The sequence below is a fragment of the Juglans regia genome, chromosome 14, assembly GCF_001411555.2.
Source record: "Juglans regia cultivar Chandler chromosome 14, Walnut 2.0, whole genome shotgun sequence".
NCBI lineage: Eukaryota > Viridiplantae > Streptophyta > Magnoliopsida > Fagales > Juglandaceae > Juglans > Juglans regia.
Genome location: NC_049914.1, coordinates 27,959,473 through 28,029,597, shown reverse-complemented (window position 1 = coordinate 28,029,597; position 70,125 = coordinate 27,959,473). Strand labels below are relative to the sequence as shown.

The following is a 70,125-nucleotide window of genomic DNA, read 5'->3' as shown; positions in this document are numbered from 1 at the left end:
GCTTGAGCAGTGAAAGAACCAGCCATGGAATCTACAAAAGCTTCTTAATTAGTTCCTTCACTTTAAATTAGAAGTACTGCGGCTAAAGAACTCAATTCAGAGATCCCATGCATGTTTCTTGATATCCCATTTCGATGCAATTATTTGTTCATCTTTCTCATTAGCTGACAAAAGCCAACCAAATATTTCGAGAGTTTTTATGCGTCTACCAAGGTTGGTGTTTTGATGGTTCTGGTGATCATAGCCCTCTGGTAATAACTCTTTTGAGTGTTGGGAACTTGGGATCTACTTTGAGAAAATCTTGCATGCTTTCTGCTTCTTTTGAGTATATTTGTATATGATGCTTTTAACATGGGTGGAAAACTTGTCATGAATTATAGTTTTTTTTTTAATATTAGGCTGTGACAAGAATCCAACTTTGGATACTCTGCGCATGCTTTCTCATGAACTACACAGCACAATCAGCTGCAGTGTAATACAGGTACGCCCATTCAAGAAAGCATGTGCAGTTGGTTATCCAAGTACAGTGCAGAACGACATTGTCTTCTTTTGGCCGAACACCGATCCTCAATACAAGGATATATATTCTTATGGACAGAAAAAACTTCTACCTCTCAGAACTATATCATTTCATATACTAAATTTAAGTGGCGAATTGAGATATTCCTTATGGGTTTGGTCTGCCACTATCTTCTGAGAATCTGAGTTGAACCTTTTTTCTACTATAAAACAGAGGAACCGTAGTTTCTATTTATGTAACTATAAACAATATCTGGCCCATTTTTCGGTTATACTTAGGCACACGAAACGTTGAGATATTCGGTATTAGTACTTTCCTTTATGGCTTTGGCTAATATCGAGAGAAATTATGGCTTCTTGCCTTATCTAGGAAGTCGCTTCTTCCTTCCCATTTGGCATAAATATTGTGGAGAACAAAATATAAAATATACAGCCCATGGCTAAAATCCAGCCCACCATGCCAAGCTAGAAGACAAGGTAGCTAGAAGACAAGGTAGAGGAGACAAGGGAGAGGGTGTAAGGAGTAAGGGAGTGGTGTCGGGAGAATAAGGGAGGGTGTCAAAGAAAAGTGGGAAAAGAATGGATGCTCAGACACGCAAAGGGCAGGCTTCAACTCCGCTAACAGACACATAAAGGGACCGGTCACATCATGGCAGGCAGGCACGCACAATGAGGAGTGAGACAAAAGCAAGGGACCAGACGACAAAATCCCATGGACATAAACCTAGTGTCGAACCACGTAAATCCTATTGTCCATCTCTCTTTACTTCTTGTTTTCCATTCACCGCCATGGACGTACGCATCGCCACCATATAGCCATACCGGAACACTGTCAGGTGCTCCAAACAACACTAATCAAGGTCCAGTCGACTCAATGGGCGGGAAATGACTCTTTCTCTCCCTCCGGCCCGTTGTGCGATTTTTACAGCATCAACAAATATTATCAGGAAATTCTTCAAATGAATCTATATCTAAAATTGGGCATGTCTCATTTGGGTTTTTTTTTTTTATTATTATTCTTTTACCTATTTTATCTTTTGCAGACATTATAGGGTACATTGATTTTGCATTCTCAGTTGAGGTATTGATTGAGAATCTTATGGAGCCTGCTCATGTTCCATATGCACGGTATGGAATAATCTAACTCAACATAACCCAAAAACAGATAAAGTACTTTCGGATAATCCTTATCCCAGTCAATTTGCTCTGTTCTTTTTAATTTATCAAGAGCATTAGCTGCAGATCGGGATGTGAATTTTGTTCCCCCGAGCTAGAACCAAAAGGGTATAAATTAGATTGATCAAATTTTCACCTTATATTGTTGATGAAGGAAAGTTGGCAACCATTTTGGTTAATCCTTGTTCAATATTTTATTTGCCTTGCGTGGTCTTACTCCTTGGTACTTCTTTTTATTATGCAAGTTTTGGTTAATGCAGAAAACGTCAATGCAGCGGTCAGTATTAATTTGTGTTCCAGTTAGTCCAGGTAGTAGCAGAATGATATGGACCTTTTTTCTATGATGGACAAAACCTGAATCTAGATTTAGATTTATCTCTTATTCATGTTGAGATGACTCCCATCTCATATCACAAAGCTTTTTTCTATCTAGATAATGGGTCATCTCGTTATGCATGACTGTTGCTTTTTATGAGTTAACATCGAAGCCACTGGTAAGATCACCAGATCAACCATGTTGTCAAGCTAATAGAAAAGATAACATGTATAATATTACTTTCAATGTTGTATAATTTCATCTTGCATTACATAGATAATTTCAGAGTGAAAATGAAACTGTAGATGGCTGGGAAAAATATTTTTTCTTCTTTTCTATTTTATTGACAAGGTGTGAACATAAGACTTAACCCACCCCTACACCTTTCAACTTGAGCTGAAGCCAACGGGCTGGGTAAAGATAGTCGCCTATATCTCCTACGAAAATAACATCCAGGCCTTTTCCCACAAAAAGTAATCATCTGTATTATGCCTGAGAATGTTCAATTACACCATTGTATTTGTAGAGTTTAGTAGTAAACACTGCTAGAGAAAATTTAATACCTTCTTTTGTATTAAAAGGGCATGGAGCCCACAAAATTGTACAATTATCCTCTTCTATTGTACAAGATGAAAAACAAAAAAATGTATAAGTGGTTTTGAATGAAAAGAATGAGAAAGAATTCCTATGTCATCTTTTCTATTCACATAAAAAGAATACATCAATCAGGAAATCTTTTCTTACTCATTGGGCGTTACCAATTGAAGTTATTGATGTTCCTCTCATCAATGGGGAGGACTGTGTTCTTGAATGGTGATTGATTCTTTGTGAGAAATTTCCTTCCTCAGGTGTAGGTGATGTTATGGTTAGTGCCATTTCCTCACCATAACTTCTTTGTGTCATTAGTCTTGAGCTCAGCCCTCTGACGAGCTGAGGAGAGAAGTATGATCTAGAACGGGCAGCACTTCTTGGAGACAAGTTCACTTGCTCCAAAGCTTGGAACTGGAGCTTTGAGGGATAGTCCCTTACACAACCAATGCGGGGTCCAGCTCCTGTTGTCCATTTGCAAGATAATTGCTTCCCTAATTGATATGACTTCATTTCTTTATGCGAATTAATCCTTTCCAGTATTGATTCTTCGGGAATGATTTCCACTTCAATCTCTTCATGTTGTTCATTAAACCTGTTCTGCTTTGGAACCATGTAATCCTGTTCAGAAGGAAAGGTTTCTTCTGCCGTTTCATATCCATCCACTGGAGATTCTGCTGGCAAACTGTTACAACTTGGTCCCAAATTTTGATTTTCTCTGTCTAACCTCTGAGACAGTTCATTCCTTCTTGGTATTTCAAGGTTAGCCAATTTTCTACCGAGACTATGTAACCGGCTTGTTATGGGCAGTTCCAATGCAGCAGTAGTCTCATCTTCTATAAAATCAATTCTCTCTTGATTCAAGTCTTCAACATTGGTCTCTTCGCTACCCAACTTTTGAGTCAAGTCCTCGTCAGATGAACTTCTAAGATGAATACTGCTTCTTTGCTTGCTAAACAAATCATCCTCCTCATCAACTGAACTCATCTGAATATAACAGAAAAACCATTCTCAGCATATTTGCTAGCTTCTATTGATTCTCTATAAGAGAGAAAAAGACACAATATCATTTCAAAGATTATTAAGCCCCTTTGTTTTTACCTTTACATCTGTGAGATTCACGTTGTTCTCTTTGAGGAAGGAGACGAAGTCCTTAAAATTTTCTTCTGTAGGTCGATAATGACCACTGTGAGGCCAAACAGCCTGATCAAAAGTAGCAGAAATCATTATTAAGAAACTGTGGTGAAAATGGAACTATGGTTAAACAAAATAAAAATCTGTAGGCTTCTTCCATTATTTTTACCATAAGAATTCCATGAGATATGAGCCAACAGGTATACCTTTAGGATGCCATCCTCAATAACCAATCTCCCAGCAGCAGACGTAGCTCCTCCGGCCAAGAAGCTAGAATGCTGGAAAGTACCTTTCTTCTTCTTGCCAACATACAAGGTCATAGATGTGCTTAGGACAAAAATCCACTTGGCATCCTTGGCTTCTTCAGTGGTGTCAAGGAGCTTCCCTGATTGCTTGTAGAAGAACTTTCTATCCTCCACAACAACTTCATAGGCCAACCTTTCCATCTGGTGAAAACAATAAAGAAGCAACTATCAGTAAATAACATTAAAAAAAAAAAAAATTTGGAATATAGGATGATAAAGTAAAGAAATAAAGGCTTACCGGACCCAAATATTTGATACACTGCTGTTGAAGTTTTGATCGAGGGCATCTTTCAACAAGATTTACTTCCTTCCCTTCTCCTATATCCAGCCTGCATTTCCAAAACCAGAATAATTATATTCAAATCCAAATTCTTGACATCTGGAATCAGAATTCTCTGTAGTGAAGCAAAAACATTTTGAGTGAAGAATATTACCAGTAGAAGTAAGGTTCTTTGCTCTGACAATGAAGCCATTTGTCATAGTAATAGTGTAAATTATGTCCATATCGATGCCGTGGGTCAATCTGTTTTAGAAAAATAAAAATAAAAATCAGTAAAGACTGATGAAGAAAAAGGAAAAAAAGTTCTAAAGCTAATTTGTTTCTAGCGCAATTGACTTACAGCCTCAAGCCAGTGTTGTAAAGCAAGTTTCTGAGCTCTATCATTCTTTGATAAACCTTTTCCGACCTGCAATAACAAAGAGATGCTTAAACTCCGAAATAAATCACAAAGCTTAAAAGCAAAGCATATGCCAATGTCTAAAACTTACCTTGGCTGCTCTGGTTCTTGCTCTTGACCATCGCGAAAGGGCAGTTTCATGCTTCTCTATATCAAAGAATGATATAGAACTTCTTTTGAGTTCAGCAAAATCTAAAAGCTTCCACCTATAACCAAGACATATAAACGCATTAGCACACGAGAGAAAGACATCAGAATTTGTATAAAAGGATAGTGTCGGTGCATGTAAATAGGATGCATACCAGCTCTGCTCAACTAGAACTGCACAATCTGCTAGCTTCCTTCTGGTTCGGAAGCTTTTGTACACTTTCTGCAACTTTAGTGCAGCCACATGCTTGGGATTGGTGGGATCCAAAATTGGCAATGATTGGATCATCGCCGCATGACTGTCTGATCTCGGGGATTGATTGCACACCACATTGTTTTCTTGTATTTTTGATTCAGTGTGCATATTATTTTCTAATGGATGAGCCTTGACTGAGAGCATTTTTTCCAATTCTCCAGTCTTAAAGCTAACAGATGCTTCTATTTTCATCTTCCCAAAACTTAAGGATTTGAGTATCTTGGGTTCAGAATCTTCACTGTTGAAACTGACAGATCGCACTGGAGTTTTGACTTCATCCTCCCCAAAACTGATGGACTTGAAGATGATAGATTCTAAGCCATTTTCCACATCACTGTATTTGGCAAATGGGCAGGAAAAAGATATCCCCATTTAACAAGGAAAGGTGTCTTGGCAAAAATAAACCAAATTCCTGTCAAAACAAAACGAATACATAGATGTCAAGGAAGTAACATAATTTATAATGCCTCATAAATAGCAAACATATCGAAGAAAGGACTAGAGCAAGCTGCTGTCAATATGAACTCTAAAATCTTTCAAATTTGACAAAGCAGAGAAAACTTCAAATTTCAAAACAGACAATCAACATATGAGCTTCGATCTACCAAACCTATGGGCTTAAAAGTAATTGACTGAAACGGAAAAAAGTTAAGAAAAATCACTCTCTTAATAGCGTTGTCTTCAAGGTAGAACTATCAATGTTTCATATAACTAGGCAAGACTAAGCATGTCATTCACTCATCAACCCAGCACTAAGTTGCTGGTAAACCCATTAGAAAGAACCACGGATCTGGAAAACCAATGATCCTAAAAATAATTTTCAAACCGAGAGAAAAAAAAAAAAAAAAAAGACGCTTTTCTTTGAAACACAAAACCAACTACAGAAAACACTAACAACCCTTTTTCATTCAAAGAGGAGATTAATCTTCATGAGCGGAAGAATCTTCGCAAACCCATCAGCTGAAAAACCATTTCTCAAGCGAATAATATAAGAAATCAGAAACATATACCATGTTATCACAACCCGATTCAAAGCACCCAGAGCACGCATTTGATATGAATATGATAAAATAAAATAAAGGCTAATGCAGATATATGAATGCATATACCATTCTGTGGCTGCCTCTCTAGCTATGAACTAGAAAACAGATTAGCAACAAGAAAACCAAACAAGACAGAACAATATAAAAGAAAAGAACTTCAAAACCAAAAGATATTGAGTGATGTACCTCAAATTGAGGATTATTGAGAGGGTTGGCTTTCAAATGATATTGCAGAGACAGAGAGAGTAAATGCTTTTCTTTTTCTCTCTTTCTATACAGAGCTTGCACTTTCAAAGCTGAAACTTGAACGTTGATAACCTCGGTCGCTGATTCTATTATATAGTGTAGAGAAGAGAGAGAGAGAGAGAGAGGTTTCCAACCACGTGGGGGAGGACTAGTTGGAAGGAAGTTGTTTGGAAGCCCACGACCATATTTCCCTTTCTCTCCGACATTTTTTTTTTTTTTAATCTCTTTTGCCATCTTTTTTTTGTTATACTACACAATGAAATGTTATTTATCATTCTCTATATTAAACATTAATATGTCATTTGTCATTTTTTTATTTTTTTTTATTTAAATACACATATTAAAAAAAAAAAAAATCTCGAGGGATTGACAATATTTTACCCAAGATCATCGACCCCATTAATATTTAATTTTCCTTTTTCATTATATTATATTGTTATTAATGGTAGAGGGAGGAAAACACTCGGCATGTACACTGATGTGAAATGGACATTAATATTTAATAGAGTGACAAATTTCTTGAGCTTTTAATTAGTCGTGATCTTATGTATAGAGTTTTAGTACGTAAAGTGGAGGAAGATCATACATATATGGATGCATGATTTTCTCGGAAATTGTCATTAATAATTATTTATTAAAGGTCAATTTCACAACAAGACATATATAGTTACCTGAAAAACAAAACTGAGTTAAATAGTAGAGGAAGTTATGTATAACTCATTTAAATTGAGTTTAAAATATGTTTGGATGTTAAGATGAGTTTAATACTTTTTATAAGAAGTTAAAAAGTTGTGAGTCATACATAGAAAAATATTAAGTTGAAAAATACTATAGATCTCACGTGTTAGAAGATTTTGAGTTGAGATGAGTTTAATAATTTAAAAATTGAATACTTAGATATTAGATTCAACTTAAAATTAGACTGATCAACTCAACTGAGTCTTACAATCAAATACAACCTAATTGTCTCATATATAGGACTTTCATAATCGCCACTGCATTCATGCTTACGTCATTGCATTCGATCCAGAACTGATCTAGTGCGTGCGTAGTACTTCAACTTGCATGCATACATCCTAATTTTTAACGAAACTTGGCTTGCAAGCAAGTAGCGTTTTGTTCACAGTATGATATTAATTACTGTACATGACTTGTAATTGGTTGGAAAATGATCAATAGAAACTCTACTACTACTAGTACCATATATGTCTTGTAAATTAAAACTCGTAAGTTCTTTATTAATTCTATTCTATTTTTTTAATTCCTAATTCTATAAATCAAATATATATAATATATATGAGTTATTAAAAGAATTACATATATATATATATATATATATAGATAGAGAGAGAGAGAGAGAGCACTAATACTAATTTGTTATCAAATATTACCTTTCATATAATATATTTGAGTATTTTGGACAGTGAAAGCTCGCTCGCTCGCTCGCGCGATCGAGGTCGAATAATCTTTGAAACTTCGATCAATTAATACATATATTAATCTAATTAATTAATTGATCTGGTATGCCCCACGTACGTACGTACATGCATGTTGACTTGAATATCCCAAAAGAGGGGTTCGATGCTTGGGATAATAACAACAAAAAGTCCATTTTTTAAAAACAACATGAAAAAGTCCTCCATCCTGCATCTAAAGGTCGATCAAAAGCAGCAGCTTCTCTCTTATAATATTTTAATAACACACAGACACACACACACACATATATATATATATATATATATATATTATATACGAAACGTTCAAGCTTAATACAAATATTTTTAAATGATGATGACCTGTCCATGCATGCTAATTAATTTGTATCTGCATATATAATTAATGGTAGCTATATCATGTTTGATACAAGCTAGCTGGAGGATTAATTGTTAATGATGTATTTGGTCATGTACTTGCATGTCATGTAATATTATAATTTGCAGGAGTACTACACTGAATGCCTTAAAATTAATTGGCTAGTACCCCACTGAAATCCCATATATATAATTATATGATCCCATCATGTAGTACCGGTTGGTTTAATTAGATCAGAGGTTTCTAGCATGCATGTATATTGCAGCTATATATATACATATATATATATATGTATATATATAGATAGATAGATAGATGAGGATGATACTTCCTATTTTTATTTTTTTTAGGATAATATTGATAATTGGGAAGAAAACTAAGAATTTGAATAGAAGGAGGTTTAATTTGATTATGATTTGAATAATATAATCTCAATTAATTAATGTAGAGTGCGACAAACGTCATATTTTGGATGCTTTCCAGCTATTTCTTCCAATAATTCTCAAGTAGTACCCCTCAATATGTACATTAATGTACACTATTTTTGGACCCCATCCCCCACAAAAAAAGAGAAAAATTAAACAACCATCTATTCATGTCGTGCATCATGATGCAGTACTTCAGATGTTATATTTCTTTCAATTATATCTATAAATTAACTACTTTTCTGTACATTTTGGTGGATATATACTCGGACATATGATGTGTGCAGTACTATACTACTTTAATCTTATAATTTAATGATGACAACGAGAAAGCAACAAACAAAAAAACATGAAAAATCAAAGCACACTAATTTTAAGTTATATATATATATATATATATATATGTATATTATATATATCAAGCGTAGACGAAAGAAATCTGTATTCTTTTCTTTTAAAAAAAAAAAAAAATTGTATGTGTCGGAAAGTAGTGTAAATACACCAAAAGGGTATATATATATACATGATCATACATGAGTAGTACGTACCGGCATGCATGCATGCATTTCTATAATATTATTAGTCCTATCTGGCTAATGAACTTTTTGACAAAAACCAATTCGATTTCTCTGATCATGATATCGATGATCTCTTTGATCTTTTGGATAAAGATCTGCAATCCCAAGTATGAAAGAAAAAAAAGGATCTTAAATAAATCCATGATCTGTAAAGCAAATTATAAACAACTGATCTATGGAACACACTTTTGCCAACGTGGTTCATAAATGATCACATAAAATATAATTAATCTACTAGTCAACCCGGCCACCAGGCCTTGAGCCACATGATCACAGCCTCTCTCTCTGATCTGATCTGATCTGATCTCTCTCTCACTGTCTCTCTAACTTAATAATTATTTTATTCAAAATCTAATCACTTCAGAGAAATCATATATGTCTAAAAGATTTGAAAAAAGAAAAGGGCAGATTTATACTCGTCACCTCCAACTGTCATTTGGGATCTGATACATGCAATGAGCTGATAGATGGGTACTTTGCACCGTACGAATTGTCAACGTGATAGATAATCCTCAACCGCGTGGTACTGCATGCCTGCCTCGATCGTATATATGAGTGATACAAACATACCTAATAATAGTACAGGCTAACCCTTGGCAGTCGGTGTTCCTGTTTATTTTAAGAACAGAGCTGGCCACTGGAACCCTAATTAATTTAATTTAGCAGATCAAGTGATCAGCGCTTAGCTAGCTAGCTAGCTAGGTCACCAAATTTTCATGGAAATGAAACGATACAGCACCATGCATGTGGCCAGCCCAGGGACTCATGTATACCTAGAATATTTAATATTTACATTTACATATTATAAATTAAGGGTTGACTACATCATGAAGTAATCTCTTTCTTATGATCATGATCATCATGATCAATATTAGTGTTGATTGCATTATATACGATGCATGCAATTAAGAACTGAAGCAAAATGCATGCTGAGTACTATATAATGATCAGTGATAAAACTTCATGGGAATTAATTATAAGGCGCACCCAGCCGGCCACATTCTAATTAATTTTATTATTAATTAGAAAGTTAAAATCAAATTAGAAATTAAGCAGTGCTTGAGGCCAGGAGGGCTTCTAAAGTAGAAGAGTAGATCATCATGTGATCGATCTATTATATATACAGTAAATAAATATACGATATAATTACGTACCATTATCTTACATAATATTATGTATACCACAAGATCAATTAGGATAAAAAGTTATGTAAATTTTGTAATATTGAATTGACTAGAAAAGGCGTTGATCCACTATAGAAACAGTGCTATTGAATTGATCTGCAAAAAGGTCGGTCGAAAATCATAAAGTTTCGGACACAAAGCAATGAATTAATTTCATGGTAGTAATGATTTATATTATTTGTCTTTATGTGTTTTCTAAACAAAGAAAAAGAAAAAGCTGCCAACCCCAATATGATATCTCTGCATATATATATATAAGTGGGAATATTAATGGAATTTAAGACTTTGATTTGAATTAACCGATCATGATCTATCATGTTCGATCGAATTCAAGCTTTAGTACTCATTTTTCGACAGAAGTCTTTGTTTATTAATGTTGTTTTAGTTCCAAGTGGAGGCGGGCCAGCCGGGTACTTTTGTGATCAGGAGTCAGCAAACGGCGTCGGATATATAAGATGCAGATATTGCCAAAAAAAAAAAAAAAAAATCAAAATCAAAAGAAAATTAGGGCAACGTACGGGCACCAAACATGGCTGGATAGCACCCAGCTATATGCAGGTTTGGCTGATCATTAAATAATAAAATGACAGCTAGCTAGCTAGCTAGGTGGTGGTCATGTACGTGTCTGAAACTCTCTGATCATGTACGTGTCATGATGAGAGTACGTACTCATGTGTTGGCTTCCTTCCTTCTTTTACTAAGTATGAAATCGAAAACGCGCTTTTACATATGTTTTATCATTTATGCAGAGGCACCGACGAGATCATCGAAGAGTACTATATTCTTACATCTTCAATGTGTTGTATTAATTAATGTACTTATGTACGTAACAGATGATGATAATAATTATTTATTTATAACTATGGACGACTTCTGTTGTACGTACGTGCTGTACTGTTGTGTTCATGTGTAGCATGGCCCTGATACCATAAAAGTCTACTAGTAGTTCTTCATGCATATATATATATATATATATATATATATAATAATGCTTATATTTATATATTGATGCCTTGCGCCATACTTTTAAATGATCTTGAAAATTAAGGCACAAAGTCTGCAGCCCAGCTAATTGTGTTGACGTTTGCTGGATTCATTGTCTTTTCCATATCTACATGACACACTGCGCGCATGCATTGCTATATATATATATATATATATATATATATATATATATATATAACAATGTTACACTACTTCTTAATCTCTACATATTATATTTTTTAAAATTTTTAAATTTTTTAATATCTTTTTTGAGTTTATTCTTTTTAAAATAATTCAATTCTTCTATTCATATATTAAATATTTGATAAAAAATAATAATAATAATTAAAAAAAGTGTAGTATATGAAAATTGTGTGAATTGTGTAAATTTATATATATATATATATATATATATATATATATCCTAGTACTCTCATACATAGTTGTCAACTCCTCCTTTGAGTATTTTCATGTGTCTGACACGTTTGGCTACGAGTATATATATGGAAAAGACTTATAGCGGTGATTTTAGTCGAGGTTCGATACATTAGACTAAGGCTTTGTTTGGTTCCTTAATTCATCTCAATTCATCATTATAATTTTTTTAAATTTTAACATAAAATATAATAAATAATTTAATTTTTTCAAATCTCAAAATAATAATATTCTAATAATATTTTATCATCTCAACTTAACTCAACTCAACTCACTTCAACATCTAAACACAACTTAAAAGTGAATAAAAAACAATAACAACTCCAACGTCATGCAGCGAAATAAAAATCGACGGAAAACACCAATTACAAATATTTTATCCACTTTTTTACGATGATTTACGGCATTGCAAAAAGTATAGTTAATTGTAGTATATACATGATGATGATATAATTAGTATTAATTTCATGCGATTATTTTATCTAATTTTAAAGTAAATTTTACAATATTAATGTAAATTTAATTTAGTAAATTACATTAGTATTTAATTTGTCAATTGGATATATGATCACTTGTATATATATCTTTGTGATATTAATCGTACTTACGTTCCCTACGTCAAGAAACTCAATTAATTAAAGCAGCAAAAGTAGTACTGGGTCAAAACTAGAAATTAGTCAAACAGACTATACAAATAACATTATTAAACAGTACCCAAAACCGACCACGTACGCTGTGGATAAAGAGATCCAACGTATTTGTGCAGATCAGAACCGGCCTTTGACTCTGTACATGTTATTTTGAGTGGCTAATGGTTTCAATATTGGTGTGGAGCCCACGTATAGTGCCTAGCTATCTACTCCTCCTAATTATACCATGTATGTATGTACGTACGTACGTCTTGTTTTCTGGATATATAGCAGAATGGACGGTGATGGTGATCATAAAGATGTGGGCCATTCTGGGTTGGAAAAGGGAAAAAACATCAGTATTTCATGAGTAGGTAGGCGGGCGAGATAGAAACGAGTGAGATGGTAACTTGGTGTGGTGTGGGTGGCTGATCAACTTGACTAGAATTCATTAGTATACCTCAAGTCCTCTTAGATAATGATGAGGGTTTTCTTTCTTTTTCCCCTAACAAGTTACTTTGGTGGTGCAACCCCGTGACATTGCAGCATTAAACTTGAGATTTTGATTAAAGTCAAAATAATAATATAATATTATATTTTAATAATTTTTTTTTAATTTTTATATTTCGTAAATACACTATATATTCCCAACAAACCATGAAGGATTACGGTGCTTATAGATTTATTGGAAATAATTGTAGAATAAAATAATAGTTTAGAGATAAACAGTAATTAGTCAATTTTGGAAAAAGTTATAGATTTACTGTATCTCAAAAGTGTTGCTTTGGATGTTTGCCTAGTCCAATATAATCTATTTTTGAGCTACTTAGCCAAATTTGAATTAATTATTGATATTTGACTAGACCAATGCCAGTACTATAAAAAGAACTTGGACCCATGCAGCCAGTACTTACCTCTCTCTCTCTCTCTCTCTAATTAGAACTTGTCTGGGAAGTTAATTTACCAAGTATTGCACACCAGTACATGACATGCAGCTTGTCAATTAAGCAAGCAATCTCGACTTGATTCTGAAATCAATAAGACAAAAAGTGTTAAGTATTGGTAAGGAAATATTCCAATATCACACCTCTGAAAATCATACGAAAAGGTCAGCTATAACATATCTTTTTCCCTTGTAAGTTGTAACCTTTTCCAACGCTAAAATGTCGTGTTTCTTTTGACTGGAAAATGCATGGCATCGATGATGATCTTTAACTTGTTTCATACGTGTCCCTCATGATATACATGATCATCTGCATGACGAAATATTGGGGGCAAGGAAAATATCAATGAACCTTTCAATTCTCAAAGTCAATCTTTCTGTTTTTTTTTTTTTTAATAATAATAAGAGTACTGATCTTCATGAGTACTGTCAATATATAATACTTTTGTTTTCAGTCCTAAGTTTAAGCTTGCCTTGTTTAACAAGCCTAACATTTTATCATTATAATTGTGACGATCAGAAGAATATTGCAGATCATGATGATTATATATATATATATATATAATATTAATTATTATTGTTAAAATCCAATGTTGTTGTTATTATAGATTAAGTTAATTAATAAGAAATGGTGAATTTGAACAGCAATATTTAATTAGTTCTTCAACAACTTTCAGTTTCAACGCATTTATCTATGGTATAATTTCATTCAACTTACCATGATACAGTACTACTTGCTAATGATCAACCCTAAATCAGTCTCATTAATGACTAATTTATGATCTATGGTAGTATTTCAGCATTTCTTTTGTAGTATTCTTAATTTTTTTTTTTTTTTGAAAAAAAAAAATTGTTCTTCATCTTAAATTTTTTTCATCCTCAGTTCTTGCACGGACTCATCATTGTTTAAAAAAAAGTCAAAACTTAATATATACTTTTTAGTGCTAGCTAGATGAAGGCTTCCAGTAGTACGTCATTTATATGTAATCATGATCGATCATGTGTTGCATATATGGGGTACATGATCAATAAACGAGTTTGCAAAATGCATTTTTCTTTGAGTATATATATATATATATATAGTAGCTAGATATAATGAATTATCAATAATACATTAAAATGTGACGTATGGGTCGATCGGGATGATCGACAAAATTCAATAATAAATAGTACAAGCTGTCACGTTATCCCGATCGATCGTATTGCTGCATGCATGTTGGATCTGTGGGCCGATTAATACATGAATTTCATTATAATAAGATTAATGTAAGTAAGCGTGCATGCATCCCCTAATGTTCGATCGAGTAAAATAGCATAGCATGAATTTCATGAATTAATGTCTCTCTCTCTCTCTCTCTCTCTCTCTCTCTCTCATTTTGTACCCAAAAGAAAAAAAAATAACATTGCAACAACAAACTTGTGAGTCCATTAATGTTTTGGCGGTAATCATGTCTCGAATCATTGATCATATATTTTACAAAACCCCAAAAACATTAACGAAGAGATCATGGGATCAGATGAACTTGGCATTTAAAGGGTCTAGGATTAGGATGGGATCAACCTAGCTAGCTACACTCATGCATATACCTTACCTAGCTAATTAATTAATGAGCAAGCTGGCATGCATAATCCACCAACCATGATCCCCATCCATATTGTAGATATATAGCATTAATTACACATGATTATTAATTATTATTATTATATGTGCATATATATATATATATATGGACTGTCACGAGCTCAAGGTCTCAATTAATCAATTATATCTAGGCTCAAACGTCCCAGCTTGTCATTATTTTCTATTTTCTAGCATGATTGGATATTACGAAGGAAATTACAAGGTTGAGAACATGGGCAGATGGAGTACTCTATATATAACATATAATTGGGTACGAAATTAAGCAGCATTTGGTACCACGGAAAACTAGATCTGGCATTAATTCATTTTAAAGGAACAAGTGTACGTGTTCCATCCAAGCACATGGAATTTCTAACAGAGTTAAAAGACATGTCCCAGAATTTTCCAACATGACACTCAGAATATCATGAGTTGGCTCTGGAATTTTATGCATTATATATAAAGGGAAATGCTATGCATCAGCTCCACACCGGCACACACTTCACATCACTTTTTTTTTTTTTTTTTTACACTCAATAGGTTGAGTGTGTGCTGGTGTGGGGCTGATGCAAATATTTTTCCATATATAAAACTCATAGCTAGCACATACAACATGTCTAGCTAATCTCGCCCAAAGCTATCATCTTGATATCTAGGTGGCATGCCTACCATATCCATCCCTCTTAGGAGGTCATGAGAGTAAATTATAGACCTTATTTTCTTTTTCTTTTTTAAAGTAATTATAGACCTTATTTTCTTTTTCATGCTAGAACTACTAGAAGCCTAGTAACTCCCCCATCTCGTTGCCATTGTTATCCTATTCTCAAATGGTCTCATCCATTTGCACATTTAAAACTGAACACAATGTATGAGGAAATCTAAATTCTGATTTCACGTCTCCCCATTCTTCCTCTCTAAAATCTTCTAAACCTACCCCCTCAATCAATCTCAGCACAGGCTTCAGGCTAAGGTTGTGTTTGGATAGTAAAGTGATCTTAGATATTCTGTGAATAGTAACAAAAAAGTAATGAAAAGTAATGATAAAATATTGAATAGTAGTGAACAGTAATAATAAAATAATGAATAGTAATCTACACAAACTAACCCTAAGAGGCTTATAATAGGCAAAACATCTTTCATATTCCCCCAACAGAAGACCAAGTCCAAAATATTCAATCCTCCAACTTGCAGGATTGCAAATTCTGTAGCCCAGGCAGATTGGCAATATTCCAACACCCTAATTTCTCACTGAACTGTAGTCTGTAGAGATCCTGATTGTCTAGGTTAAGAGAAAACATAAAGTAGTAGGTGAAGACTCAGAGCAATGCTCTAGTTTGTGAACGTATTTGACAGAATCCAACTCCATTTCTACTATAAACAATTTCCATAATCCAACAGAACTCCAACATGTACATTGTATGAGAAAATCATCATAATGAAAAGTGGTAGCAACAACTTAGCATATGAATTATTGTGATTTTTCAAGCAAACGTATGTTTGCTCAAAGATATCTTACCTTTCTACAGAAAATTATTTATGATAAACAGCATACAGCTAAATATTCAGTAAATTAAATCAAAAACAGATATTACCTATTCAACGAAATATTCAACTAAACAGGAACCACGGGATACAGCTCCCATTAATTCTATACACCTTTTAAATTCTAGAAGAGGCTTCAAGTCAAATTGAGTCATCAGATTCATCAGAGTCGCTTCTGTCAGGCTCCTCAGCATTAGTTCCAGCTTCTGGGGCATCAGTCTTTGCAGCAGGCACAGGCGCAGGTTTTTTACTCACATTACGAACATTTCCTTCTCCATCTTCGTCTTGTTCAGCAACTTCAGCATGTGAACCATTTAATCAAGGAATAATCAAATCAATATGTTTCACAACAAGGAAAACCTCGACTCACACATGTTTTCAACTGAAACAATAATGTAACAAGTGCCTTATACTAACACATAGCTCAGAGACACGTTAAATCGGAGGGTGAACCAAAGATACAAAAGCATCATAAAAAACTTCCAATTGAATTAACAAATATCTATTTTCACCCTCCATGTGTCTCTGAATTCAGTCATTAGTGTAATTGCTCCCCCAATCATCCACTTGAATCTTAAACCAACATTCAGAGCACAGACTACTTCCTTACTTGTAGAACCGTGCAGCAAGAAACATCAATCAAGTAAAAAGTACACAAGTAACATCAATCAAGTGAAAAGCACATAACATATAAGGATATCAGCATTATTGGCTGTTGCACCAGCGTTGATCTTCACTAGATCTTTCAAGACACGCTGTACAAGCTCAGGCTGGAGAACATAACAAAGTTACGGTCAGTACAAACATGAAAGTGGAAAGGACAGTGGAAGGAAAACTACACACTAACATCCTAAGAAACCATAGACTTCACAAAAATTTCCAATTTTCAATAGAGTCGTGACCTCTAATTAGAAGAGAGATTTCATATGTTTTTTTTTTTCATAAGTAGACATACACTGTATACGTAAATGCAAATTCTCAATTTTCAAACCCTTTCCTTCAATAAATGCTACTTTGCAATTACAAGATACCAAATGAAAAGAGCCATATTTCTCCCAGAAATGAACGTCCCTATGCCAACGTGATAGCAGATTATTTTTTTTCTCTCTCTTTTCCTTCTTTCTCCTTCACAATCTACATGTCATGTTTGTTAAGAATGACTTATTTAATACATTTAGATCTGGCTCCCTGCGAAATCTCCGCTTTCGAGCATCCCTCATAGAAGGGGTGAGACCATGTCTGTACTCCACCATATCTGGAGCAGGATCGCCTGCTTCTCTGACCATAATCATCTAGTACAAACCAGCAGATAATATTTGAAGTATTAGAAATGTAGCAATCTTTTTTTTTATAAGTAGAAATGTAGCAATCTTAACATGAGATAAGATGAAAAATCTGTGAAATAGTTTGAGTTAAGATATTTTATGGAATTTTGGTAAATGAGAGAAAAAAAGTTGATTAAAAATACTATAAAAGTTGACATATTGTTAGAATATTATTTTTGTTTCGGGATTTGAAAAAGTTGAATTGTTTTTAGTGTTTTGTTTGGAAGTTTGGGAAAATTGTAATGATTAGGTAAATGTTAAATGAAAAAGTTGAAAATTTGAAATTGAAAAGTGTTCGGAGCCTAAAGAACATTTAACCTGACCAATGTCTGCAGTCTTGATCAACACACTGTCATCATATGTTTTATATGATTCCACAACAGAAGGAAGATCCAGGAGAGATGCAGGGAAACGATCATTGGCAATGATGAATGTCCCGTTCTTCCCATCCTCTGCAACATAAGAAGTCTTAATTCCACAAGCAAACCAAGAAGGTAGGTCACAATTAACAACTCCCACAAAAATTTATTTACAAAACCCACTAAACAACATAGAAGATATAACTCTAAAGAAACCTCAATAGTGAATTGGAAGAGCACAAAGAAAAAAGTGGATTTGACATGCCATAGAGAAAAGGACCGCTACAAATATATATGTTGAAATATGAGTAAATAACAATTGTTCCTACAAAGTAGCAGCTAAACTCAGCATATATAGTTAAAGTTCAGTAATAAGGCAACTTCACTTCAATGGAAATCATTCCTTTAAGGGAAAAAGTTAAGAATAAATAAAACTAGAGAACCACAATTTCATAGAATTTGTCCCCACATATTTTTTTTTTTTTTTTTCCCGGGAAGAGAGAGAGAGAGAGAGAGAGAAGTTAGTAAGAGGTTCGAAACATGAAATAGTTTTTCACAGAATCAGCTATTGAACAACTAGCAACTATTAGGGATTCTCATTCTGAATCAAAAAAAGCTTGAACCCTAAAACGTTATATAATTCAAGACTTGGACAATTAGAAAAGCAAAGAAATTGTAAACATACAAAATACCGGTCATGCCATTTTCAATCATAAAGACATGCAATTAGAAACCCAAAAAAGGATAATAACATTAGATTTATCTTTTTCTTGATAAGGAAATTAATCTTATAAAGCATAGAGGGTGCAATTCAAGTACAAAGGATCATAAAATTAGATGCAATAGATTCTGCTTCCTTTTTGTTCCATTCTTTCTTTCTCTTTCTCCCTTTAGATTACTCAAAGCTTACTCAGCAAGCGCTTCATTAACTTATTTTGAGTGATGCTTGATCAAGAAGAGCACATTCCTCACCAGAAAAGGACAAATCCAATGATTTGTCTTCAGAAGATGACGCATTTTCGCTTTCACTCAGAAGGCGGTCTAATCGCTCTGCAACAGATGGTGGAACTCTAAGTATGAACTGCTCCTCCATGTTACTACAAAATCAACACCAAATTTATGACTCAAAATAAAAAGGACTGTCAAAATATATCCCCCAAAAGCTGTAAACCATCATTTATCCATAAAAAGCTTTAAAGTTTAGATTATTGTGCATTTCTTAATCCATAATTGCAAACCCAGATAGCAGTACTATACAAAGCAAGAGGATTTGCAAAATGAATGCGGTAGACAGACAGATATTGAAAATTTATAGGATTCTACGTAGAAAATAATTTCCCTTACCCACGCTCTGAATTTCCCAAATGAAACCGTTAACAAAGAAAAAATGGGAAATCCCACAAAACTCTCTATATGTGAAATGCACGTGTGCGTTACCTTTATGGGGTTTTTGCTTCAGCTTCTTTGGCATGGGAGAGATGGGGATAAGAAAAGAAGAGAAAAGAGAGAGAAATGGGCAAAGGAGGAAGGAAGGGAAAGTAGGCACTTTTTTCTCTAAATACGCCTTATAGCATTAGAATTTGTTTAGGCATTGGAGCATTAGCATTGGAATAGGCAAATGCAAATTCAAAATTTGGCTAATATCACATTCACATATTTTGCCTTTTGCCTTTTGCCTTTTGCCTATTCCTCTCAAAACCTATTTCCATATTGGATTATCCATCTATTAGCTAAAATAATAATAAAATATTATTAATTTAATATTTTTTATTATTTTTTATCTAATTTATTTTTCTTATATTTTGCAATTCTACCAATCATATGTTAATTGATAATCAATTATAATTAAATAATCATTTAAACAATCATATTTTCAATGATCATTTAATGCTAATAACTACAAATTTTTTATTAAACTCCCCTAAAATTCCATATAAACATACTAGCAAATAATTACATCAATCCCACACTAGCAATAATTACATAATTCAACCACAACTCAAATTTCAAAACAACAACTTCCAGCTTAATGTCATCCAGTACAATATTTTTATAAGTGCCATCCAATACAATACTAGCCCATCAACATCTTCCACAAAACATACTAGCTTCAGAGTTTCAAGTACAATACAACATCTTCCACAAAACATACTAGCTTCACAAAACATATAAAGAGCAATCTGAAAGATATATAGGCGCTCATGTGGTTATTTTGGCTACCCAATATCACAGCTTTAAATGTTGTACTCTGTAAGACGGGTAAATATTTTTTTTCCTCTTAACGTACTTGTAACATGGATAGCTGCTGATATTAGATTTCAATCACCCAAAACACAAATCAATTTTGCTGGGAATGAAAGCAATTAATACATGGAATTCCTTAATTTCTTGCTTCAGAAATGAAAGCTAACTGCTAAGTAGTAGATGTAATCTGCATGGCGATATCATATTGGATTTCATCTAGTTCCCCTGTACATCTAACTCAAAAACCATGCCCCCTCATGTAAAACAGGTTTTCATGTCATCTCCTGGGAGGATGTGCTCCAATGAGAGTGCTCTTTCATTTTCAAGAAATCAACTCCAGGAGACAAAAACTTAACAGAACTTAGAAGTGATAAAATCCTATTCATAAATAATACACATGAAAAAGTAACATACGTCAAGATTCTATTCAGCAAGGCAAAACAAGAAGCACAGACAGAGCAACACATCCTGAAGAACCACCAGCCCGTGTTTACATAGAGCATCAATAAGTGCAGTATAAAGAACCACGTCAGCTTTCAACCCTGCCTGCTTAAACTCTCTAAAGGCCTCCATTGCCTCCCTGTACAAACTGCCTTTTGAGAACACATCGATCACTGTTGAATATGTTAACAAATTAGGATATACATGTTCTGCTTTCATCTCTCTGCAAACATTCTTCTGACTACACCATACTTCCCCTGCTTCCCATAACCGCCCAGAAGAGCATTATAAGTTACAACATCCTTCTTTATCCAACAATATATTGTTCGCTGGCATCTCCGACATGATCTCATATGCCAAACCCACCTGCCCCTTTACAAACCGCATCCAACAGTGTATTGTAAGTAAATATATCCTGATCGATGCCTCTTTCCACCATCTCACTAAACAAAGTCTGAGCCTTCTCCCACAGTCCCACACTACTACAACCCGCAAGAAGCGAATTATAGGCAATTCTATCGGGCTGCACCTTATTTCTCAACATCTCATCGAAAATCTCTAACGCCCTCTTAAACTCCATGCCTCCTTTCCCACACGCATCGATCACAGCATTATAAGTAACTAAATTCAGCAACAACCCCAACTTTTTCATCCAGTCGAAAACCATTATTGCCTCATCGCAATACCCACATCGCCCATACGCACTAATCAAAGCTGAATACTCATAAACAGTCTTTCCATATCCCCTACTCCTCGCCGTCTCAAAAATGTCCTTAGCAAGGTCAACTTTGCCTAACCTGCCAAGAACGCTAATCATAGAACTCGCTAATTTCCCTTGCTCATTCCTTCTCCTCTCTTTTCCGACAGAACATCCGAACAAACCCCCAAAACATCGTAAACCAAAGCATTTTATACAATCCGCAATAAAAAGAAAAATGGGTCACATATTTACCTTTAGCCCTTGATTCGAAACTCACGGGAGGACGTGGGTGAAGGACGGAGGCACTCAAGGGCAGACGGCTTTGAGTGGTGGTGCGTCGACTGGACGGAGGTACTCTCGGGCAGAGATCTGGACCAGATGGCTTGAGTGGCTTTCGTGCGACGGAAACGGGCGGAGGGATCTGTTATATGTACATATATGGCCTAAGGTTCACGTCTTAGAAAAACGTCTAGCTTGGTAGAGGTACCCAGCCTTATATGCACACATATTATTTGACTCATAATTAATGTGAGACTATAATTATGACCAACGCCTACATTGGTCGAGTACTAGAAGAGGCTGAGGCAACATGGCCCGTGGATCCATAGCCAACCACTTCGCAAGCTCAGCCTGATAGGCGAGGCGAGGTAGTATGAAAACCCACAACCTACTCTGATGCCATTTGTTATATGTCCATATTTTGATTACTGTATCAAATGTTGTACCGGTCAAAATATTAGAATAAAATATTTAGATATCGGTATCGTTTCGGTATAGTCGATATATGAATAAATTATATATATAAATTATATTTCAAAATAATAGTTTATATATGAATAAATTATATATAAATACATATATATAAATTATAAATAACTTAGTCTGAATTGAGGATAAAAAAATAAGATTGTAGTTTGAAAAAATGAAAAAAAAAATTAAAGGCAAAATACAAGCCGGTACGGTCGGTATATGGGCCGGTACAAAACATATATGATACATGTACCGGCCGATATAGTACAAGATTAAAAACAACGATCTCAACGCCGTCACAAATAGGGTAAATGAACACTGGTGTCTTTGTCCATGCCAATGTAACTATGCCTCCTGAGGGAGCTGTAGGGATTCAGGCACCATATGCAGATGGGATTGGTATTTCTGTCCAGGGCTCATCTTTAGTTGAAGACGGGGGTCCCTCTAGGGTCTTGAGTATTTTGGAAGAAACAATCAAGCCTATTTTAGAAGATACAAACGAGGTTATAGAAGATGCAAACGGAGTCTTGAGTACTTTGAAAGAAACAGTCAAGCCTTTATTAGAAGATGCAAACGAGATTATAGTAGGGGTAGACAAAGTGACACGACAAGGATCGTCGAGGGGTGGTGCAAAGTCAAGCAATGGTGATGGAGGGAAGGAACCTGTAATAGTGATAGAAACAATGGATAACAACTATATAGCTGTCAAGCAACAATATGGCGGGAAGGATACTAGCGGTTTGTTGTTGGTGCCTCATGTGGAGAAGGTTTAGAATCGAGAGTACAATTGGGTATTGGGCTGAGGATAATGCCGTTCCCTTAGTTTCTCTTCTTTCGTTAAACGATACAGCGGGTTCAACATCAGATTGGATTTTGAATAGGGCTAACGAGTTTCAGTAAATTTTAAGGCTTTCATATGAAGAACACGGGGCATATGCATATGAAGACCAATTTAAAGCCTTACTCATTGCAATTGAAGTGAGTCATGCGCTTGAAACTAAATCACATTTTCTTTTTACTTTTAAAAAAAAAGATAAGTAGGGAGTTAAAGTGTCTTTCATGTTCAATTAACTACGACGCTAAGTGAAGTAGCTCAAGTCGAGGAAAGAATAAAGAGAGGGCATTATAAAAAGATCTTATAGTAGGATGTTTGGGTAGAGGATTAGTTTTATGGAAACAAGGGATTGGGGAGGTGTTTTGGGCTTGATGTATTTTGAGTAAGTTTCATTAGATTTTTAGGTCATTAGGAGCTCTCTTGTATAAGTTATGTATTTTTTTATATACGTATAGTGTACTTATTCACTCATATTGATATATATATATAATATTATTACTTATAAAAAATATATATTATAAAAGTCATTATATAAAATAGAAAAAATAAATTTTGATAACATGTTTTAAAAAATAAGATAAAAAAGGCATTGTGAATACTCAACAAATGCCCTTCAAAGAACCACAGGCAATCGAGCACAGCCGTCAAGTCCATTTTTAGCGCCATCTTGGTCGCTTCGCCGAACCAAACCTCTCGCTTCGCTTAGCCCAAGGACTCGTCCGCCAAACCAAGCCCTTGCTGATTCGCTCCTTTTCAGGTGTCTCTCTTTCTCTCTGTGTGTGTATACGTACTTGTATATATATGCGCGAAATAGTTATGGTTTAGGGTTCTATTGTGTACCTTGATTTTTCAAGTTTGTTTCATGTCCCTCACAGTGAATTTATGAATTTCTTGGTTAACTTTCTGTTGCCTTTTTTTCCAGTTTCGTAAAAAATTTGGAATTGGTCAAAGGGGAAACTATTCTCTATAAATGAGGAGGAGGAGTTATACCCCATCACCACCTAGGGGTTATGGCGGGAGAGGACGGAGTCCCAGCCCCAGGGGTCGCTATGGCGGTCGTGATAGGGATGCTCCTACTAGCCTTCTTGTTCGTAACCTTCGCCACGATTGTAGGTTTGTTTCCATTAACTATTATCTCTACCTTACTAAGTAAGTCTCTTGTATAATTTAATTACTATGTTATCATTCCTTTTGAAGTTTAAGATGATATGTTGAGTTTCCCACTCTGTTATTTTTCTGTGATAGCTTTTTATTATTTGCATCTAGAATGACAGTGAACCAGTTGAGGAATGAGAATGGGATTTAAATGTAGAATAGTAATATCTTTTTTATGGGTAATGTAGAATGGTAATAAGCCAGTATGGGAATGGCTACGTAGCGATTACTTTTCGTTTGTATGATCTTGTGACGTAGTAAGTGAGTAAATATGTGAAAGCCCAGTGGAACATGATTGTTCTAGGTGGGGCAGGCCACCCACCTTCAAATGGTATTGGTCCTATGGATAGTGAATGGATTCGGTTCTGGAACTGCATGAGTACACAAGGTGAGCACGGGCCACTTAAATTGGCATAGGTTGGGTGCTATTGTTGCAGTGTGGTTAAATGCATTGCATGCCTCATCATTTATGAAGAAACAAGATCTTCGGCTTATTATTTATCTACTGTCTTCATCATTGTGTTGTAAGATGCCGCGCCATTTCATTATAAGCATGTAAAGCCTGTTCCTTGGTAATGTTCTATGTTTTTTTTTTTTTATAAACATATTTCTTAGAAGATGGGGTTGCTACGAAGTCTTGCTAAGACACTTTTTTGAGTGTTGGAGGTTACCCATTAGATATTCTCTTAATGAAATGGGACAGTAGTTGAAGCTTGTATTTATTTTATTATCCCAGGATCAAATGTGGTTGTGATGTTGTGATTGCTTAGCATGTCTGTGACTGTTTATGACCAAAAGGATTTTTTGTATATTAAAATTTTTTATGATATTCTGGTCTTTTTACGTGCTTTTATGCAGGCCAGAGGACCTTCGTAGACCATTTGGGCAGTTTGGTCATCTCAAGGACATTTACTTGCCAAAGGATTATTATACTGGGTGAGCATATGTGAACTAGTTGTAGGAGTTGAGGTGTCCTTGTAACGTTAGATTTTCATAAGTTCTCATGGAATTTTGAAATTTCTCCCTTGTTTTATGAAGTCAATGGGATGTTTACTAGCATTTTACTTAATCTTATTAGTTTTGGAAAAAAAATGTTAGTGGAATCATTGAACTTTTTCTTGGTTATTTGTTTTCAGGAACTTCTATGGGAAAAAAAAAATCTCTGTATTTGTCTCTCTCTCTTTAATTATAGTAATGTTTTGTCTGCAGTTTCATTCCCAATCTTGGTCGAATAGAGTTACAGATATAGAAATAGTTTCTCAAAATTTCTACAATCCTATATGTTTGGATAGAATAGAATATCTTAAAATTTATTTTGTGAAAGGTGGGCCACCATGCTAGGTTCTTTCTTTTAAGCTTTGTTGTTATGGGCATTTTTCTCTCAATCTACTCTTTTCTTATCTCCAGTTGGGTGTGTTAATTGAAGTTATTGAGATTTAACAGTGAAACTAAAGTTATGAAGACAACAATCAAGTAATTAGAGTTTTTTTGAAGATGATGTTAATGGTAGTGAAGATTGGAAGGAAGTTGGGTGTGAATACGTTGTTGAAGATGTCTCAAGTCTTGTAGAATTTCAAGTCATCTTAAAACTGACACTTGCAAGGTCAGCAGCCAAGTGCTTGCTTTTTTGTCATGACCATATTATTGGGGATTATTTTGGACAACTTCATCAGTAAGATTTATGGCGCGCAAAGTACATCTCAAAGTTTTGCCTTTCAGAATAGGCCATGTTTTGACACTGTTCTCTTTCCCTTTGTCTTGTGTCCATTTATTTTTTCAGGGAACCCCGTGGTTTTGGTTTTGTGCAATATGTAGATCCTGCTGATGCTGCTGATGCTAAATATCATATGGATGGTCAGATTCTTCTTGGTCGTGAGTTGACTGTTGTCTATGCTGAGGAGAACAGGAAGAAACCAGCTGATATGAGGGTAAGGGAGGGAGGAAGGTAAGATTCCCCTTTCTGTTGGGATTTTTTTTTTTTTTTGTAAATGATATATACTTATAATATATTTTTCTGGTGAGTTTTTATGAAAAAAACTCAACTTTATAGTTGTTGAGAGAGTTAAATAATGATTTCACACTGAACTCGAAAGATTGTCTTGCCATAAAGATTTTTGTTAGTATGTTTGTACAGACAAGCCTTTCCTGAAATGACTGTAATGAAGAGTATGTTAGATCATAGAAGGAATATATGGATGCTGTTGACCAAAACTGGGGTCATCTAGGTTATCTTATTAAAATAAAGTAATTTGGTGCTATTTCTGGAGTTTTGGAAATTAGTATCCCCAAAGCTGTAGTGAGTCTTTTCAGAAACCCAATTGCCGGTGCATGCATTAAAATGGAATGTAGTTAATGGATTTGCTAGCTATGTAATGTGTAGTCTTTGTTTGTATTTATGGCATATCTACTGCTGTCAGATTTGGAGGTTTATCTTAATCTTTGAATACTGAATGATGACTGATGTTCATGTTGGATGATTTGTTGAAAAGTTGAAATAAATGCAAGTGTCTATATGATTTTTATTATTTAATGCCAGGGAGTGGATTCCTCTGATTTGATGTTCACTTTTAATCTCTATTTTCATCTCTTTTTTTCAACCATTTATAAGAGTACAAATGTTGCAAAGCTGAGATCTTTTTACACAACCTTTCGACTACTGGCCGAAGTGGACCGATTTATGTGGTACTTTTTTTGTTTTAAAAAAAATTATGCGACTTTTTTTTTTTTTTTTAAATTTATGTGGTAATTCTTTTCATCTTCCCCCACCGTAAATAGCTATCTGGCTAGACCAAAAATAAAGTCCACCTAAAAAGGAGAGGAGCACAAATGTGTGCAGGGCTGATTCTTAGCAAGACTATGGAGTGAGGAAATTGGGTCTCTCACAGGGCTACATGTGATCAGTTTATTTTAATTTTTTTATTTACTGACAATATAAAAGTGAGAAATGCTTGGGTACTGAGATTATTTTAGAATTGAGTTGAAAACCAATGAAGCAAGTTGTCTAGCCATTAATATCTTTACTCACCTTCGGTGAATTGGACATGCAGAGCGCATAATTGGTGGGTACCACACATCATTGTTGGCACTATCATAAATAATCTGAATAGTTTGTAATGGAATAATTATATGAAATTGTTTAGTATTCCAAGAACCTTTCTACCAGATAATCCTATCATTTCTTTTAAGTTGCATTTGCAAGTTCACATCTGACATTTTAAATACAGTAGGGCTCGATATCATGATCGAAGACGGTCACCCCCGCGTTATTCTCGCTCACCTAGATACTCTCGATCTCCATCTCCACGCCGTGTGAGATCTCGGTCCCGAAGCCATGGTTATTCCCCTCCCCCCAAACAAAGGTATGGAATGAAGCAAATCTCTATTTATTTTATTTTATTTTATTCCAATAACGTCGCATACATTGTGGTTTCTTATTTTGATGCAGATCTGTTTCACCCCGAGACAGAAGGTCCAGTCGAGAGAGGCCGTATACGCGCTCTCCGCCCTATAATGGCTCAAGGAGCCACAGTCAAAGTCCAGATAGGGGTGTGAACAGGAGCCAGAGCCAAAGGCGAAGCCCTAACCATGAAGGATTCTCAACGCAACCAAATGGAGATAGGTCTCCTAGTCAGTGAGCTACTCTGAAATAGACTACTGTTATGCTAGTTTTTTGTTGGATTTTGTTTACTATTTCCGACTATTTTATGTTGGTAGTTGTACCATTCTCATGAATTTGATCCAGATTCTGGTTCCGTTCGTAGACATTTTTTTCTCAAAAAGTTACATCTGGTGATACAAAATAGTCTTTGTTACTAGATGCTGTGCCATGTTAATGTTGAAACTTCAATAGAATGGAAGAAATACATTGAGAGAACCATGGATTTAATTGCCATGACAAAGGTAGTTTAATCTTTCTGGGATGCTTATTGGCAGAGGCAGCTGTACTACCTGTCCCTTGAACCCTTACATCGGAGCATTTGCTAGGGTCAGTTCACCCTAGATCTTATCAAGAAGAGTAAATGATTATTGAGAAGTGAGAGTATTGAAGTTATCCCCAGAATGAAGTTGCAGAGATTATTTTTTCTGTCAATGTGAGATATTTTAATTTCATTACTAAGATAATGAAAATACACGAGGGAAAATACATAAGGGGGTAGGGGCTTCAACAACCACTTCCAATGGTTGATATAGCGCAATAATTGGCGCCATCGATGTAGATTCTATTAAAGAAACCTAGATCTCCCACCATCCTTAGGAAATCTCTGGATTAATTATGTTCGTGGGTGTCCATCTGTATGTCCTGACCATCTATTTTCCAAATATTTGATGCAGTGAAGGGAAGGGCCTAATGCCTTGCCTGTCCAGCTTTCCAGCTTTCTCCTGTTTTGCTTGGATATATAAGTTGAATGTGCCGTGACACTTGAGAGGGACCTATTTTGATATACTTTTGATGGTAAAGTAAGCACATGATTCCCCCAAACAAGCCTTTGTATGGCCTTGGATGTTGCTTGATACTACTTCTAATAGCAATGGGAATGAGAAAAAAAAAAGTCTAGAAAGAGGAAAGAAGTTGCTAGACGTTTGGTTTCCACCACAGAAGTGCACTTTTCAACTAAGCAGCATCTATTCAATTCAATATGCTTTTATCCACAGATAAATTATCTCTCCCTCTCACACACACACACACACACGGTTTGAGTTTGTGGTTAATCCCTCTCCCTTTTTAGTCCTAGATTCTCCAACTTCCGCGTCCTTGTCGTGTCATTTTGGGCCCCATATGTTTATTTGAAAAGTTATATCAGGCTGACAGGCTCACCTCACCGTGTTTCTTTTCTGTCCCATTTTTTGGCAGCCAAAAAAAAAAAAAAGGAAAATATTTTATATTCTTCGGTCCACCTCCACAAACTTCTTCAAAAGCGGGAAAGTGATTCGAAGTATAATGTGAGGTATTTTTAGTGCATTTACATCCGCGTCTGTATAACTGTTATCCATCCTAATACATCTTCATCAAAAAATGTTCATACAAATTGATATCACATCTTACTTGACATGTCTCTCAACTTTACATAAAAATGAAACCATTTATTACTTTGGATGCACAAAATAGTCCGCAGCCTCGTCGAACTGGTCGAGAGTCGAGACGAGACTGTCTAAAACCAATGGATCATGGACGGGCTTGTACACTTCTCCAACTGGCCGAGACTGTCTAAAACTAGGATCACGGACGGGCTCGTAATCTCATGTTGCAAGCTACAGTTTCGTAACTTAATAAACTGAAACTGAAAGCTACAGTTACATATATTTATATTCAAAAAATCTACACAATCTCTTACTATTCATACAACCTCCACACACCATACTTTTTTTTTATTATTATTTTTTGTTTTATCAAATATTTAATATATGAATAATGAATAGAAAAATTAAATTAGTTTAAAAAGAATAAATTAAAAAACAAATTTTATAAAAATTTTAAAAAATTTTAAAATTTTAAAAAAATATGGTGTGGAGGATAGGAAGTTGTGTAGCATTCCTCATCTATATTTCTCTTATGTTCCGTTTAGATATATAAACAGTTTTATTTCATCTTATCATTATAATTTTTTTAAATTTTCACATAAAATATACTAAACAATTCAATTTTTTTTAAATTTAAAACAATAATAATATTAAAATAATATTCTAATAATATTTTATTCAATTTTTATCTAAAATCATCTCATCTTATTTCACTATACGAACGGTGCCTCAGAGATTTTACCTTAAAAAGTAGGATTGACATTATTTATTAGAACCCACTTCAAAAAACTAGAGATAATAATCTACCAATATACTATTATATAAAACTTTTGTTCCTATGAAGTCATAAAAAATCTTATCATATTTTTATTAAATGACAACAAGTGCTTTAAAAAGCACTCCTCCTTTGTGTTATTTGCTGTATAATGCTTACAGAGTATTCGGATTCCGCAAATATTTTCGATTAATTTTGAGGATGACTTTTTGTTTATCTTCTAATTGACAACCTATCAAAAACCGTTCCCACGAGGCCTGGACTTTTCAGCTCCCTCTTTCTTTTTCAAGCTCACAAAATACATTTGGAGGGAAAACCCATATTTTCTTGCCTCTTTAATAGCTCTTATATATATATATATATATATATATATATATATATATTATATTAATGAAAATATTAAAATATAACGGCGTAAATTATCGATAATCCCGATATTTCATTTAAGATTAGAGAATCTGTCCTATACTTCTTTAATTTTAACTAATTAAATAACTTTGCAGCAAAAAACAAGAAGAAAAGAACAGTCGGAACAAACAAATGGTACGCTGTCTGTATACTGTATCTCCGTTGGATGTATCACTCACTTGCTCAGTCTAAGATAGAAGCTGACATTACAGGTTTCTTCACATCTATAACCTTCGGTTTTATATTGGGTCGGCTTTGTAACCTTATATTAGTATTGTAGGGCGTGTACTCTATTTGATGATTATATGATTGGGTTTGGTGGGGTATAGATTTGCAAGGATCTGTTTGTTTTCAGACGAGGGTTTGTAATGTATAGTTTGTTTTTGTGCTGTTCTGGCTTCCACAATAAATGTGAGGAATTGGTCTTTTTATTGTGGGGCTTTGAAAATATTTCAAGGTTCTTTATTTATCAAAATATATATATATATATATTTCAAGGTTCTTTCTTTAGATTCCTTGTTCTGAGCAGTTGGTTTTGTGTCTCGAGTGTGTAAGTAACTATGTCGGGTTTTTGTGGGGTTTTGTTCTGTTAGTTCCTTGGAAGCGGCCGGGAGTATAGATATCTCAATCCTGTCAGCTGGGCAAGTTGGATCAGGTAGTCTTTCGTTGTTTACTCTTGATTTCTCATCTGGGCTCATTTTCTCCTTTTCATTTTTGGTTCTTTGATCTGGCTTCACGACGTCTTTCAATCTGATTTTTTTCACGGGCCGGTGTGTGCTTGTTAGAATCTTTAGTCAACCTCCACCATGCATGGAACTGACATAGAACTAACCAGTGTCTGGTATCACTTATTAAGGATTTTGGGTCCATAAAAGTTGAGTATTTATACATCGGGGAGTCAATTTGTGAGGGTTCGGTATAAGATGATGTTGGTTCATTATCTAAACACAAAAGGTAAAGTTTGAGTTTAGGCGAAACAATGTTATATAAACTGCTTACTATAGTTACTATTACTCGATTGGGGACTTGATCACGAATATTGTCAACGTTTAGGTTTTAAGAATGTCATGTACCGATATTATTGAATTAAGTATGCTCTGACTTTGGTTATGAGTTTGGCTGACTCCAAGATCGTGTATTTAGCTTGAAGCTCATTTCCTGCTATTTTTTTGCTTCGTCGGACATGGAGATTTTAGCCTTGAGGGCAGGTTAGTGCCTGTTAACATTTGAATGTAGATAGCATGATGAATTGTTAAGGAGATACCCCTAATACCTTTTACATTAAAATTGGCTAAAAAATCGACATCTCTGCACATTAAGCTAGCACGAGTACTGTTTCCCTAAGTGCATAGTGCTAGAAAGGGCATGGTTGTGATTGGAGAATGAGATTGATCTATGCTTTATACCTTGGTCGATGTCAGGTAAAAAATTATATGGACCTGATCAGGTATATTAGGATTTGTGTTGTTCTATTTCTTTTTGCTTTTTTTCTTTGGATTGATTTGCATTTTCAGCCTATTTGCACCCCTGGGTAATTGTGGTATCCCTCTTGAGAGATAGCTGATATGTGCAAACTTGATACATGTGCTTAACAATATAAAATTAAGAGCAAAAATGACATAAGGACTTGACTGTATAATAATTGTTGGCTTGATATGTTATGTGATTGTTTATTGGATATTGTGGGTAAGTTCTATTTAAATATTTATGGAGGTTCTATTTTTTGCTTGTTTAAAAGACATACATTAACTGCCAATAATCCTGTTTGTACATTCTAAAGGCCATTACAATCAAAGTTTTTAGAAGTTCTTATCCCTATATTATCCTTATGGTGTCAGTTTTTTCTGAAGTTTGTTGGCTATTATGAATCTATGATATGATTGCATATGACATTGGCTTGCTAGTTTTGGCAGTTTCTGGTACATCTAATTGCAAAAGGCTCAGGAGTGGAGGTCTAGGTTGACTTTTGTTTCTTGGATCGGATGATGCCTGAAAAATGGGTTCAGAGTCTGTTTTTGCTCGTTGTTGGCATTTTTACCCATGCATCAGGTAATTTGAGCCAGTTCTGGTCTCTTTTGCCACACTCATTTTCATGTTCAAGGTCAAATGTGTCAATTAAACCATGCTCATAATTCAACCTTAAGCACAATCTAGATTTTGAATTGGGACCTTGTCTTTCTGGTAAGAATTATACATATCAACAGTCTAGATGGCTATCATCGAGGAATAAAATGATTTATTGTTGCCGGGTTTGTCTATTTTCTTGATCTTTGATCATGCAAAATACCCTTCCCATTGCAATTCTTATGGATATAGTGCATATTTTGTAAGTTATGATTGAAAAAGCAAAACAATGTTCATTTGATGATTCAGAATGGAGTAGTTAAACCTACGAGACAAAAGTATTATTGACTAATGCTTCAGGTAAAGGCTCAGAAGGTATGGCCTTTGGCTGTTGGAAGGTGGTCATAATAATCTTAAATTTTATTGTTTAATTAAGCAAGTGCAGTAGTTGCAGAAGTAGAGGCATCTCAAAAAGGCTAGCGAAATTGCCAGATGTAAAAATAATATCTTTAATTGGTTCTTCACACTAATGGGCTGGGGCCATTCGGATCGTTTAATATGCTATCATATTATTATCTTTCTCACTGATTGTTGGTTATCACTGAATCATAACTGTGAACCTATAGGTGCATTCGTGGGGATAAACATTGGTACCGATGTTTCCAATCTGCCGCCAACCTCAGATCTTGTTGCGATTCTCAAGGCCCATCAAATTACTCACGTGCGCCTTTATGACGCTGATTCTCATATTCTGAAAGCCCTTTCTGCCAGTGGGATTGAAGTAATGGTTGGTGTCTTAAATGAGGAAGTTTTAAGCATTGGAGAATCTGCATCAGCAGCAGCAACCTGGATTAATAAAAATGTTGCAGCTTATTTGCCTTCAACCAATATTACTGCAATTTCTGTCGGCAGTGAGGTTCTTACCTCAATCCCTAATGCAGCCCCCGTCTTAGTTTCCGCCATGAATTTCCTTCATAAAGCACTAGTCGCTGCAAACCTAAATTTTCAGGTCAAAGTTTCCACTCCCCAGTCCATGGATATAATCCCTAGATCTTTCCCTCCCTCCACCGCCACCTTCAATTCCTCATGGAACTCTACTATATACCAACTCCTTCAGTTTTTAAAAAGCACTAATTCCTATTACATGTTAAATGCCTATCCCTATTATGGATACACAAAAGGGGATGGCATTTTCCCAATTGATTATGCTCTTTTCCGACCACTTTCCTCAGTCAAGCAGATTGTTGACCCAAACACCCTTTTCCACTATAACAGCATGTTTGACGCCATGGTGGATGCTACCTATTATTCTATAGAAGCTTTTAATTTTTCTGGAATCCCTATTGTTGTGACAGAGACCGGCTGGCCTTGGTTTGGGGGAGCAGATGAACCCGATGCCACTGTGGAAAATGCTGAGACCTTTATTAATAATCTGATCAAGCGAGTTCTAAATAATTCAGGTCCCCCAAGTCAGCCAAGGATGCCCATTAACACTTACATTTACGAGTTATTCAATGAAGATAAGAGGCCTGGGCCGGCATCAGAGGAAACATGGGGTGTTCTTTTCACTAATGGTTCTGCTGTTTATCCATTGCGACTGAGTACTTCTGACCAGATTACAGAAAATTCTTCTGTGGTTTTCTGTGTGGTAAAACCTGGTGCAGATTCTGATAAGTTGCGAGATGGCCTAAACTGGGCTTGTGGGCCCGGCCAAGCTAACTGCACTGCTATTCAAACAGAGCAGTCGTGCTATTACCCTGATACTCTTGAACATCATGCTTCTTATGCTTACAATGATTATTATCAAAAGATGCATAGCGATGGTGGAACATGTGACTTTGGTGGTACAGCTATGACCACCACTAATGATCCCAGTACGTCCATCTAACTTTGCTCCTTGTTATCTCTTGAGCTCATTGCATGCGTTTAGTTCTTTTTTTAAAATAAGTTTTGCAAGGCATGTAACTGACAATTCGTTTTCATCTGACTTTAGTACAGAGTCAATTAGTATTGCAGCTTAAGTTGACTCATAGTTGACAACCCTGGGGAAAGGAACTCCTGTTTCCTACATCATGTTGCCCTTTAATGGAATGGAAGGTCGTGGTTCTGAGAAATATTTAGGAAAGTTAATGCTTTATAGAAATTCATTCCTAAGGAGTAGATGCTCATATATGAAACATGGTATAGCACATAGAAGTGCAATCTTGATAACTACTCAAGTGAATCAAAAACAGTTTCTTTCATTGATTTTTAAATTCTGTGTGAGTTCTTGTGCCATCAATACATGTTATCGCTTATCATTTAATTCGCTGCAACTCTGTCATAATTTAGTCAAAATAGTTGAGAAAGCATTTATGCATGTATCTAGGAACTCGTTTCGATCCTGTTGCTGTATTGAAGTAAACCGGGTCTACCATTATATAATATAAAGGTTTTAATGATGCCTGTCAGCCTGAAGGTTATGTCTATTGGTGGCAATACGTACAAACTTGGATACTAGACTCCTTGGGGTCTTTACTGCCTCTTCACCTTCTGTCCCCCTTCCCCATGCTTGCTTTCTGTTCATTTTTTTAATGTCAGCTTTGCATTTTTAAATCCATTGTCAATTCTTCTACCATCACATCATATAAGAAACTGTACTCCTTCCATCTAGTGTTTCTTACATTATATTTATTTGCGAGTCTTTGTTGATGGGTATCATCTTGCAGGTTCTGGATCATGTCACTTTGCAGGAAGGTGAGAATCTGAATTATTCACCCCAGAAGAAAGCTAATTTAATATTTTTGTTTTCGGCTCTAAACATGTAATATTCTGAAACAGTTCTAATTCGAATACAAGTACTGGGGGACTTTCACCACCGGTGGCATTTGGACCAACGAACCCATTTGAAGGGAGCTCGAGTTCAATGCACAGTCTCAGGCTTCAACATCTGATTTCTGCCGCATTTTTTGCTCTAGTTTTGCTTTGACTTGGAGATCCTTCCAGTTATCAGCCATCTCGAGTGTTAAAGCAGCACTGTAGGGATTCAAATGTAATGAAGTCAGAGGAAATGCAGCGTCAATGAAATAGTTGAAATCTTCTGTGTATCAGTCAACATCATTTTTCCTCATTTTTTTTTGTCTCTAGTTTTCCTTTTATCGCCCACCTTTGTTTCTTATCTGGCAGGGTGGCTTCTGGGTTCATTGTAACTTACACTTCTTAGGTAGCGGTGACCAGAAATTTTTGGACGATGTAAGTGCACCTCGATTTTGTTCCTTAACAATGAAGTATTGAGCGTAGAAATGTCTTTTTTTTTTTTTTTTACTTGGTAATAGTCGGATTGTTGATTGATGCAAACATTTGCTAGCTTCGAATATTGCAAGAGTAGATGGAGTCCAAGGATTATAATAAGTTGCCTAAAAGATTATGCATTTCTCTTTTGATCTTGCTTTTGAATGTAGCATTTTTTTTCCCTTTATATTCATTCTGATTTGATTCATTATGTAAAAGTTAGGGTGAATAGGAGGATTAGCTAAATTTATGTGTCATTCGATGGGATCTGGGCAAACAAACTGAAATGGATTGAAAAGGGTTGATTCCCCTACATTGTTCAGTTGGGATTGGTAACAAAACTGGAAAATGATTCCTAATAGAGAAATAGGGGCCCAATTTAAATCACTCTTGCTGCCTAGTTCGGTGGTCGTTCGAGATGCAAGAAGGATGGGAGACCTTGCATCACCCACCAGCCACCACTACGTATATAATACTCTACCATCACCACCTTGACAAACCGACAAACTGTCAATTCATGACAGTCGGTGGTGTCGACGCCGGGATCAATTTTCTACTGCCAACACTTGTCTTGAACAGTTTTTCTCTTTTTTTTTTTTTTAAAAAAAACTGTGATTTGCGTAGTGCAGAGCGAGAGCTTGATGATGATATCAGGAGGTACATGATGATTTTTCTTGCCTAAGTTGTTAGGAACAGTACCATATTAATAATGCCTAAACATGATGAACTCGTCTCAGGACAAGGCGATTGACTCTTCTAATTAATGTTAGAAAAATATGGCATGAAGGAGACGATATGATAATCAATGGCGTACGTGGGACATGAGCTATGAAAAAACCATTTTTATAAGGTTAATTGGTTGCGGTGATATTTGTTAAGTGGAATAGGCATGCATCATTGCGTATGCATGCAGCCGCGTGTTGAAGATAGGGTTACGCGGCCCATGATGGGCATCCAGAACTGGACCTATTACTTCTTTATGAAAAGAGTTACATATAATATATATATATGCAGAATGATATTGATGCATCAAAAGTAGAATAATGAAAGATGGGTATGTGTAATGCTGAATTAAACACTTTTTACATATTCGATCGGGAATCATCAATTCATCATAAGCTGCTGTACTTTTTCCCTCCCCCACGCACAAGCTGCGCTGCCTGCTGCCCGCCCGCCCGCGCGCATGCAGATCGATATCATGGTGCGCGCAAAAGAAGGGGAAATAAAACACTGGTCTTTCTGATCACAAGTGCTTTGACTGACAGTCTGATCATATATATGCAATTCAAAAAAAAGATGCAATTTCACTAATTCCCCAAGAAGAGAAATTTTCCGAATTACTTATATATTTTGGAGCTTTTAATTTAAACTTGTATTTGGCCCTAGGCTACTTTTACACTAGTTTCTAGAAATTATTAGTGGGAAAGGAATTAATTATGAATAAATATAAATAAAAGTTACTATTGGGAGTATCCATTTTGTACATATGATGTAGTATCATCTAGATCACATATCTCTCCGAGTGAATATTGAGAACAATCAACTAGAAGTAGCACGCAGTGAATATAAAGTGTGTACTACTATAATGACTTTTCTTTAACATTACTCATTAATTATTTGGCAAAAAAATATACAGAGTACTTGTCATTTGATCATGAGCTACCTAATCTTCTTGGTTTGCCCTCCTATTAACGTGTATTAATTATATCATATATATATATATATATATATATATATACACACGCTCGTGGTCATCAGAACTTCCCCACCAACAGTTTTATAATCTTAAACAAATTGAGAAAGTAAAATGCATGCCCCATTTGATATCTTAGTCTCTCGATCGGTCATGAATTTAGAAGATTAGCATATATATATATATATATATATATATATATATATATATATATAACACCTAACTTAATTAATGAATCGTTCGCCAGCATGCATGCTGTGCATTCTCTAATGATCTCTACCCGGCCACCTTTCTCTACTATTTCCATCTCCCAAAGAACCAAAATCCCCGAGCATGCACCTATCTCCTTCAATTCTCCAGCTTTGAAAAACACTCCAGGCCCTTAAAAATAGCAATCTATTTCCTTCTAGAGCGCAATAAAATTAAGTAACCTCCAAATTACTAAGAAAATGATCAATTCAGTGATGATCAGGACCATTCATTCTGTGTACGTACTGGTCCCATTTAAGTCCCTAGCTCGGCCTCCATGCCCAGCTGGCTTCATTTCACTTTCAGCTAGCTTTGATTTGCCAGCTATCGGCCACTGTTTTGACTTTTAGTGATTGAGCAGATACTGATCATCAGTCTGATCCCTTGCACTCACAAATATCTTTTTCCTTTTCCATATATCTACAGAATTTCAGGACAAAGTTTAAGGTAGTAGATTATAAATCATGTCGATCGAGGATCATATATAATAAATTTAAATTTCTGTAGCGATGATATTATATATATATATATATTAATATAAACTACTTGATCGAGGAGAGTGTCAATGAATATCTATAATTACTAATTTAACTGCATGCAGCATGCCCTTGACTTGGTTGGATTTAAGTGTTATAGAAAATCATAAAATTAATCTAAGTACCTCAAATGTAACGACACCAGTACTTAATTAATGTTCCACTACCACGTGATTTTCCTGATGATGTCATGATTTTTTTTCATCTGAGTAATAGTACTATTACTACTCAGAACCAAACAATAATTACCACATGAATTTTTTTCATCCGAGTAATTAATGTTCCACTACTTCACTATCGAACAGTAGTATTTAATGGGAAAAGAAACACAAGAGGAACAAAGGGATCATCTCCAGTCTAATCATAACACATGAATGTTCCAACAGTACTAGAGTAAGTACTGAATTTAGAAGATTAGCATAATTAATTAATCGCCAGCCAGCATGCATGCGGTGCATTCTCTCACACTACAACATAAACGCTCTTTAGGAATGAAATTTTTCATCCCAAATTATAGTCATATATTTTGGGATGAAAAGAATTTGTCTCGAGTTCGTTTCAACAACACTGTCTTAAAAGATATTTTGAAACAAAAATCACCATTTCGTCTCAAAATATATTTTTTTGGACGAATTTGAAGGAAACCGTTCCAATACTTTCGAACAGGAAATTTTTTTGTCAGTGTTGAAATTCGTCCCAGAATATCGTTCAAACAGTTACAATTTTACGTTCGAACTGGATTAATTTGTTTGAACGATTGCAAAATACGTTCGAACAAAAATATATTAGATACCCGTTCGAACGGTATAAGTATAGCTTTCCGTTCAAACGTTAAAGGGACAGATCGAACGATATAAGAGCTCGAACGAGAGAAAGTTATGTTCGAACGCTACAAAAATAAATGGCGTTCGAACGTTATGTGGTAGTTCGAATAATAACTATTTTATTTAAACTAAATAATAAAAAATCAAATAGACATTCATAATATTTGAAAAATATATTAGAAACTGTGTAATACTCACAAAATTTTATAATAAGTGCGAACTAAATAAATAACCATGAGACTAGCATTGTTCATACATAAATAGATAATCCCAAAATCTGTACGTAAAAAACCATCAGTTGCTTGGAGGCCTGTACTGTTGCATAAGCTGCTACATTTGGAGTTGCATCTGTCTCCTGAACTCTTATTGTTGTTCTTCATGTTGTTTGATGTGCATCTTCATGTCTACTTGTTTCACCAATTGAGCAACTAATTCATGCTGCCTTGCAGTCAATTTTTCGATTCTGGAATTCGTATTCTCTAGCAATATAGAAGTCGTAGCGGCAAACCTAGAAGAAAAGGAAGAGGGAGAAGGCTTTATACAACGACTCAAACCCCTCAAATATCCTGAACGTTGACCCAAGACTTGTGTAAAAATATCAATATCACTTGTTGAGAAATTTTGATCTAGCGCAGATTCAGTACGTAGGGCAACCATTTTATCCTAGACATATATAAGATAAAGAATTAATATCGTCATAAATATTATAATGTACTTAATTAAAACAGATTATAATACTTATATAATTTTCACGGGCAATAGGATGAGTCCACTCTCCATTACAATCAGTGTGCGATACATCATATAATTTTGTCAGATCATAATTGGTATCTGAATCTTGCTACAATAAATATGTGTTAAGATATAAAGTCATTATGATTCATCCAAATAATTAACTATATCCAATAAAAAAAAATAGCAATACCAATTTTTTAGAGAGGCGATAGAAAGATCTTGAGCCTGCATGATGATTAATCTTCAATTTTGATCTATTTGTTTTATTTATAGAACTTCGCTCCTGCAAATAATTTGAAAATATTATGAAGCGAAATGACAAATAGGACAAATAAAATAATTAATTTAATTATAGCTGATATGATGGATCCTCAAACATGTCACAAATTTTATCCCACTCAGAAGGTCAGGCATCCTAAAAATGATGTTGGCGTGCATCTTTCTTATTCTCAAACTTATTATAATGTTCATGACACATCGCCTTATATTTGCGGAATGCATTACCCATAAGTTCTTCTACAGTCTTACACTCCTCTCTCCGACCAAAATTTAATTTGAAATCATCCTTGAAAGAAATAGTCACAAACATATTATCATTTATAATATTCTAAATTTAAGTAAAATATAGAAATTTATTCTACTAAATCAATATTTTAAATATTACCAAACAACGCTTCTTGATAAGCTCTTTAACATCTTGGGAAATTTTCTTCCATGAAGTCGTTGCCAAAGGTGCATAAGTTTGTGTAAGAGCACTCACAAGCGATGCAAGCCAAGCTGCTAGTTGTCCTCTGCCTCCAGTATGTTCGTAAAAAATGTTAACCTTGATCTTACTCACCTTACGATGTTTTTCCAACGTCACACCTCTAGTGATGCCTCGACCTTGACGAGATTGTATTGTGGACTTTATAAAATATAACATTGTAATCAATCTCTATTATATGTCTATTATATGACCTTAATTAATAAATTTTATGAGTATGAAATTTTTACCTTATTTTGTAAAGTCAATCTCTAATGGTGAGTCTGAAAGAGAGCTAGGAACATGTGGAGATAGGTTGCGAATTTCCTTCCTCTTTGGTGGCATAATTGCAAACCACTGATACATTCAATAAGTAAAATATTTGTCATCAAGTGTAATGTTAACACATAATTGGTCAATCATAATCTGTATCAGTTTCATTTGACAAATCACTCTCATCATCTGTAGATACTTCAGATTATTTAACATTTTTCTCAATTGTCGCATCAACAATTTCAGCCTCAATATATTCTCTATTTAATGGAATCATCTCATACTGGCTCAAATCCACAAACAAATTTAAGGCAGGTTGACTCTCTTGGTATGCTTCCTGAGTAGATGGGTCATCTTCTTCTTCATCTTGTCCTTCCGCTTGAGGGATAACATCATATATATTTTCTGGAGAATATTTTTGTACTACTCGCCATTGATTTCCTAACTCCGGGTCATCTAAGTAGAATACTTGAGATGCTTGAGAAGCCAAAATAAAAGGATCATCTTCATACAATTTTTTTGATGTATTAACACTCAAAAAATATTCATCATCACGGACTCCAGTTTGAGGATTGCTTAAATCCCACCAATCACACTTAAACAGATACACCGCAAGCTCCCCCAAATATTTCATTTCAATTATATCGATAATAATCCCATAGAAATCAATATTTTCTCCATCATGACTTCTTTTGACTAGGACACCATTATTTTAGATTTTCCTATAACAATCTCAATTCATTGTGTGATACCTACTTCTCCAAGAAATACATGTAGAATATCGAGCATCACATCTTGATGGGCCACCCACCAATGCATACAATTCATTCAATATATCGTTTGGATTATTCGCATGCATTTGTACAACCTACATATTGAGTAAATCATATATTATATCAAAATTTAAATCAATATTTTTTCATTGGTTATTGAGTAAAGCTTATGTAATGTTATTACCCGTTCTTCAAACCATCTCAGGAACTCCTCTTCATGTTTCTGATTTATATCTTTTACTCCCAGTTCCTTGAGCACGTTAATATGATGATCGAAATTGATGATCACCACAAATATTTTATATTCTTAGAATTGTTTTAAAGTAAATGAGAGAAAGTAAATCAAGAAAAAATTAGAACTTATTTCAAGTAGTTCTCTATATCAAGGCAATTGTTCAGCATGTACCACTAAGCTTTCTTGAACTCTCTTTCATACAAATCATAACCACGCACTGCACCAATTGGGCGTACTTGTTGGAAAAACACAGAAAACACATTCCATTGTCTTGCTCGATCAATGTCAAAGTTTCTTTCCAACCGATCAAACCTAGTGTCAACTCCATGGAATTATTTGGAACAGAATGTATGACACTCATTGTCAATATATGCTTCTGCAATTAATCATTCTGGGCGAGCCTTGTTACCCACTGTACGTTTCAATTTTCTAAGGAATCATTCAATGGGATACATCCATCTATATTGAACTGGTCCTGCAAGTCGAGTCTCATGTGACAAATGAACAACTAGGTGATCCAAGACGTCGAAGAATGATAGTGGGTAAATACTTTCTAGCTTACTCAATATTATGGCAATTTTCCGTTCCATTCGATCCAAAACTTCTACATTCAACTTCCTAGCACATAGGTCTTTAAAAAATGCACCCAATTCAGTCAAAGTCACGCTCACTTCTCTCATCAAGTACCCATGGATACCAATAGGCAAGATACACTGTAAGAAGATATGACAATCATGACTTTTTAATCCAGTTATTTTCCAATCATTTGTTCTCACACACCTTGTTAGATTCGAGGCATAACCATCTGGTAATTTAATCTTCATTAGCCATTCATAAAATATAACCCTTTCGTTCATTGATAATGTATATCACCCAATCGGCATGTAGACAGACGAACCATTTTCTTGCAATTGCATTTTCGGTCTTATTCCCAACCGTTTCAGATCCTTCCTTGAGTTTAATGTATATTTTGTTTTTCCTTCAATTGAAATCAATGTTCCCAATACGGATTCGCAGATATTTTTTTAATATGCATAACATCAAGACTATGTCGCAATTTTAACTTTGACCAGTACAGGAGTTCGAAAAATATACTTTTCTTTGTCAAATTCAACTCATTCGTAACTTGTTTTCTCTTTCGTTATTTTTTACCAAATACATTAGAACCAACATCTATAAATTGTGCAAGTACATCTGCGCCAGAAAAATATGGTGGAGGTTGGCCCCATTCAATAGTTTCATTAAACATTCTAGAATTTTCACTCCATCTATGGTCACAAGGTAAAAATCGACGATGATCCATAAAACATAATTTCCTCCCGTACGTAAGCCATTTAGATTTGGTATGTTTGTTACAAGTTGGATATTCCATTTTCCCCTTAGTACTCTAACCTGACAAGTTTCCATAAGCGAAAAAATTATTTATTGTCCATAACACCGGAACATGTATCTTGAACGACTTGCCTATTGATGAATCAAATGTGACAACCCCATTCTCCCACAAATCTTTCAATTCTGCAATCAATGGTTGTAAGTGTATGTCTATATCATTTCACGGTGATCTCGGACCTGGAATGAGCGAACTCATCATGAAATATAAATCTTTCATACACTTCCACAGTGGTAGATTATACGGCATAAGTACAACTGATCAAGTACTATGACTAGTACTCATGTTTTCAAACAAATTAAATTCATATGTTGCCAACCCAAGTCGCACATTACGCGATTCTTCAAAAAATCATGGGTGTTCCTGATCAAATTCTTTCCACACCTGGGAGTCAGTAGGATGTGACAAAATATCATCGTTCTTTACTCTGCCTAATGAGTGTCATGTCATGTCTATAGCCGTTACACGTGACATAAATAATCATTGTAATCTAGGTATCAATGGAAAGTGGCGTACAACCTTTTGTGGCACATTTTACTTGTCCGATGTCTATCTTGATTCATGACATATGAGGCACTCATTCAACTGCTCATTCTCTCACCAAAATAATATGCAGTTATTCTTACATGCATGTATTACGTTATAATCAAATCCGAATCATCGTTTCAACTTTTTTGCTTCATAGAAGTTACAAGGTAAAGTATTGTCTGTTGGCAGTGTCTCTTTAAACAACTCAAGTAACATATTGACAGCCTTAATAGATAATCGACACATTGATTTTATGTGAAGCAGTTTTACTGCAAATGACAACTTACTATGTCTTCTGTATCCTGGATATAGCTCACATTATGAATCATTCCATAATCGTGCAAAAGTATTATGACCCTCATCATTTGAACTTGATGTGTCCATGTCACCTTCATCCATAAACATTCATGCACCGATGTCACCTAACATTTGCTTCATATCCTCATCGTATTTATCTCCAACAACTTCTGGTTGTACATCTTCATCGATCTCTTCTTCTTCTTCATGTGGAGCCTCAAATGAAGTTGGATATAGTTCGCCGTGTAAGACCAATCAGTATAACCCTTATCAATACCTTCGACAAACAAATGTTCTCTCACCAAGTCTATCTTATGAGAACGCAAATTCCTGCATTCTCTGCATGGGTATATAATACGTCCATCATTATTGCATGTACCCAATGCGAACTCCAAGAATTTCTTAACACCTTTAGCATATACATTATAATTCTGACTCAATCAATCGTTAACTCGCATCCAACTCGCCAACTATCTTCATTACAAACAGTTATGTGTGCATCAACAAACAAACATGTATCATGTATCAATCAAGCTGAGACTAATATCAGTCCAGGCAGGGAGATGATTGTTTCACTAGGGCGACAGGTGAAGCTTTCTGACTTCCAGAGTTTTGTCTAGGAGGCTCATTCCCTGCCATCAGTCTTCAACGATCATGGTTGGGGACTATCTAAGATGAGCAAGAGGAATCATGGGAGACCATCTCCTATATATACATTGTTGATGAGTTCTATAGAGAATTCGATGGTGCCAGTCCAGATAATGGAGGGGCATACAGAATCTCTGTTCGAGGAGTTACAGTTGTATTTTCATGAGACGAACTCGCTGAGTATCTCGGTATTCCTAAACTGCCAAATGCATATTCGAACGTGGTGCCTAAAGAGTCTAATCCTTCAGCTGAGGCGGAGACAGCTGAGAAGGAGGTACTAGTTTATATAAATGAGGTCGATGCCCTTGTTGATCATGTGGTGAGTGATTTGGTTGTTAGTTCAGATGATCCTCCATATGACGGGACAAAGAGCATCAAGTAGGCAGATCTATCTTGTATCTTCAAGATCCTGAATTTGATAATCGCCAACAATATTGACCCTTGGCAGCACAAGACAGAGGTTGATATTGATCAGACTAAATTTATGATACTGGTTGCTCGTAGCATTCATATCGACCTGGTGGGGTATATATTCGATAGGATTCGATCAAAGTCTCGGTACATTTCGATGGATATACTGTCATTCAGGATCCTGATCACCCGATTTCTACTATTTTTCGGTGTCGTGCCTGATGTTGCCGAGCGTAAACAGGAGTCGATGGGACCGATCAACAGCACCACCCTCTCACGCAGCATGGGACACTCCAGACTGCATCTTCATGGACATGTTCCAAACCCGGTTGAGGGTGAGTTTGGTTACCAAACTCATCTCAACTCATCTCAACTCATCATTACAACTTTTTCAAATCCCAATACAAAATATAATAAACAATTCAACTTTTTCAAATTCTAAAATAATAATAATATTAAAAAATAATATTCTAACAATATTTTATCATCTCAACTCAACTCACTTCAACATCCAAACACAACCTCAGAGAGATGCACAGTCGGGAGATCATGGAGTATCGATCGTTGAGACATCCACACAGGCTGAGGCATCAGTATACAATGCTACTCGTGAGGACATGGCCAAGATCGTGCGTGCAGCGATCAGCTGACAGACATCAGCAGTGATCGATACAGTGCGTATGGAGGTTCGTTCTGCTGTGTCTGAGTTTCGTACAGAGATTACTGCTAGCATCTCTGAGTCATGTACGGAGCTTGATGTCATGTCTGCGACTCAGGTCACCATCAATACTCGACTGACACAGATAGAGGAATGCTTAGCTGTAGTCGAGGATGTGCAAAGAGTTGGGATCTTAGTACTTTCAATCTTTTATTTATTTATTTATTTATTTTGTTTTTAGAATGGACAATATTTAGTATTTTGTAAATTCAGTATTTAATTATGAATTAGTATTATTTTATATTTTCTGACCTAATTATTGATTTATATTATTCCTATTATTTAATTGATAAATATCTTATAATTACTAGTAAAAATAAATATAATTCTCTAAAAAAAAAACATATGATCACCGTTCAAATCCTACAAATTACGTTCGAACAGTGTTGATTCATCATTCGAAAGGTAAAATTTGTACGTTCGAACGATAGAGCAATTTCCTGCTATAATAATTTTACTTAACACTCTAAAATATACGTTCGAACGATTAAATTTAACCGTTCAAACATTAAAACATTATATTTGAACGGTTTTATTATTAATGATAAAAATATTTTGTCCTTAACTATACCCTTCGAACAGTCTACATCTTTCGTGGTTTTTTGGGTATAAAATATAAAATTCATCCTTAAATTTTATTTTTTAAAATTATTTTTATTTCGTTCTAAAATAAAATCGTTCTGATTTTTTTGTTGTAGTGTCGCAATCTCTACCCACCTCTCTCCACTATTCCCATCTCCCAAAGAGCCAAAACAAACCCCCCCTTCAATTCTCCAGCTTTATCAGGACCATTCATTATGTGTACGTACTGGTCCACGCATTTCATTTCACTTTCAGCTAGCTTTGATGGAGCAGACAATAATTAAGTTGTATCAATAATTAATTACCACATGACTACCCTAAAGATCGAGCACTAAAAAACACATTAAGTTGAGATATTTATATATATATATATATGTATATATATATATATATGATACCTATACTACCACTACTTCAGTACTATCGAACAGGCTTCGTGCTCCCACAATGCCTTCATTTTCTCTGGGAGAGAGTGTGAGGTTTCAGTGCCTTGGGTTTCCACTCAAAGGTTTACGTCTCACTTGATGTGAGTTTTCGTGGCTGGTTTGCTAGTTTGCTGGTTTTGGTGTTTTCATAAGGATTACGGCTGAGTTACCTAGTTGATTTTGTTATTGGTTTTCAAAATAGAGGCAGAAGACTTGGCAACACAATGAGAGAGGTTTCATCTCTCAAAAGGAGAAAGTTCCTGTTTCCATGCAAATCCAAAACAATACACCGAGGAAGCTGCACGGGGCAAATACTGTATTGTGGAAAAGGCCCTAACGGAGAAGAGTGTTAACAGTGAAGGGTTTAGGGTCACCATGTCGCAGATATGGAAGTTGGATGGGTGGGTTATTTTCAAGGAGTTAGGAGACCAATGCTTTTTGATTGAATTCCAAAAGATGGTAGATAAAGATAAAGTACTAAGTGGACGTCCATGGTTTTTTGATAGACACCTTCTGACCATGATGGAAGTGGATGAAACAGTATCCATCCATGCATTGCAGTTTCGTTTTGAACCCTTTTGGGTGCAATTGCATAACCTTCCGTTAGCCACCATGACAGAAGATTTTGGTCAGCAATTTGCAGGATCCATTGGGCACGTTATCAGAGTGGAAGCTGAGGCTGATGGACATGCTTGGGGGAGGTGTCTCAGAGTAAGGGTAGCAGTGGATCTACATAAACCTTTGCTGAGAGGGAAATGGCTGAAGCTAGGTGAAAAACAGCATTGGATTTCCTTTAAGTACGAACGTTTACAAAGTTTTTGTTTCAAATGTGGGGTGTTGTCTCACAAAGGAAGAAACTGTGCACGGCTAAGAGCTGAGCAACAAGGAGATGAACAGGCCTCGTATCAGTTTGGCCCCTGGTTACGAGGACAACCCAGGAACACAAACATATTTGATAGGCGCAGGTATGGTGGTGGTGGAGATGGAAACCAACACAGTGGTGAATAGAAAGAAGATAGTGGCGGAAGTGGAAGCCAATGCAGTGGTGAACAGAAAAGAGCGGGAAAGCAGGATATGTCCTCAGCAGAAAATGAGGAAGAAAAAAAGCAAAGGGTCCAATCTCAACCACCAACAAAAGAAACAAGAGTAGGCGAGGATTTTATTCAGGGTGGTTATCTTGGGAACCAGTTTAAAGATCACATAGGACTGATATGTGTATGAGGTGCCTAGTCTCGAGGGAGCCACTGAAGCTACTGATATGCAAGGGACCCAAAAGAACATGGGACAGGGTTCTGAATTACCAAAAGAGGGCTCCACGTGCAAAGTAGAAAAATGGTCCCCCACTTATGATCTTGAAAAGTGGGAAGTCCTACAAAGGAGTGAGGTGGATTCTACTAGAAGGCTTGCTGGTACTAGGCAGGTATCCGGGAAAAGGGTGGAGACAGGCAATTTAGATAGTACAGATGATCATGTGAACCTTAGTAGGGTTGACTTGGTTAGTACTGTCAGAAGGTGGAAAAGGAAAGCACGTGAAAAAACATCCCAGGAGGAAGACAATGGTGGTGCCCCTCTGACTGAAACCCCTAACAGGTCCACCAGAGTGTTTTACCAGAGAGGATGCAAGAGAAGGATCACACATAGTAATTCTGTTTCAAAAAAATTTAAAGAAGATGAAGATAACAAGGAAACATTGCTTGCTCAGGCAGAGGCTGGTCTCCAGCCCTGCAAAGAGCTATGGCATACTCCTAGCATCAGTTTTCTGCAAAGAGCTTGGCATAACACAATGTCTGTTGGAGGGGAATTCAAAGCAAGTAGTAGATTTAATGAACCATCATTCAAAGAACTGGAGTTTGGGTGGCTGCCTGGTGGAAGATGCAAGGGTGGTACTAAATTCTTTTGCTTGCTGGTCAGTGGTGCATACATTCCGAGAAGCTAACATGGCAGCACATCACCTAGCCAAATCTGCCCTGGAATGCGCAAATGATCGATATGATCTTGAAACATGCCCCTCATGTATCTTATCTATTGTCACAAAAGAAATGAAGTAGTTGTTTTACTCGATTTCTGTTTGTGAATTTATGTAATTGGACTTATGTCTTAATGAGATCAGTTTCTTTTATCCAAAAAAAAAAAAAAGTACTATCGAACATTAGTATTTAATGGGGGAAGAAAGACAGAGGATCGAAGAAAGGGATCGAATTAGAGTCTAATCATAACACATGCATGTTCCAACACTAGAGTAAGGTCAAATAGTCATGGTTCTGCCAACTTTAATTCATAAACAAAAGTCAAATATCTAATGTCAATAGATTTAGAAACTCATCCCTTTCAAATTGGTTGGAGATAATGACTCGTATACATAAGTCAGTCAGTCCAGACCTTAGCTAGCTATGGAAATCATGCAAAGTTTTGAATTCCGTTTGGATGCAATATTTAATTAGGTAGTGAAACAAAATACTTCGACATAGTGTATTTTATAAGTGTACCGTTTTAAGATTAATTACCTATATATATTTTTATATAAACATGATTGATAATTTATCAAATAAATACATCATGTATATCATTTGTATCATGTATATCATTTGTATTATCAGAGCTTATAAATTACTATTAATTGAATATATATACGCTAGCTGATCAACCCATAGAAAGATAATATATATTAAAAATTTCAGATATTTGAGTTGAGATCACTCAAAAGAAACAAAGAAAAATAATTAAAGAGCTACGAAAATATTAAAATATAATAAGATCTACAAAAAGATAGAGAATTATATATGGGATATCTTTAAATTATAAAGTACTTATAAAAATTTAGAAAAACTCTATTAATTATAAGCCGGTGAGGATAACACACCTAACTAGTATATAAAGTGTTTCCATGACATAATTTGATTTAAAAGATAAATTTAATTTAAAATCTGAATTTTACAAACTAAATCTTACTATTTAAGTGAATAACTAAAAAATGTAAGATTATAGAAATGTCATCAAATTAGAAATTTATAGAAGTGCATTTAAGTTTTAAAATTATAAAAATGGCCATCCAAATTAGAGAATTGATACAAAAATGCCATCCATAACAAAACCTAAGTACGTACGTACTTAAACTGCCATGCATGCCATGTGATTGATTTTTCACTATAAGAAAATTGTTTATTTGTAGCTAGTTAATTCCAGTAAAATGACTATTTACAACTAAAATATATCTGTTTTGGTCACAAATAGTCTTTTCATCGTAATTAAATGACCACAAAAGTCCATTTTTCTTGTAGTGTCTCTTCGACTGTGATATGGTTTTATACCCAACTTGTGTACTAGATCATGATTTACATTGCAGATCAAAATGAAAGTTAATGTGTTTTAAGTAGGGCTGTGCAGAAAAGGCCTTGGGCCCGATCCGTCCATTAAAACCGACTTAGTCCACCCGAATAAAAACGGGTTCATCGGGTCAAAGTTTAATAACGGGTTTTAAACTATCAACCCGTTGAACCCGTCGAAACCGAAAGTCCTCTCTTAGTCTTCTCTTCTGAAACCCATCGAAACCCTCCTCAGTCTTCTCTTCTGCAACCCATCGAAACCGAAAAGTCCTCAGTCATCTCTTCTCCTCAATCTTCTCTTCTGAAACCCATCGAAGTCATCTCTTCTGAAACCCATCGAAACCGAAAGGCGAACGGCGAAAGGCGAACGGCGAAAGGCGAAAGGCGAAAAGTCTTCTCCCCACTACGGAAACCCTAGTCGCCTTCGCCATCACCGTTCTCCGACTTCGAGCTTCCAGGCCTCCGTTCCACTGCCTCGTTTCAAGGTTATCTCTGTGTCTCTCGGCTCTCTCTCTGTTTCGGTTCTCCCTTTTCTTCTTTTTTTTTAGTCACTCAAGTAGAACAGAAAAGATTTGGAGTTCTATTGGTATTTTTGGTTCAATTAGTCTTCAAGTTTCTGAATTTTGTGGATTTTTTTCTCCGTATTTGAATAGAATCTACTGTGATTTTAGTTGTTTGGCTCATGAGGAAACGAAGGAAAAAATGAATGTTGACGTTGAGTAAAGAAAATGAAATGGGTTCTTGTTGTGGTTTTAATTGTTTGGCTCGTGAGAAAACGAAGGAAAAAATTAATTCTGATGTTGAGTAATGAAAACCGAAAACCCGACCCGACCCGCATAATACGGGTCGGATCGGATCGGTTTGGCGTGCAAACGGCATCGGGTCGGGTCGGACCAGGTCCAAACCCGGTTGGATGGCATCGGGTTGCAGCCCTAGTTTTAAGTATGGATGGATGGAGCTAGCCGAATTATATAATGTACGTACGTAGTAGTTGCATTAATAACGTCTCATGCACTATGCATGTAATCATGTTATAAATAAAAGGATCATAGCGGTACGTATCTATGGACTTTGAGACGCGTTAAACTCTTTTTAGACACTTTGATCAGTTGTATATATGCTGATAATGATGCATGTATATATATAGGGATATGCAAGAAAAAAATCACACAACCTCTTTACTATTCATTACTGTTGATGAACAATAATAGGATAGCCTCTTTTAAGATATAGGCAGATATATATATATATATATATAAATTGAAGTTAATTTTAAGTGTATGATAGAATATTTATATTTTAATTATCTATTTTATATTAGTTTAAATCAATATTTAAACTTCTACTGTTAGATTAAATCTGAAGATTAAAGATGAAGGGTTGAAATTTAAAATCCAAAAACTAATATTTTTCTTCATTTTTCCTTTTTTCCTCTCTCTTATTCCTCATGCACGATTGTGGTATTACGTCGCACATTGGCATTCACACGGACAAAAAAAAAAAAAAAAACTAAACAAATATGCGAGAAAAAAAAATTAAAAAAATTAAAAAAAATAAAAACTTTTTATTGTTCATTACTGTTAATGAACAGTAATAAGATATGCAAAAAAAAAAACATGTGAAGAAGAAAAAAAAAACCTTCTTTACTGTTCATTACTGTTGATGAACAGTAATAAACAGTATACATATAGACGCTTTTAAGTAATAGACAGATATATATATATATATATGCTGATCTTAAGTGAATCGTTAATTTTCTCGTCATGCTGTACGTTTTATATGATTAATGTTTTGGTTTCTAACTATTTATGCGTCATCATTTAAGCAATGGATTTTAGCTATATATTTATTCAATCAACACTATAAGAAAAAAAGGTATTTGTGATGGATTATTTGTAGAATGATTATTTGAAAACATACTCATTTTGATAAAAAAAATAATTATTTTTACAAGAAAAAATAACTGATCACAAATAAATAATTTTTTTGTAATGCGAGACAAATTAAAGGAATATTATATATGAATGTGAAATTGATTTTCAATGGGGAAGATATATAAAGGATGCATGAAGTTTTTGTTTCACCTAATTTAATTTGGAAGAATTTAGAAATTTTATATCCAATCGTTTTGTTGGAATTTACATGGATTTAAAATCAAATAAAAAAAAAAAAAAAAAAGTCAAAATGTGTGGATGCATTCTAGGCCACATCAGTCATGAAAACAAGAGTTCTAACGTTTGAATCACAATTTTTCTTTTTAAAAATAAAAATAAAAATGATGTCGCCATCCTGCCGGGTCAGATGCTTAATTGTCTTCAGCCAGATCAGTCACATGGCCGAACACAAGCATTTTCCTTTGCGTATAATAAATAAATTTGTGCAACACTTCGAACATTCAACTTTAGCTATTTATAATTGTTCAGAGAAACCACTCAATACGAATGCTTTAGGTTGTGTTTGGATGTTAAAGTGAGTTGAGTTAAATTGAGTTGAGTTGAGATGATAAAATATTATTAGAATATTATTTTTTAATATTAAAAATTTTCATTCAAAGTTGAGGTAAATAGGGAGGCAATGAAATGTGATATATATATATATATATATATATATAAAATCTTTTTTGAGACTTTTGAAATAGTTTGTTCGTCTGTCAACCTCAAAAGTGATTGTCGTGAAGTCAGAAACTTAATTACATGCCACCAAGCTTGTTGCCTGTTGGAGTTGGCTAATGGCGATCCATTAATCAAAAGAAACTTGGAAGGCTATCTTGCTTTATTGGAAACCATCCGCATCGCCTGCCCAACCAACATCTTTGCCATTTCCTAACTACTACAACTGCCACGGTAAACTACCACAAAAACGTTGGAGAGAGGGAGAGAGAGATGGGGAAGAGTATTAGTGAAGTTACAATGGAAGACTTGTTGAAGGCAGGCCTAGCGATAGAAGAGGCCAAGGAGTTTCAAAGGGTCCTTAACGAAGCAGTTTCTGGAGCCGAAAGGTCTGATCCAAGAAAGGTTTGGCGCGAGGTGGTGGCTCGGAGGGTGCTAAAGCCATGGCACCCGCATGGGCTGCACCAGCTGATCTACTACTCTGTCTATGCTGATTGGGATACCTCCACCAATGGCCCCCCTCCTTACTGGTTCCCTTCCCAGTATGATTTTAATTTGCTCTTTCATTTCTCTCCTGCCTATCCTCCTGATCTACCTACTCCTCAATGTTTTCTGGCACTGCTTTATTTGTTTGTTTTGTCTTTTCAGCAGTTTCATTTCCATTGCTGTTTCCGTTTTGGTCCTTTAATTCTTTTCCATTTGTCTTCTTCCTTGTTACATGAGATATTTTTCTGGTACCAGTATTTGATTATTACGATGTTTGATGTCAAATCGGATCTCCTTCAACGATGCTGTAAGAACTCATGAGCTATTTGTCTGTGTTTCTTTCCATGTCCTCTGGCTCTGGATCAGCACCATCGCGACCTAGTAATGTTTATTAGATTCTCTGCAAGTGGTAATTATGAATGTAGGCGGCATTGACAGTGCTGCTGCTTTTAATTAAATTTAATATGATTGGTTATATGTGACGGTTGTATCAGTAGTTGCAGAAACTTCTTTGTACTCATCTTTGCTGCAGAACATCTAGTGTATGTATTCTAACTGAAAGGTCAATTGATTTTTTATTGTAATGACTCTGAGGTTGCTTTTCTTTTATCTCTTCAAACATTTAATGTACTGGTTTCTATTAAGTGATCCTCGTTCTCTGTGTCTTAGATATGAGTCTAAACATACAAACTTGGGACGTTTGATGGAAAATTATGGTTCAAAGCTATTAGGGACTTCATACAAGGATCCCATTACAAGTTTTAGCCAGTTTCAGAAGTTCTCCGTTCAGCATCCTGAGGTAAATATACTTTTTGTTCCTACATAGGTATGCATATGCCAAGTTTGATACGAAATAGTATTTCAAATTAGAGGAACTGAGGTTTGATTCCATCTCTGTACTTGTCAATGATTCTCAGGCTTACTGGTCGATTGTTTTAAAAGAGCTTTCAGTTTCGTTTCATGAGGCCCCAAAGTGCATTTTAGATACCACTGACAAATCAAAACATGGGGGAACGTGGTTGCCTGGTTCAGCTTTGAATATTGCAGAATGTTGTTTGCTACCAAGAAGTCATCCAAGAAAAGAGGATAGTGATTTGGCTATTGTGTGGAGGGATGAAGGCTCTGACGATTCCCATATTAATCATATAACATTAAAAGAATTGCGACAGCAAGTAATGTATGCTCTCACGTTTATCCCCAATTATAAGTTTCTGTAGCACACACGCACTCAGAGTGCAATGTGATCTATCTAGTGACATATGAGGGGTTACTGCCTTGATCTCACAGAGCAAAATTCTTTTCAGATGTATTCTTTTTAGGGAATCCGATGCCAAGTCTTTTTAGCACACTTTCCATCCCCAGTCTGTTGCATCTTTTGTAGTGGGCTATTATACACTGGACCTTGAACTACTAAAAGTTACAATACCCACGTTTAAATATGACTGTTAAAATTTTGTGTAAAATCACCTCCCCCGTTTAGATTGAGAGATGAGATGAGATGAGATGAGTTGAGATGGTTTATGAATAGTAGTGAGATTTGTGAGTTGAAATTTGTGAATAGTAGTGAGATGGGTAGATTTAATTATTTGTATTATATTCTTAACACTTGCATGGTAGCTCTAGCTTAAATGAAACCCTCTCTTTCTATAAGAATAGGATGGTGTTGTGTTCAAGATGCTCCCAATGTAGCCGAGGGCCCATGCACCCCCTAGATTAGTCAGGAAGCCGTTCTAGGACACCGGGATCCAAAAAAAAAAAAAAAAGGTGCTCCCAATGCATGTGGAATTGACGAATAAAAACAGACAATTCTCTATTAGTGCAGTTAAATCATTGGTGCACCACCTAAATGGGAATGTTTCGTAATGTGCATACTTGAGCCAGTACAACAACACCAAACTTGTGCTTTGGGGTTGTAAGTTGTAACTGGTGCCTAAGTAGTTGTCTTATTTGTTTTTGGATGTAACAATCGAAATCCTTGTAATCGGTAGCTCTCTTCATGGTTGTACTTGGATCTAACCACATAGTGACATGAGATAATTATTAGGTGTCAGGAGGAGAAAGGGGTGTACTTGCCACTTGGGAGCCTGCTTTGGGTTATTCTCATTATGGAAAACCAAGCCTCCTTTCTAATGTTTTCTGTTTTTTCTTATTTACAATATGTTTTTCATCCCTCATGTCACCTTGATAGATCATATCTTAATAAAGTCTCTCCTGCCCCCTGATCATCTTCCTTTTTAACATTGTTGATGTGTTTACAATGTGATTCACAGGTTGGTGGCAAATGCACTGCATGCAATATTTACAAATGGCGATGCAATTGCAATTGACATGCCAATGACAGTCAATGCAGTTATCATATATTTGGCGATTGTACTAGCAGGATTTGTTGTTGTATCAATAGCTGACAGCTTTGCTGCTAAGGAAATTGCAACTCGTTTGCGTGTATCAAAAGCAAAGGGTATCTTCACTCAGGTGATAGTTCACTTCCATAAACCATTTGCTACATTAGAAATGTGGGATTTCCTTGGGAAACGAATCTTGTTGGCCCCACTTCTCTATTTCTTTCTCCCCAAAAAAACCCCGAAGAAGCAAAGAAAGGGAATTTCGGTTATGCTGAGGACATGCAGAGTCATGTTAGTTTTACAATGTCATTGCTAAATTGCCAATTGGCAAGGATATTTGTATGTTATTTGCTGCCTAGAAAATCCCTTAAAGGAACTCAAAGGGGCAAAAATGCCTGTCTGACCATTCTGCCTTTCGGATAGCTATCTAATTTGGGTTGCTCATTTTACTTACCCAAAAATTAATTTCCATTTCAACAGTATCAATGTGTTCGAAGACATCACTTTCTTAACATTCAGATGAAGATTGTTTCATCTGTGAGCCATTTGATTATCAGTTTGGCACATTACTACATATGTTTCTGCATATAATGTTGCCATTTTTGGTTGTTCAAGTTTCTGCATACTGCCCAGATCAAATCATATTAGCATGAGTGGATTACAACTACTTTCCAATTGTTTCCAGAAGCACAGCTCCAAGGCATAATCTGTTAAATCACCGTCTCAAAAGCTTAAACTTATGGAAAGACGTAGATTTTATTATTTATTTTATATTTCAACACTCTCCCGCACATGTGGGCCAGACTCTTCCTCAATGAGTAGCCCAACACGTGAAATCTTTAATTAAATGAGGTAAAGTGAGGAGTCAGGTTTCGAACTCAGGACTTCTACTCTGATACTATGTGAAATCACCATTTGTCACAAAAGGTTAACCTCATAGGAAGAGGTATATTTTATTATTTATTTTATATCTTAACATAATCCCGGCCTAGTTCTATATGAGTTTCTTTGATCTAACAAATCATTAAACCAATAATTGATGTTTATTTCAATATAAAGCCTCCTCTCTCCTTGGCCTGGTGGCAATCTTACAGAAAATATTGGTTAGATTTTGGAAGACTTAGTTAACATATATTTTGTGATACCCCATTTTGATAAGTGATAAGGGGTGAGTGGTATATAGGATCCCACATTATTTGGGAATGAGAAATTCTTGCTCTTTATAATGATTTCAATGGAGCTCCAATGAGAATGAGAAATTCTTGCTCTTCACTGCAACCGGCAGAACTGGACAGTTTAGTTCCCTCAACACCCACAAGTCATGCGCCCCCACTGATTTGAACGTCCTCATGGAACCCGAGATGTCCATAAATAAACATTTTATCAACCTGTATATTGGGTCTCTCCCTAGTGGGTTTGGGCTTGTAAAAACCAACATGAAGGCTATTACAATTTGGCTTCAATTGTCACTGGCTGTCTTACTTGAGTACTAATTTAAATCTTGAACTAGTTTTGCTATGTTTCTGTTTATATATATGGTGCTCTTGTTTTTAAAAATTATTCCTGTATGACATTCCTATGCAGGATTTCATATTAAGAGGAGGTCGGAAGTTTCCTTTGTACAGGTAAATGCAACCATTCTATCATTATGATGGTCAATTCATCTTTCTTCTTTCCGACAAAGTGGTAGAATTAAGAGAATAATCTATGATTTAAATGCTGAACTCAGCCCAACTGAGCCCTAGGCAATCCTTTTTTTGTTTGGGCAAAATGCAAAAGGCCATACACGATATGCTAGTTTCCATCTGAGTTCTTCCTGTATGCATTTGTTTGAAGTTCTATGCCTTGTAGCACTTACAGGGGATAGAAACTATTCCAAGCACATTAGTTTCTTTTTCTTTGCTCAAATTTATTCACGGCCTTAGTCGGAGACAGAACTTGTTTATAGGATACCTTTGTCATGATCGTGGTTATATGCTTTCTCCTTGCAGTCGAGTAGTAGAAGCTGATCCGATTAAGGCTATAGTGCTCCCTGTGATTGGGAAGGATGTAGGCACTCAGCTAAGAGAACAGGATTTATTGTGGAAAGATTTTCTTTCTTGTGCCAGTCACCATCCGAGGTATGTTTATTGTAATGATGTAAGATTGAACCGACAAAACACTTACTAATGGAAAGAAATTTCTATTTTTGTATCACATGCTAAGAATGTCCAACGAATTTATGAGTAATGGCCTTCTCTTCCTGGCAGCTCAACTAGTAATATTCCAAGCTATCGACCTATAGAAACTGTGACTAATATTCTCTTCTCATCTGGAACCACAGGTAGAATACTATTCTAGCAAATATATATTAGCTTGACTGTAAGATTCCTTTTATCATAATTGTTTAACTCATTCATCAGCCTTCATCAGGAGAACCAAAAGCTATTCCATGGACACAGCTTTCACCAATTCGAGCTGCTGCTGATGTTTGGGCTCACCTTGATGTTCAAGTTGGAGATGTTTTCTGCTGGCCCACAAATTTGGGATGGGTGATGGGACCAGCTTTACTTTATTCATGCTTTCTAACTGGTGCAACTCTTGCACTCTATCATGGATCACCTCTTGGCCGTGGCTTTGGAAAATTCGTTCAGGTGATGGGAATAAAATAAAACCAAGGGTAATAGGCTTGTAGGAGGGCCAATTCTAATTCTTAATCAATTATATCCTTAGAAAAGAAACTCCCAAAGCCCACTAGAGATCTTATGAAAGACCACAATTGCTTAAAATGGTTTAAAATTTTTAGTTAGTGATGGAAATAAGACAAACTTTTTCCCAGGCTTTCTTGAAGATGAACATTACTTAGATGAAGTTGTACTATGAAAATTAATTACAAAAAAAGAAAGATTTACATGATGCTCCAGGAATAACAAAACTTCTCCATACAGCTATATATAAGTCACTGTAGCAATTGTATGTTTTGCACTAATGTTAGAACTCTCCATCCAAAATACCAATTAATTTTTCTATAACTTCTGTTCAGGATGCAGAAGTGACTGTTTTGGGTACAGTTCCTAGCTTAGTAAAATCTTGGAGGAGTACGCAGTGTATGAAAGGCCTAGATTGGACAAGGATAAAGTAATGTGTCTTTGCATTTTAGAAAAACCCTGTTGTATTTAACTCAAGAATAATAACTTAGGTATGTGCATTTACAGATTATTTGCATCCACTGGGGAAGTATCAAATGTTGATGATGACCAATGGCTTTCTTCAAGAGCTTATTACAAGCCCGTTATGGAATGTTGTGGCGGCACAGAACTTGCATCATGTTACATCCAAGGAAGTCCATTGCAGCCGCAAGTTTTTGGAGCCTTTAGCACAGCATCAGTGACAACAGGCATTGTTATCCTTGATGAATATGGGATACCCTATGTAAGCATATTTTCTGGATCATTTCTAGATAAGGTGCATTTTCTTTTGTTGCTGTTGCAATCATCTAACTGTCACCAGATCAGACCATCCCAGTACCTGGTTGTACTCTGCTATTGCAGTGACTGTTGATAAGCAATTTCTGAGCAATTGCAAATGTGATGATGAAAAATGGATGTGGGTCCGTGAAAGCAAATGACCGATATTTATGAGTTCATTTTATATGGACATAGCTGATCTCTTTGACCTATATGACAGCCAGATGATCAAGCTTGTGCTGGTGAAGTGGGTTTATTCCCCATAAACATGGGAGCAACTGATAGACTGCTTAATGCTGATCATGATGAACTTTACTTCAAGGGCATGCCAATGTATAAAGGAATGGTATGTGTATACCTGTCTATGTTTGAATGCTTGCATAATCACATCTTTGTATGTCTTATCATAATATCATTGAAAACTTTTTTTAACCTACTGACAGGACGATATTCTTTTGAAAAAATTAGTTATTTCTTCTCCACAAAAGCAGCATGAATAGTGTCCTTAAATGACTAGGGACAGATCACCGGACTAGATGCAGTTCCCTTTCATATGACTCTTGGACAGCTAACTAGTTAATAGCTATCTTGAGATCGGGTGCATAGGTTTTGGGTCTTGATTCGAAATTGATTGTGACCCTAATTTTTTTATATAGTTCCAAGTGTGCTATCTCACCCATAGGATAGCAATTGCTGAAATGGAAAGATGTTGCTACACGCTAGTTCTTATGATGGGTAGCTTTATCATTTACAACAGTTATCTGCATAACTTAAAATTTGTACGTTAGAATTTCTATTATTTTATCTTTATGGTTTTATATCCATTTCCCATAATTGACAGAATATGTACAAGTGTAAGATATTCTGCTTGGTGAGTATAAGATATGACTCAAGGGGGACTAATATCATATTATAATTTGATATATGCATTGTCAGCGCCTCAGGAGACATGGAGACATTGTTGAGAGAACTGTTGGAGGCTATATGATGGTACAGGGTAGGGTTGACGACACCATGAACCTTGGAGGCATTAAGGTACGCCATTCACCATATTCTTCAATGTCATCGTTTGACATTGACCCTGCTATATGCCGTGGACTAACTGGAGGAAGACAAGGTGTCTTGAACTTTTATAAATTATGGGTTTCTTTAAAGTCAACTGGATGGGAAGTCTCAACTTTAAAATCCTGCCAAATAAGCTTTTGACACGTGACGCAATTAAGCATACTTTAAACTGGCTTCACCTGAACGAATCATCAGTTTTCCTTTAATTGGTATGCTTAGAATAATTTTTTCATATTGGAACTTTGAATGTTCTTGATACACAGACAAGTTCCATTGAAATTGAGCGCGTTTGTGACCGTGCTGATGAAAGCATCTTGGAGACTGCTGCAATCAGCATTGCACCCGTTAATGGTGGTCCAGAACAATTGGTCATGTTTGTAGTATTGAAGAAAGGGTTTAATATTGAACCGGAACAGCTGAAGAGCACATTCTCAAGGGCCATTCAAAGCAACCTCAACCCTTTGTTTAAGGTTTGACTTTCAGGCTATTCTATTCCTTTCCCTTTCAATCACTGTTTCCATCACCTGATCAGTTTTGGAGCTTAGCTTCAGATTTGTTAGAGTCATTCAAACTTTATCCATCTAAAAATGTTTACACAAACTCAAAATGGAGTCATTTTTGCGAATTATAATGAAACTGTGAATGTTTATGATAGACTCATGCCAGATGCTATGAAAAAGCTTGATCAGCTTATTTCAAATGATATGTGGAACAGATGGAAATAATTTCCCTTTTCAACTCCGTTGTGGTTTCTGTGAATCAGACTACTTTACTTCGTACATCGTTGGTCCAATTTCTCCAACTTGTTTTACTGATCAACAGGTGAACAATGTGAAGATTGTTCCAGAGTTCCCCAGAACCGCTTCAAACAAGTTATTGAGAAGGGTCCTGAGGGACCAAATGAAGCATGAGTTTTCAGTACGGAGTAGAATTTAGCAGCACATCCGTCCATTGTTGGTGCATCAACAAATCTCAAGAATCCATCAACTTGAAGTGCATACTGAGATGCTTGGATTACTGAAGTACGTAAAGGGAATAAGAAGAAATGTTTGAAAAACGTGAAACAAGCATAAATCCTTGGTTGATATATGTTTTGACATTAATAAATCGATCGGGGCTCATTGACTTTGATTTTGAGGCATTTACTCCTTTAACTCTGATTATACCATAATATGTCATAGAGTTGCTGATTGTGAAGTGTGAGTAGCTTGCGATATAGCCCATTGGAAAATGATCGAAGGGCTTGTTGCTGAAATAGAGTAAAGCTAACAATCAAGTTACTACGGTATTCATGTCGTGTTAAATGAAAAGCTTGGCCTTCATTCAACCTTATATGGCAATCTTGTGGCTCGAAGCTTCGAAGCTTCGAAGCTGTCACTGATTGCATTTACCCTTAAGAGGCTGCTGCTGGTAGCTGCAAAAGGCTATGGTTCTTTGTAGAATTTCAAATATAGAGAGTAGCACGTAAGACTTGTACATGAGCATCTATAACTTCAATGAAAAGGTTCGTAGGACTCTAGAATATTAAGGAGTTTGTGCCACTTTTGCTCAAAGCTTCTCAAATAGATTACTAGATAGGATAGAATAAAGGAAGCACACAACAATGGAATAGGATACACCAATTGTTCCAAGAATATATGGATCAATATGCTTTGAAGCAAAGCCGAGAAGAATTTATGCCAAAGGAGCTAGGTTTCAACTTTCTTTATTGAGCATATTTCTATCTTCAATCTAGTCATTATATATGTACTCCTCATCACCAAACTATAGTTGAGTAGAACCATTAATTTAAGAGTATTCCGTCTGCATAGTTACAAATAAATTAATACAAAATACTCATTCCTTTTCACATCTTATCTTTCAATTTTCTCTACCACTTTTACATGAACAAGGATGAATTCGATCTTATGTAGAGGCCGATTGAAGTACTGGTCTATGAACTATATAAAAAAATATATTAATTTATTTCTGAAGCCATGCCTCTGCAGAAAGGAACATGCAAAATGTAAAATGTAATTCATAAATTCATATGAGATGTTCTAGTTGCATACTGACCTAGAGATCATAATAATTCACCTGGTCAGACTCAGAGCCAAGTGTCTGTAACAGGTTGAATTTTGTTTACAAAAAACAAGGTGAAATTGCAAGGTCAAACGTTCTTTCAACTGGTGAAAAGGTCATGAATGACCAACCACCCTCACTTGGTCAATTTCTTCAAGTCCTCCAACGTTGAACTTCAACAACTTCTTTGATTTGGCGAGTTTCATCAAAAAGTACCATCCAATCCCAGCAACAGTCATTATTCCACTCACTAAATAAACAGTCTTGGTGGCAATAGCCATTATAACTATCAAAAACCCAGAGGGTATCAAGCACATCATAACCAGCCCTGGCAGCCTCAATGGAACCCTGTACGGTCTCTTCATCATTGGCAACTTCCTTCTCAACCATATAAATGCAGCAAATTCTAACAACATGCTCAAAGAATACAAGAAATTAGCCGAGGATATGATATCTGTGAAATTGAAGTTTGAAACCCCCAGTGAAATCAAAGTGGTTAGCAAAATCCCAACCCAAGGGGTGTTGAACCATTTAGACCTTAGACCGAAAAACATGGGCAAAGATCCTATATCAGCCATACCCAGAAGTTGGAAAGCACTGCTGCTTAGCTGTGCTTCGTATAGACCAATTGCTGATAACACAGCACCAAATTCAAGAAAGATTTTCAACCATTTCCCTGCAATCATACCTGCAGCTTGGGCCATAAACCCAGCATCCCATTCGCTTTGGTCCACGGAAAGAGATCCAGTCACAGCCAAAAGTGGAAATAGATATGCCAAGCAAGTGAAGATCACCGAAACCAAAAGGGCTTTCGGGTAAGTTTTCTGGGGGTTTTCAACTTCTCCGGCAAGAGTACTGACACTGTCCCAGAAATTCAAGTTCCAGAAAAGGGTGTTGAAGAACAAGTTCCAATCTTTCTCAACACCCTTCTGCCCCAGACTGATCCATCTATGAGGTTGAATCTTTGGGAGTGCAATCAATGACATCAATACAAAAGGCAAAAGTGAAACAACAGCAAGTACCACGGCGGCAAATCCAACAATTGTCAAACCAGTATAATTAAGAAACGAAAGGCATAGAGTTGAGCCAAAGATGGCGAAGTACCTCGGAAGGCCAGATTCTAAAGCAGGGAGCAGTCGCTTCATGTAGTCAATGCAAAGAACTGGGAAGGCAGCGATGTTGATGACACCACTAAGGAACTTGAATGTGCCCATGAGGGACCCCCAGAAAGGACCAAAGGCGCGCTCGGCCCAGATGACAAAGCCACCGTTGCCGGGAAAGGCTGTGGAGAGCTCAGCGGTGATAAGGGCCTCCGGGATACTCCAAATGAAGGGAAAGATGAGGAAACCGAGAATGGCGAAGAGGGGTCCTGCTGCTTGCACCGCTGGTTCCTCTCCATAAGGGCCACCGGCGACTTCGAAGTAGATGATAAAGATGAGAGGTATGAGAGTCAGTTTCTTGGGGTCTGTGCTTGTTGTTGTTGTGGCTGTGGAGACAGGGAGTTCGTGAGGCATGTTTGGTGGTTTTGAGGAAGTAGTTTGCATTGTGGTTGTGGCTTCTCTTTTCTTTCTCTTCTGTGTGTTGCGTCCTGGAATCGAAACTGGTGCAGTTTAGGTGGTGATTCTTTCTATAACTGTGAAGGCTTAAGCCAAACCGTTCCCCGTAAGGGAATGCTAATTAAAGGTTGTATATTTATACATGGATTTAGCCTTTTTAAGATATTCTTTCTACAGCCATTAACAAAATATATAGGAAGAATTTGTTCTCTGTATGTGTTATTCTATATTATGTATGCACGCTATCTGGTGTAGAACTAGGAGATAGTGAATAGACGAATCGAATTAAATAAACTCGAGTTTGAGCAATTTATGGAGTACTCTTATTTATTATAAAGGAAGATGGTTTGCCATCAGTATCTTATTTTAGAGTAAACGTGACTAAACCTTTATGTTAAATAATTGAAGATTTTATGCTAGCTGGTTGCAGATTTGGATTCGACCTTCTTGATCTTCAGTCTTGTTAGTGGCAGTGCATGCATGGCCTATAACATTCTAACATGGAGGCTGGGAAAGATCAAAACGCATCAAACTTAGCTTTTTCTTTTGTGGTCATTTTTCAGCCTCCATTCAAACACTCTTGATCCTTACTTTTAATTTATATGATCAAGTATATATATATATAGAATCAATGCGAAACATCATGCTGGCTAGTTAATTAATGTTCTTACTAATTTATCCTCGAAATACATTCAAATCATGTATCAATATGTATAAATGTATTTGATCTCGTGATCACTTTTTCCTTTCCACTAGTTGACTTTATGTTTACTAAAGTAAATAAGGTTCGAGGAGCCAAGTGGGAAAGGAGGAACCAATACCAATATCATATATATTCGTTTCTAAAGTACATTTGATCTGAAAAATATTATAAAGAAATTTTATTTACAATCCTGAATGAGAGACTGCATGTACATTCTTATTTGAAAACTATACGTAGACTAACTCAGTGTAAGATAGTATGTTCACAGACATGGTGTTGGCGGCATAATTGATGTAGCATAATAAAGTTAAAAGCTTTTCTACTCATTATTCTTACACACCACATATCATACACTAAAGTTTTTTTATTTTTTTTCTCTTACCAAATGTGTGGTATATGGATGATGAGTAAAATAATTCAATAAGTTTAAAAAAAATAAAATCAAAAACAAATTTTAAAAAAAAATAAAAAAAAAATTGTAATGTGTAAGAATGATGAATAGAATTTTTCTAAAGTTAATAAAACTTATAACTAGCGTCTTCGAGAATTATTCAAATGAAACTTAGCAACAAATTTGAGAAAAATTCAAAGAAAATAAATATTTACAACCGTGAATTGTCCAATCGATGTGTAATAATAAGTGACTCACGTAAAAAAAATTAATTTTTAAATAATAAATTATATTCTTTTTTAAAATAATTATGCGACGTTTACGGACTTCACAAGTAGAATTACTCTGATTCAAATTCAAATAATAATGGAAGAATGGACTTGCAAATGGTTGTTTAATCGCGATCGCGTTATTTAATATTTACAAAAGCAAAAGTGCGTTTGCCGGGAGTCGAACCCGGGTCTATTGCTTGGAAGGCAATTATCCTAACCGTTGGACTACAAACGCTGTTCGGAATGTCAACCTCGAAGTTTCTAAATAACAAAATATCCTGGGTGGAAAGAAGTTCCTTTTATCTGCCTTCTCTTCCTCTCTCTGGGGTGCCAGCAATGGAGTCGCTTTCTCTGAGCCAAATAATCTCCGCAGCCCATCAAGGTTCCGAAAGGATAAGAAACCCAGCAAACCCGATTCACCGAAGAAGAACTCACGCCCAAACTAGTCATTTTCGCTTCAGTATCCTCTCCAAAAGGTTTGATTTCCAAGGTACATACTAACTTTGTATTCCATGTGAAAATAATTGAATTTTCACATTTTCAGGTCTTTGCTTATTGGCTATCCCCTAGTCCACCTCAAGCTTCATGTTTGGTTCCTTTTATTTTCGGTTTTTTAAAATAGTAGGAACCAAAAAAAAAAAAAAATTGTTGTTTCCTTTCGTTTAACTCGTCTAGTTCTTATTATCAAAAAGTTCCTCTAGTCTCAAGAATCTTATTCAAGGTTTTTATGGTTTAGTCTATTTGGCAATATTATGTATATGGTTTGTTGTACGGTATATATTTTTTTAAGTTTAAAGAACTACATACAAAAAAAAAAGGGTCAGATCAAAAGTTAAACTACCAATCGGCATCAATGGAGATAAAATATGCGTCAATAAAATATTATCAATAATATGTTTTTGGGTGTTCATATGTAGAGAAAGAAAAAAGAACATAACTTTTCCATTTTTGAAGGAAATTGGAAGAAACTTAAAACAAGTATCGTGATCATATTGGGCTATGGCTTTAGTATATATCGGTAAATTTTTGAAGTGTATGAATGTTCGATTCAGTTTAAGCTAACCTGACTCACCTGAGTCGACTATATGTAAAGATATTTGAATTTGACTCTGTCAGATACATAATTTGTATTATGTAAGTTGTAGAACTTAAACTTGTTATAGCCAATAATAACAATTCATGACTTACAGTTATATTTACATTTAATGGGGTGCTGTCCTATGTTCTATATTTCTCGTACTGGATAAGCGGCCTCTGTAAGTAGTTGACAATATTATCATGGAGTATAGGGCACATTATTTGAGTCTGAGAGCATTAGTCTGTGCATTACCGTGGCACTAGGGTTATGCATTTGTCATAGTTGTGTTTTGGCATCAGGTTGAAGTAATTTTTAGTCATTTAGCTTTTGCATAAATTAATAAGCGTCTGCTCAGATTTTCAGGGCTACGCAAAACCTTCCCGTCTCTTGCCAGCCAAGGAAGTGAAAGTCTGCACAGATACCTCAACAGAAAAGATTTTTCCATCTTTCAAGGAGGATGGATCACAGTTTTTATTCAAGATCAAGTTAGGTACGAGTAACTTCTATGGCTCCAGTCTGAGTGACTTAAATGCTGGGATTCTCCTATGCTTGATTGGCGAAAATGGCGATTCCATATTACAGAGGATACCGGCCAGTTTGATGACAGCTGATTCTTCAAAATTGGAGGATGTGATTGACCGAGATATGCTCCATTTTCAAAGAGGTTCTGTTGATGAGTTCGTCTTCGAGGGACCCAATCTGGGAAGAGTTGAAGCTCTTTGGATCAGTCTTGAATCAGGTTATTATCTGCTGGGGATGTTTCAATACATGCAAGAACAGTATGGAAAACTTGTGTATCTTACTACTTTTGCATCCCAAATGAGGAAGGTAGGGAATAAAATTATAAATCATGGAAGAAAGCTTAGATCTAAGTGCTCAAATGGTATTCCAGAATTTATTGGTCTTTCTTCAATATGATGATGACAATAACTCCAGACTTCTGTTTGTGACCCTATCACTCTAGAATCATGCTATTGATTTACTGTATGATCATAGATAATGTGGAGTGTGTGTTTCTTCAAAAACTGCACGGCAAGGTATATTATGATCATGTTTGACCAGAAGACTAACCCTTCTCATTTCTTTCTCCAAGGTCAGGTCAGTGGAGACTAGGAAGTGTGAGCTTGACAGTTATCTGTGGGTTTCAACCGTCATTAGAAGAACAAAACGGAGATGAACTTGATTACAGTGGTTTCCAATATGATTTTCAAACTGAGGATTTTTTGCTTGGGGAGGGAAGTGATGTATCCATGGTGGAACTTAGACCTTGCCTTGCTACCCAGTTCTCTGGGGTCGACTCCTTTGCCTTATTTGGCAAAAGCCTCTCCCAAGAGACTCTACTCGAGAGTCGTGGGATATCAAATGAGGAAAGCATGAGGGAATATGCAGATTTGAAGATCTCTTTGCTACTTTATGACACCGTGTTAATCTTTGTTGGTGCATCAGCCGCATTCTTTTTGGCTGGGGAAAATACTTCTTTTGCATTCTTAACTGGTGGTGTTGGAGGCTTCTTGTATCTGTTGCTATTACAGAGGTCTGTTGATGGTTTACCAACACCAAAGGCTCCAACGTATATTTCCACAAAGACAGAAGGAACTAATGGAAAGCTTGGAGGATTCAAGGGCCCAATATCAAGTCTGGCACTAGTGATTGGGTTTTCCATATTCTTAGTGAAGAATAGCTATGGAGATTTGCCCTTGGCATTCACGCCAAAGGAACTCATCGCTGGTATGATGGGGTTTCTTTCATGTAAAGTCGCCGTCGTGTTGGCAGCATTGAAGCCCTTGCCAATGGGTCTGAACATAAACGAGTGATAAGCAGTTCTGTATCCCACAATGAGTAAAAGATGGGGGAAATATATACATTTAATTCTTTTGTCCCTGTCCTAATACTTATAACATATATTATTTTCTAAACAGAAGCTTTGTTCTTGCAAAAAACATGTAGTAAACCTACCAAAACTCATTTCTATCACTCGTGCAAAACTCAAGTGAGTCGTGTTTGCCACCCCCCCCGGCCCCCGGCGGCACATTTATGATCTGCAAATGCGTTGTTAAATAGAAATAGGTAGCTCAATTGTTTCCATCGTACCAATGTTACAACCAATGACAATGATATGTTGTTGTTTTTGTTTTTTTCCAATCATTTTGCCAGATACTGAAATGGCTAAACAGGCATATAATTCTTTTTTTAATTTAATTTTAATCTAAACTTTGCAAAATTTTCTATCACCTGTTTTCAAACATTCATCGATAAACATAAAGTTGGGCCTTTTCAACCACAATACGAAGAAGACATGTAATGATGTCATTTAGCTTCAAACAGCAGGAGATGGATATTGTTGCAACACAGTGTCATCTTGTACTTCTAACATGTTTTCTTCCATTTGATTCACCATGCAGTGAAAATACAATAGCGACAAGATACGTGGACTTGTAGTTGTGGCCCTGTCCTGTTGTAATCTTCAATCGGCCTCATTCAAAATATTATTCAAAGTTATCTCTAAATGAAATAAAAAATTATGTTAAACATATAATTAATTGAAATGACTATAAGAAAACATATAGTTAATTAAACTTACCGGTTTCTAACTTGTAGCTTTCAGCATCTTCCATTACATCTTGGGAGTCATAATTAATGGAGGGAGCCATTAACCAGCTTTGTGTGCAAATAAGAGATTCAACTATTGTTGGAGCCAATGAGCTACGAAATGAATCTAAAACACGACCTCCAACACTAAATGCCGACTCAGAAGCAACAGTAGATACGGGAATAGCTAACACATCTCGAGCTATATTGGCAAGAATCGGATATCTCATTGAGTTCACCTTCCACCATAGTAGAATATCAAAGTCAGGTGTCGATCTTTCAACACTTTCCATGAAATACTTATCCAACTCTGATTTAGACTCTACCACACCTTTTGATGCTTGATATTTGTGATACATACTGAATATATCATCCACATTATCATAAGAAGTGTTGTTTTGGGTCTCACCAACACTTGACTGGCCCCTACTTGAACTCACACTGGATTTTGAATATTGCTCATACATCCGCTCAATCATCCTTCTTAACCAATCAACAAGTTCAGACGCTTGCTCATGACCAAGAATATTTCTACAACAAAACTCCAAAACTTCCAACTTGAAGCGCGGATCAAGCATAAATGCAATAAACAGTATTTTGTTCAATTTCTCAAAATTCCCCCAATACTTGTCATATTTCAACAACATCCTCTCCGACATGGTTTTCAGCATATTACTCTCACTCATAGAAAATTTATTCAAATGGTTATAGATTGTAAATATTTCTCCAATGAATAAATTTGAAGTTGCATAAACTGAGCCTGAAACCCGCAAAGTCATATCATAAAAAAGCTTCAAAAATGGTACAAAAACCTTGATAGTTTCTCAATCATGTAAAGTTGGTATTCCTTGTCCAACCTCAAGTAAATATGGGCCAAACTCATTGTCTTCATCTTGCATCACCTCAAACGCCGCATAATATTTGAGAGCATCACTCAACATTAGATATGTTGAGTTCCACCTAGTTGGAACATCAAGACAAAGAAGCCCACCACCCAAAATATTTTGTTTCTCTACACATGACTTGAACTTATTAAGTCTTGCAGGGGAAGACTTCACATATTTAACTGCATTTCGAATCTTCACAATTGATTTATCAATTTCTTTCAATCCATCCTGGACAATGAGATTCAAAATATGTGCACAACATCTTATATGCATAAGTTCATTGTCTAATACCAGACAGTCCCTAAGTTTGGCATTTTTCCTCAAATAATCGATGGCCGTAGTATTAGAGGATG

The 70,125-nt window shown here is 35.7% G+C and overlaps 8 protein-coding genes and 1 non-coding gene across 15 annotated transcripts; 5 read left to right on the top strand and 4 right to left on the bottom strand.

Moving 5' to 3' along the window:
• Nucleotides 1-2,557: 2,557 nt before the first annotated feature.
• LOC109001631 (IQ domain-containing protein IQM2-like) lies at nt 2,558-6,470 on the bottom strand. Of its 2 annotated transcripts, XM_018978981.2 has the most exons (9): nt 6,348-6,470; nt 5,018-5,530; nt 4,807-4,921; nt 4,659-4,724; nt 4,473-4,561; nt 4,277-4,367; nt 3,940-4,179; nt 3,701-3,802; nt 2,558-3,586 (listed from the first exon to the last, which is right to left on the bottom strand). In XM_018978981.2, exons 2-9 carry the CDS (start codon nt 5,488-5,490, stop codon nt 2,756-2,758), a joined length of 2,007 nt encoding a protein of 668 aa, XP_018834526.1. In that variant the 5' UTR covers nt 5,491-5,530; nt 6,348-6,470; the 3' UTR covers nt 2,558-2,755. The 2 variants fall into 2 exon arrangements, with proteins under 2 accessions (XP_018834526.1, XP_035541343.1); XM_035685450.1 differs by having other exon boundaries at nt 2,746-3,586; nt 4,807-5,530; nt 6,348-6,442.
• A 9,984-nt stretch (nt 6,471-16,454) lies between these two features.
• Nucleotides 16,455-22,256, bottom strand: LOC109001652 (transcription initiation factor TFIID subunit 7). Its single transcript, XM_018979011.2, has 6 exons — nt 21,882-22,256; nt 19,217-19,341; nt 18,204-18,337; nt 17,733-17,852; nt 17,261-17,330; nt 16,455-16,865 (listed from the first exon to the last, which is right to left on the bottom strand). The coding sequence occupies exons 2-6, from the start codon at nt 19,335-19,337 to the stop codon at nt 16,702-16,704; spliced, it is 609 nt and encodes a 202-aa protein (XP_018834556.1). The 5' UTR covers nt 19,338-19,341; nt 21,882-22,256; the 3' UTR covers nt 16,455-16,701.
• Nucleotides 22,257-23,795: 1,539 nt separating this feature from the next.
• On the top strand, nt 23,796-28,261 carry LOC109001654 (serine/arginine-rich SC35-like splicing factor SCL30A). Of its 4 annotated transcripts, none has more exons than XM_035685468.1 (7): nt 23,815-23,971; nt 24,137-24,327; nt 25,228-25,305; nt 25,864-25,972; nt 26,150-26,314; nt 27,597-27,728; nt 27,815-28,261. In XM_035685468.1, exons 2-7 carry the CDS (start codon nt 24,225-24,227, stop codon nt 28,002-28,004), a joined length of 777 nt encoding a protein of 258 aa, XP_035541361.1. In that variant the 5' UTR covers nt 23,815-23,971; nt 24,137-24,224; the 3' UTR covers nt 28,005-28,261. The 4 variants fall into 4 exon arrangements, with proteins under 4 accessions (XP_018834565.1, XP_018834564.1, XP_035541361.1 ...); XM_035685467.1 differs by having other exon boundaries at nt 23,817-23,971; nt 27,594-27,728; XM_018979020.2 differs by lacking the exon at nt 25,864-25,972 and having other exon boundaries at nt 23,796-23,971.
• A 2,411-nt stretch (nt 28,262-30,672) lies between these two features.
• Nucleotides 30,673-35,937, top strand: LOC109001653 (glucan endo-1,3-beta-glucosidase 4-like). 3 transcript variants are annotated; one of them, XM_018979016.2, is made up of 6 exons: nt 30,673-30,783; nt 31,165-31,226; nt 32,476-32,620; nt 33,262-34,509; nt 35,344-35,371; nt 35,456-35,603. In XM_018979016.2, exons 3-6 carry the CDS (start codon nt 32,554-32,556, stop codon nt 35,601-35,603), a joined length of 1,491 nt encoding a protein of 496 aa, XP_018834561.1. In that variant the 5' UTR covers nt 30,673-30,783; nt 31,165-31,226; nt 32,476-32,553. The 3 variants fall into 3 exon arrangements, with proteins under 3 accessions (XP_018834561.1, XP_018834559.1, XP_018834560.1); XM_018979014.2 differs by having other exon boundaries at nt 30,709-30,783; nt 32,485-32,620; nt 35,456-35,937; XM_018979015.2 differs by lacking the exon at nt 30,673-30,783 and having other exon boundaries at nt 30,823-31,226.
• An 11,402-nt stretch (nt 35,938-47,339) lies between these two features.
• On the top strand, nt 47,340-47,972 carry LOC109001604. Its single transcript, XM_018978956.1, has one exon. The coding sequence runs from the start codon at nt 47,340-47,342 to the stop codon at nt 47,970-47,972; it is 633 nt and encodes a 210-aa protein (XP_018834501.1).
• Nucleotides 47,973-52,982: 5,010 nt separating this feature from the next.
• Nucleotides 52,983-61,408, top strand: LOC109001655 (probable acyl-activating enzyme 18, peroxisomal). Its single transcript, XM_018979021.2, has 14 exons — nt 52,983-53,438; nt 54,052-54,181; nt 54,300-54,559; nt 55,653-55,854; nt 57,309-57,349; nt 57,716-57,844; nt 57,974-58,047; nt 58,137-58,357; nt 58,747-58,841; nt 58,919-59,135; nt 59,391-59,516; nt 60,107-60,205; nt 60,499-60,705; nt 61,058-61,408. Exons 1-14 carry the CDS (start codon nt 53,170-53,172, stop codon nt 61,169-61,171), a joined length of 2,184 nt encoding a protein of 727 aa, XP_018834566.1. The 5' UTR covers nt 52,983-53,169; the 3' UTR covers nt 61,172-61,408.
• Nucleotides 61,409-62,239: 831 nt separating this feature from the next.
• LOC109001656 (probable polyamine transporter At3g13620) lies at nt 62,240-64,110 on the bottom strand. The gene has a single exon (XM_018979022.2). It carries the CDS (start codon nt 63,838-63,840, stop codon nt 62,413-62,415), a length of 1,428 nt encoding a protein of 475 aa, XP_018834567.1. The 5' UTR covers nt 63,841-64,110; the 3' UTR covers nt 62,240-62,412.
• A 1,271-nt stretch (nt 64,111-65,381) lies between these two features.
• TRNAG-UCC lies at nt 65,382-65,453 on the bottom strand. The gene has a single exon. It is a non-coding gene; the product is annotated as a tRNA-Gly (tRNA).
• Nucleotides 65,454-65,519: 66 nt separating this feature from the next.
• On the top strand, nt 65,520-68,251 carry LOC109001657. Its single transcript, XM_018979023.2, has 3 exons — nt 65,520-65,708; nt 66,652-67,035; nt 67,395-68,251. The coding sequence occupies exons 1-3, from the start codon at nt 65,555-65,557 to the stop codon at nt 68,108-68,110; spliced, it is 1,254 nt and encodes a 417-aa protein (XP_018834568.1). The 5' UTR covers nt 65,520-65,554; the 3' UTR covers nt 68,111-68,251.
• The last annotated feature ends 1,874 nt before the right edge of the window (nt 68,252-70,125 follow it).

What these genes read in the sequence shown, in the direction of transcription:
- LOC109001631 (XM_035685450.1), bottom strand. Translation starts at nt 5,490, where the DNA reads ATGGGGATATCTTTTTCCTGCCCATTTGCCAAATACAGTGATGTGGAA. An exon ending in AAAGAACCTTACTTCTACTG is followed by an intron (nt 4,368 to 4,472) that starts GTAATATTCTTC and finishes TTGGAAATGCAG; the next exon opens with GCTGGATATAGGAGAAGGGA. An exon ending in TGAATCTCACAGATGTAAAG is followed by an intron (nt 3,587 to 3,700) that starts GTAAAAACAAAG and finishes TGTTATATTCAG; the next exon opens with ATGAGTTCAGTTGATGAGGA.
- LOC109001652 (XM_018979011.2), bottom strand. Translation starts at nt 19,337, where the DNA reads ATGGAGGAGCAGTTCATACTTAGAGTTCCACCATCTGTTGCAGAGCGA. An exon ending in ATTGGATTTGTCCTTTTCTG is followed by an intron (nt 18,338 to 19,216) that starts GTGAGGAATGTG and finishes CTTATGTTGCAG; the next exon opens with AGGATGGGAAGAACGGGACA. An exon ending in AGACTGCAGACATTGGTCAG is followed by an intron (nt 17,853 to 18,203) that starts GTTAAATGTTCT and finishes GGTTTGTACTAG; the next exon opens with ATGATTATGGTCAGAGAAGC.
- LOC109001654 (XM_035685467.1), top strand. Translation starts at nt 24,225, where the DNA reads ATGGCGGGAGAGGACGGAGTCCCAGCCCCAGGGGTCGCTATGGCGGTC. An exon ending in TTAAAACTGACACTTGCAAG is followed by an intron (nt 25,973 to 26,149) that starts GTCAGCAGCCAA and finishes TTATTTTTTCAG; the next exon opens with GGAACCCCGTGGTTTTGGTT. An exon ending in TCCCCTCCCCCCAAACAAAG is followed by an intron (nt 27,729 to 27,814) that starts GTATGGAATGAA and finishes ATTTTGATGCAG; the next exon opens with ATCTGTTTCACCCCGAGACA.
- LOC109001653 (XM_018979014.2), top strand. Translation starts at nt 32,554, where the DNA reads ATGATGCCTGAAAAATGGGTTCAGAGTCTGTTTTTGCTCGTTGTTGGC. An exon ending in CATTTTTACCCATGCATCAG is followed by an intron (nt 32,621 to 33,261) that starts GTAATTTGAGCC and finishes GTGAACCTATAG; the next exon opens with GTGCATTCGTGGGGATAAAC. An exon ending in GACCACCACTAATGATCCCA is followed by an intron (nt 34,510 to 35,343) that starts GTACGTCCATCT and finishes ATCATCTTGCAG; the next exon opens with GTTCTGGATCATGTCACTTT.
- LOC109001604 (XM_018978956.1), top strand. Translation starts at nt 47,340, where the DNA reads ATGTCGCAGATATGGAAGTTGGATGGGTGGGTTATTTTCAAGGAGTTA.
- LOC109001655 (XM_018979021.2), top strand. Translation starts at nt 53,170, where the DNA reads ATGGGGAAGAGTATTAGTGAAGTTACAATGGAAGACTTGTTGAAGGCA. An exon ending in TGTGCCAGTCACCATCCGAG is followed by an intron (nt 57,845 to 57,973) that starts GTATGTTTATTG and finishes TCTTCCTGGCAG; the next exon opens with CTCAACTAGTAATATTCCAA. An exon ending in ACCTCAACCCTTTGTTTAAG is followed by an intron (nt 60,706 to 61,057) that starts GTTTGACTTTCA and finishes ACTGATCAACAG; the next exon opens with GTGAACAATGTGAAGATTGT.
- LOC109001656 (XM_018979022.2), bottom strand. Translation starts at nt 63,840, where the DNA reads ATGCAAACTACTTCCTCAAAACCACCAAACATGCCTCACGAACTCCCT.
- LOC109001657 (XM_018979023.2), top strand. Translation starts at nt 65,555, where the DNA reads ATGGAGTCGCTTTCTCTGAGCCAAATAATCTCCGCAGCCCATCAAGGT. An exon ending in CAAAAGGTTTGATTTCCAAG is followed by an intron (nt 65,709 to 66,651) that starts GTACATACTAAC and finishes GCGTCTGCTCAG; the next exon opens with ATTTTCAGGGCTACGCAAAA. An exon ending in TTGGATCAGTCTTGAATCAG is followed by an intron (nt 67,036 to 67,394) that starts GTTATTATCTGC and finishes CTCCAAGGTCAG; the next exon opens with GTCAGTGGAGACTAGGAAGT.